Genomic DNA, 70,382 nt, shown 5'->3' with positions numbered 1-70,382 from the left:
GCGCACACAACAGCGGAGCGGCAGCCGTACGCTCCGAAGCGCTGCTTCAGCCGAAAGACGCCGGCGACCGGCGCTTGGCTTCGGACAGCAGCCGAGAGCCGTAGTGTGCGTCTGCACTAGACTGCATCATAGCGAAAAGCTTTGGCAGTGTGTCTCGCAGGGAGATAGCTTAGGAGCGCAGCGCACTTATGCCTCCCTTGTCCAGAAACACGGATTTGCTGTACTCTCCAAAAACACTGCAGTTTCCAGGACAAGATGCCAGATGCTCTCTGATGCCCGTACTCTCTTCCTCCTCTTGCCCACCTTGTTTTTTTAGCGTGCACATGTCTCGGCAATCAGTGCACAGTGAAGGCAATCGCAAAAGTGCAGCAGCTGCTGACTCCCAGACACTTAGGCGCTGGCTATGTTCTTGCTTCTCGACAACTCAACGCAGCCCTTCATTTCTGCAGCTGCCATCGATGTTTCTGCATCTCGGAGCCTCAGAGGACGAGCACGAGTTTTCCAGGAGGGGCTGTATCAGGACGAACCCATAAGCAATGAAAGTTGTCCTGGACCAGCTCCAAAGAGCATGCCAGCTGTGAATTGATAGGTTAGGGAGGTGCAGCCACCTTCCTCTAGCAGCCCGTAGGCTGTGCACACAAGTCCGGTGCTCTGCGGCTTCGTTCTTCGCCCTCGTACAAGCTACCGCTCTCTCCGACTCCCGGAGCAGGAGAAGCGGCTGCTTCGCGCACACAACAGCCGTACGCTCCGAAGCGCTGCTTCAGCCGAAAGACGCCGGCGACTGGCGCTTCGCTTCGGACAGCAGCCGATAGCCGTAGTGTGCGTCTGCACTAGACTGCATGATAGCGAAAAGCTTTGGCAGTGTGTCTCGCAGGGAGATAGCTTAGGAGCGCAGCGCACTTATGCCTCCCTTGTCCAGAAACACGATTTTACTGCACACTCCAAAAACACTGCTCTTTCCAGGGCAATATATAAGATGCTTTCTGACGGCCGTGATCTTTCGGGGACTCTTGCTCAGCTCGTTGTTTTAACGTGCCCATGCCGTCGTGGCATTCAGTGCACAGTGAAGGCAATCGCAAAAGTCCAGCAGCTGCTGACTCCCAAACACAAGGCGCTGGCTATGTTCTTGCTTCTCGACAACTCAACGGAGTGCTTCATTTCTGCAGTTGCCATCGAGGTCTCTGCACTCGGAGCCTCAGAGGACGAGCAGGAGTTTCCCAGGAGGGGCTGCATCAGGACGAATTCAAAACTCAGGAAAATTGTCCTGGAACACCTTCCATAAGGATGCTAGAATGGAATTGAAGACGCAGGCGAGTGTCCACCACGGTCCTCTAGCAGTCCTTAGGGTGCGCGCAGAAGCCCGGTGCTCTGCGGCTTCGTTCTTCGCCCTCGTACAAGCTACCGCTCTGTCCGGCTCCCGGAGCAGGAGAAGCGGCTGCTTCGCGCACACAGCAGCGGAGCGGCAGCCGTACGCTCCGAAGCGCTGCTTCAGCCGAAAGACGCCGGCGACCGGCGCTTGGCTTCGGACAGCAGCCCAGAGCCGTAGTGTGCGTCTGCACTAGACTGCAGGATAACGAAAAGCTTTGGCAGTGTGTCTCGCAGGGAGATAGCTTAGGAGCGCAGCGCACTTATGCCTCCCTTGTCCAGAAACACGATTTTACTGCACACTCCTAAAACACTGCTCTTTCCAGGGCAATATATAAGCTGCTTTCTGACGGCCGTGATCTTTCGGGACTCTTGCTCAGCGCGTTGTTTTAACGTGCCCATGCCGTCGTGGTATTCAGTGCACAGTGAAGGCAATCGAAAAAGTCCAGGTGCTGCTGACTCCCAAACACAAGGCGCTGGCTATGTTCTTGCTTCTCGACAACTCAACGCAGCCCTTCATTTCTGCAGTTGCCATCGAGGTCTCTGCATGTCGGAGCCTCAGAGGACGAGCACGAGTTTCCCAGGAAGGGCTGCATCAGGACGAATTCAAAATTCAGGAAAATTGTCCTGGAACACCTTCCATAAGGATGCTAGAAGGGAATTGAAGAGGCGGGCGAGCGGCCACCATGGTCCTCTAGCAGTCCTTAGGGTGCGCGCAGAAGCCCGGTGCTCTTCGGCTTCGTTCTTCGCCCTCGTACAAGCTACCACTCTGTTCGGCTCCCGGAGCAGGAGAAGCGGCTGCTTCGCGCACACAACAGCGGAGCGGCAGCCGTACGCTCCGAAGCGCTGCTTCAGCCGAAAGACGCCGGCGACCGGCGCTTGGCTTCGGACAGCAGCCGAGAGCCGTAGTGTGCGTCTGCACTAGACTGCATCATAGCGAAAAGCTTTGGCAGTGTGTCTCGCAGGGAGATAGCTTAGGAGCGCAGCGCACTTATGCCTCCCTTGTCCAGAAACACGGATTTGCTGTACTCTCCAAAAACACTGCAGTTTCCAGGACAAGATGCCAGATGCTCTCTGATGCCCGTACTCTCTTCCTCCTCTTGCCCACCTTGTTTTTTTAGCGTGCACATGTCTCGGCAATCAGTGCACAGTGAAGGCAATCGCAAAAGTGCAGCAGCTGCTGACTCCCAGACACTTAGGCGCTGGCTATGTTCTTGCTTCTCGACAACTCAACGCAGCCCTTCATTTCTGCAGCTGCCATCGATGTTTCTGCATCTCGGAGCCTCAGAGGACGAGCACGAGTTTTCCAGGAGGGGCTGTATCAGGACGAACCCATAAGCAATGAAAGTTGTCCTGGACCAGCTCCAAAGAGCATGCCAGCTGTGAATTGATAGGTTAGGGAGGTGCAGCCACCTTCCTCTAGCAGCCCGTAGGCTGTGCACACAAGTCCGGTGCTCTGCGGCTTCGTTCTTCGCCCTCGTACAAGCTACCGCTCTCTCCGACTCCCGGAGCAGGAGAAGCGGCTGCTTCGCGCACACAACAGCCGTACGCTCCGAAGCGCTGCTTCAGCCGAAAGACGCCGGCGACTGGCGCTTCGCTTCGGACAGCAGCCGATAGCCGTAGTGTGCGTCTGCACTAGACTGCATGATAGCGAAAAGCTTTGGCAGTGTGTCTCGCAGGGAGATAGCTTAGGAGCGCAGCGCACTTATGCCTCCCTTGTCCAGAAACACGATTTTACTGCACACTCCAAAAACACTGCTCTTTCCAGGGCAATATATAAGATGCTTTCTGACGGCCGTGATCTTTCGGGGACTCTTGCTCAGCTCGTTGTTTTAACGTGCCCATGCCGTCGTGGCATTCAGTGCACAGTGAAGGCAATCGCAAAAGTGCAGCAGCTGCTGACTCCCAAACACAAGGCGCTGGCTATGTTCTTGCTTCTCGACAACTCAACGGAGTGCTTCATTTCTGCAGTTGCCATCGAGGTCTCTGCACTCGGAGCCTCAGAGGACGAGCACGAGTTTCCCAGGAGGGGCTGCATCAGGACGAATTCAAAACTCAGGAAAATTGTCCTGGAACACCTTCCATAAGGATGCTAGAATGGAATTGAAGACGCAGGCGAGTGTCCACCACGGTCCTCTAGCAGTCCTTAGGGTGCGCGCAGAAGCCCGGTGCTCTGCGGCTTCGTTCTTCGCCCTCGTACAAGCTACCGCTCTGTCCGGCTCCCGGAGCAGGAGAAGCGGCTGCTTCGCGCACACAACAGCGGAGCGGCAGCCGTACGCTCCGAAGCGCTGCTTCAGCCGAAAGACGCCGGCGACCGGCGCTTGGCTTCGGACAGCAGCCCAGAGCCGTAGTGTGCGTCTGCACTAGACTGCAGGATAACGAAAAGCTTTGGCAGTGTGTCTCGCAGGGAGATAGCTTAGGAGCGCAGCGCACTTATGCCTCCCTTGTCCAGAAACACGATTTTACTGCACACTCCTAAAACACTGCTCTTTCCAGGGCAATATATAAGCTGCTTTCTGACGGCCGTGATCTTTCGGGGACTCTTGCTCAGCGCGTTGTTTTAACGTGCCCATGCCGTCGTGGCATTCAGTGCACAGTGAAGGCAATCGCAAAAGTGCAGCAGCTGCTGACTCCCAAACACAAGGCGCTGGCTATGTTCTTGCTTCTCGACAACTCAACGGAGTGCTTCATTTCTGCAGTTGCCATCGAGGTCTCTGCACTCGGAGCCTCAGAGGACGAGCAGGAGTTTCCCAGGAGGGGCTGCATCAGGACGAATTCAAAATTCAGGAAAATTGTCCTGGAACACCTTCCATAAGGATGCTAGAAGGGAATTGAAGAGGCAGGCGAGTGTCCACCACGGTCCTCTAGCAGTCCTTAGGGTGCGCGCAGAAGCCCGGTGGTCTGCGGCTTCGTTCTTCGCCCTCGTACAAGCTACCGCTCTGTCCGGCTCCCGGAGCAGGAGAAGCGGCTGCTTCGCGCACACAACAGCGGAGCGGCAGCCGTACGCTCCGAAGCGCAGCTTCAGCCGAAAGACGCCGGCCACCGGCGCTTGGCTTCGGACAGCTCCGGAGAGCCGGAGTGTGCGTCTGCACTAGACTGCATCATAGCGAAAAGCTTTGGCAGTGTGTCTCGCAGGGAGATAGCTTAGGAGCGCAGCGCACTTATGCCTCCCTTGTCCAGAAACACGGATTTGCTGTACTCTCCAAAAACACTGCAGTTTCCAGGACAAGATGCCAGATGCTCTCTGATGCCCGTACTCTCTTCCTCCTCTTGCCCACCTTGTTTTTTTAGCGTGCACATGTCTCGGCAATCAGTGCACAGTGAAGGCAATCGCAAAAGTGCAGCAGCTGCTGACTCCCAGACACTTAGGCGCTGGCTATGTTCTTGCTTCTCGACAACTCAACGCAGCCCTTCATTTCTGCAGCTGCCATCGATGTTTCTGCATCTCGGAGCCTCAGAGGACGAGCACGAGTTTTCCAGGAGGGGCTGTATCAGGACGAACCCATAAGCAATGAAAGTTGTCCTGGACCAGCTCCAAAGAGCATGCCAGCTGTGAATTGATAGGTTAGGGAGGTGCAGCCACCTTCCTCTAGCAGCCCGTAGGCTGTGCACACAAGTCCGGTGCTCTGCGGCTTCGTTCTTCGCCCTCGTACAAGCTACCGCTCTGTCCGGCTCCCGGAGCAGGAGAAGCGGCTGCTTCGCGCACACAACAGCCGTACGCTCCGAAGCGCTGCTTCAGCCGAAAGACGCCGGCGACTGGCGCTTCGCTTCGGACAGCAGCCGATAGCCGTAGTGTGCGTCTGCACTAGACTGCATGATAGCGAAAAGCTTTGGCAGTGTGTCTCGCAGGGAGATAGCTTAGGAGCGCAGCGCACTTATGCCTCCCTTGTCCAGAAACACGATTTTACTGCACACTCCTAAAACAGTACTCTTCCCAGGGCAATATATAAGCTGCTTTCTGACGGCCGTGATCATTCGGGGACTCTTGCTCAGCTCGTTGTTTTAACGTGCCCATGCCGTCGTGGCATTCAGTGCACAGTGAAGGCAATCGCAAAAGTGCAGCAGCTGCTGACTCCCAAACACAAGGCGCTGGCTATGTTCCTGCTTCTCGACAACTCAACGGAGTGCTTCATTTCTGCAGTTGCCATCGAGGTCTCTGCACTCGGAGCCTCAGAGGACGAGCACGAGTTTCCCAGGAGGGGCTGCATCAGGACGAATTCAAAACTCAGGAAAATTGTCCTGGAACACCTTCCATAAGGATGCTAGAATGGAATTGAAGACGCAGGCGAGTGTCCACCACGGTCCTCTAGCAGTCCTTAGGGTGCGCGCAGAAGCCCGGTGCTCTGCGGCTTCGTTCTTCGCCCTCGTACAAGCTACCGCTCTGTCCGGCTCCCGGAGCAGGAGAAGCGGCTGCTTCGCGCACACAACAGCGGAGCGGCAGCCGTACGCTCCGAAGCGCAGCTTCAGCCGAAAGACGCCGGCCACCGGCGCTTGGCTTCGGACAGCAGCCGATAGCCGTAGTGTGCGTCTGCACTAGACTGCATGATAGCGAAAAGCTTTGGCAGAATGTCTCGCAGGGAGATAGCTTAGGAGCGCAGCGCACTTATGCCTCCCTTGTCCAGAAACACGATTTTACTGCACACTCCTAAAACACTGCTCTTTCCAGGGCAATATATAAGCTTCTTTCTGACGGCCGTGATCTTTCGGGGACTCTTGCTCAGCTCGTTGTTTTAACGTGCCCATGCCGTCGTGGCATTCAGTGCACAGTGAAGGCAATCGCAAAAGTGCAGCAGCTGCTGACTCCCAGACACTTAGGCGCTGGCTATGTTCTTGCTTCTCGACAATTCAACGCAGCCCTTCATTTCTGCAGCTGCCATCGATGTTTCTGCATCTCGGAGCCTCAGAGGACGAGCACGAGTTTTCCAGGAGGGGCTGTATCAGGACGAACCCATAAGCAATGAAAGTTGTCCTGGACCAGCTCCAAAGAGCATGCCAGCTGTGAATTGATAGGTTAGGGAGGTGCAGCCACCTTCCTCTAGCAGCCCGTAGGCTGTGCACACAAGTCCGGTGCTCTGCGGCTTCGTTCTTCGCCCTCGTACAAGCTACCGCTCTCTCCGACTCCCGGAGCAGGAGAAGCGGCTGCTTCGCGCACACAACAGCCGTACGCTCCGAAGCGCTGCTTCAGCCGAAAGACGCCGGCGACTGGCGCTTCGCTTCGGACAGCAGCCGATAGCCGTAGTGTGCGTCTGCACTAGACTGCATGATAGCGAAAAGCTTTGGCAGTGTGTCTCGCAGGGAGATAGCTTAGGAGCGCAGCGCACTTATGCCTCCCTTGTCCAGAAACACGATTTTACTGCACACTCCTAAAACACTGCTCTTTCCAGGGCAATATATAAGCTGCTTTCTGACGGCCGTGATCTTTCGGGGACTCTTGCTCAGCTCGTTGTTTTAACGTGCCCATGCCGTCGTGGCATTCAGTGCACAGTGAAGGCAATCGCAAAAGTGCAGCAGCTGCTGACTCCCAGACACTTAGGCGCTGGCTATGTTCTTGCTTCTCGACAATTCAACGCAGCCCTTCATTTCTGCAGCTGCCATCGATGTTTCTGCATCTCGGAGCCTCAGGGGACGAGCACGAGTTTTCCAGGAGGGGCTGTATCAGGACGAACCCATAAGCAATGAAAGTTGTCCTGGACCAGCTCCAAAGAGCATGCCAGCTGTGAATTGATAGGTTAGGGAGGTGCAGCCACCTTCCTCTAGCAGCCCGTAGGCTGTGCACACAAGTCCGGTGCTCTGCGGCTTCGTTCTTCGCCCTCGTACAAGCTACCGCTCTCTCCGACTCCCGGAGCAGGAGAAGCGGCTGCTTCGCGCACACAACAGCCGTACGCTCCGAAGCGCTGCTTCAGCCGAAAGACGCCGGCGACTGGCGCTTCGCTTCGGACAGCAGCCGATAGCCGTAGTGTGCGTCTGCACTAGACTGCATGATAGCGAAAAGCTTTGGCAGTGTGTCTCGCAGGGAGATAGCTTAGGAGCGCAGCGCACTTATGCCTCCCTTGTCCAGAAACACGATTTTACTGCACACTCCTAAAACACTGCTCTTTCCAGGGCAATATATAAGCTGCTTTCTGACGGCCGTGATCTTTCGGGGACTCTTGCTCAGCTCGTTGTTTTAACGTGCCCATGCCGTCGTGGCATTCAGTGCACAGTGAAGGCAATCGCAAAAGTCCAGCAGCTGCTGACTCCCAAACACAAGGCGCTGGCTATGTTCCTGCTTCTCGACAACTCAACGGAGTGCTTCATTTCTGCAGTTGCCATCGAGGTCTCTGCACTCGGAGCCTCAGAGGACGAGCACGAGTTTCCCAGGAGGGGCTGCATCAGGACGAATTCAAAATTCAGGAAAATTGTCCTGGAACACCTTCCATAAGGATGCTAGAATGGAATTGAAGACGCAGGCGAGTGTCCACCACGGTCCTCTAGCAGTCCTTAGGGTGCGCGCAGAAGGCCGGTGCTCTGCGGCTTCGTTCTTCGCCCTCGTACAAGCTACCGCTCTGTCCGGCTCCCGGAGCAGGAGAAGCGGCTGCTTCGCGCACACAACAGCGGAGCGGCTGCCGTACGCTCCGAAGCGCAGCTTCAGCCGAAAGACGCCGGCGACCGGCGCTTGGCTTCGGACAGCTCCGGAGAGCCGGAGTGTGCGTCTGCACTAGACTGCATGATAGCGAAAAGCTTTGGCAGTGTGTCTCGCAGGGAGATAGCTTAGGAGCGCAGCGCACTTATGCCTCCCTTGTCCAGAAACACGGATTTGCTGTACTCTCCAAAAACACTGCAGTTTCCAGGACAAGATGCCAGATGCTCTCTGATGACCGTACTCTCTTCCTCCTCTTGCCCACCTTGTTTTTTTAGCGTGCACATGTCTCGGCAATCAGTGCACAGTGAAGGCAATCGCAAAAGTCCAGCAGCTGCTGACTCCCAGACACTTAGGCGCTGGCTATGTTCTTGCTTCTCGACAACTCAACGCAGCCCTTCATTTCTGCAGCTGCCATCGATGTTTCTGCATCTCGGAGCCTCAGGGGACGAGCACGAGTTTTCCAGGAGGGGCTGTATCAGGACGAACCCATAAGCAATGAAAGTTGTCCTGGAACAGCTCCATAGAGCATGCCAGCTGTGAATTGATAGGTTAGGGAGGTGCAGCCACCTTCCTCTAGCAGCCCGTAGGCTGTGCACACAAGTCCGGTGCTCTGCAGCTTCGTTCTTCGCCCTCGTACAAGCTACCGCTCTGTCCGGCTCCCGGAGCAGGAGAAGCGGCTGCTTCACGCACACAACAGCCGTACGCTCCGAAGCGCTGCTTCAGCCGAAAGACGCCGGCGACTGGCGCTTCGCTTCGGACAGCAGCCGATAGCCGTAGTGTGCGTCTGCACTAGACTGCATGATAGCGAAAAGCTTTGGCAGTGTGTCTCGCAGGGAGATAGCTTAGGAGCGCAGCGCACTTATGCCTCCCTTGTCCAGAAACACGATTTTACTGCACACTCCAAAAACACTGCTCTTTCCAGGGCAATATATAAGCTGCTTTCTGACGGCCGTGATCTTTCGGGGACTCTTGCTCAGCGCGTTGTTTTAACGTGCCCATGCCGTCGTGGCATTCAGTGCACAGTGAAGGCAATCGCAAAAGTCCAGCAGCTGCTGACTCCCAAACACAAGGCGCTGGCTATGTTCTTGCTTCTCGACAACTCAACGGAGTGCTTCATTTCTGCAGTTGCCATCGAGGTCTCTGCACTCGGAGCCTCAGAGGACGAGCAGGAGTTTCCCAGGAGGGGCTGCATCAGGACGAATTCAAAATTCAGGAAAATTGTCCTGGAACACCTTCCATAAGGATGCTAGAAGGGAATTGAAGACGCAGGCGAGTGTCCACCACGGTCCTCTAGCAGTCCTTAGGGTGCGCGCAGAAGCCCGGTGCTCTGCGGCTTCGTTCTTCGCCCTCGTACAAGCTACCGCTCTGTCCGGCTCCCGGAGCAGGAGAAGCGGCTGCTTCGCGCACACAACAGCGGAGCGGCAGCCGTACGCTCCGAAGCGCAGCTTCAGCCGAAAGACGCCGGCCACCGGCGCTTGGCTTCGGACAGCTCCGGAGAGCCGGAGTGTGCGTCTGCACTAGACTGCATGATAGCGAAAAGCTTTGGCAGTGTGTCTCGCAGGGAGATAGCTTAGGAGCGCAGCGCACTTATGCCTCCCTTGTCCAGAAACACGGATTTGCTGTACTCTCCAAAAACACTGCAGTTTCCAGGACAAGATGCCAGATGCTCTCTGATGCCCGTACTCTCTTCCTCCTCTTGCCCACCTTGTTTTTTTAGCGTGCACATGTCTCGGCAATCAGTGCACAGTGAAGGCAATCGCAAAAGTGCAGCAGCTGCTGACTCCCAGACACTTAGGCGCTGGCTATGTTCTTGCTTCTCGACAACTCAACGCAGCCCTTCATTTCTGCAGCTGCCATCGATGTTTCTGCATCTCGGAGCCTCAGGGGACGAGCACGAGTTTTCCAGGAGGGGCTGTATCAGGACGAACCCATAAGCAATGAAAGTTGTCCTGGACCAGCTCCAAAGAGCATGCCAGCTGTGAATTGATAGGTTAGGGAGGTGCAGCCACCTTCCTCTAGCAGCCCGTAGGCTGTGCACACAAGTCCGGTGCTCTGCGGCTTCGTTCTTCGCCCTCGTACAAGCTACCGCTCTGTCCGGCTCCCGGAGCAGGAGAAGCGGCTGCTTCGCGCACACAACAGCCGTACGCTCCGAAGCGCTGCTTCAGCCGAAAGACGCCGGCGACCGGCGCTTCGCTTCGGACAGCAGCCGATAGCCGTAGTGTGCGTCTGCACTAGACTGCATGATAGCGAAAAGCTTTGGCAGTGTGTCTCGCAGGGAGATAGCTTAGGAGCGCAGCGCACTTATGCCTCCCTTGTCCAGAAACACGATTTTACTGCACACTCCAAAAACACTGCTCTTTCCAGGGCAATATATAAGATGCTTTCTGACGGCCGTGATCTTTCGGGGACTCTTGCTCAGCGCGTTGTTTTAACGTGCCCATGCCGTCGTGGCATTCAGTGCACAGTGAAGGCAATCGCAAAAGTCCAGCAGCTGCTGACTCCCAAACACAAGGCGCTGGCTATGTTCTTGCTTCTCGACAACTCAACGGAGTGCTTCATTTCTGCAGTTGCCATCGAGGTCTCTGCACTCGGAGCCTCAGAGGACGAGCAGGAGTTTCCCAGGAGGGGCTGCATCAGGACGAATTCAAAATTCAGGAAAATTGTCCTGGAACACCTCCATAAGGATGCTAGAATGGAATTGAAGACGCAGGCGAGTGTCCACCACGGTCCTCTAGCAGTCCTTAGGGTGCGCGCAGAAGCCCGGTGCTCTGCGGCTTCGTTCTTCGCCCTCGTACAAGCTACCGCTCTGTCCGGCTCCCGGAGCAGGAGAAGCGGCTGCTTCGCGCACACAACAGCGGAGCGGCAGCCGTACGCTCCGAAGCGCAGCTTCAGCCGAAAGACGCCGGCGACCGGCGCTTGGCTTCGGACAGCTCCGGAGAGCCGGAGTGTGCGTCTGCACTAGACTGCATGATAGCGAAAAGCTTTGGCAGTGTGTCTCGCAGGGAGATAGCTTAGGAGCGCAGCGCACTTATGCCTCCCTTGTCCAGAAACACGGATTTGCTGTACTCTCCAAAAACACTGCAGTTTCCAGGACAAGATGCCAGATGCTCTCTGATGACCGTACTCTCTTCCTCCTCTTGCCCACCTTGTTTTTTTAGCGTGCACATGTCTCGGCAATCAGTGCACAGTGAAGGCAATCGCAAAAGTCCAGCAGCTGCTGACTCCCAGACACTTAGGCGCTGGCTATGTTCTTGCTTCTCGACAACTCAACGCAGCCCTTCATTTCTGCAGCTGCCATCGATGTTTATGCATCTCGGAGCCTCAGGGGACGAGCACGAGTTTCCCAGGAGGGGCTGTATCAGGACGAACCCATAAGCAATGAAAGTTGTCCTGGAACAGCTCCATAGAGCATGCCAGCTGTGAATTGATAGGTTAGGGAGGTGCAGCCACCTTCCTCTAGCAGCCCGTAGGCTGTGCACACAAGTCCGGTGCTCTGCAGCTTCGTTCTTCGCCCTCGTACAAGCTACCGCTCTGTCCGGCTCCCGGAGCAGGAGAAGCGGCTGCTTCGCGCACACAACAGCCGTACGCTCCGAAGCGCTGCTTCAGCCGAAAGACGCCGGCGACCGGCGCTTCGCTTCGGACAGCAGCCGATAGCCGTAGTGTGCGTCTGCACTAGACTGCATGATAGCGAAAAGCTTTGGCAGTGTGTCTCGCAGGGAGATAGCTTAGGAGCGCAGCGCACTTATGCCTCCCTTGTCCAGAAACACGATTTTACTGCACACTCCAAAAACACTGCTCTTTCCAGGGCAATATATAAGATGCTTTCTGACGGCCGTGATCTTTCGGGGACTCTTGCTCAGCGCGTTGTTTTAACGTGCCCATGCCGTCGTGGCATTCAGTGCACAGTGAAGGCAATCGCAAAAGTCCAGCAGCTGCTGACTCCCAAACACAAGGCGCTGGCTATGTTCCTGCTTCTCGACAACTCAACGGAGTGCTTCATTTCTGCAGTTGCCATCGAGGTCTCTGCACTCGGAGCCTCAGAGGACGAGCACGAGTTTCCCAGGAGGGGCTGCATCAGGACGAATTCAAAATTCAGGAAAATTGTCCTGGAACACCTTCCATAAGGATGCTAGAAGGGAATTGAAGACGCAGGCGAGTGTCCACCACGGTCCTCTAGCAGTCCTTAGGGTGCGCGCAGAAGCCCGGTGCTCTGCGGCTTCGTTCTTCGCCCTCGTACAAGCTACCGCTCTGTCCGGCTCCCGGAGCAGGAGAAGCGGCTGCTTCGCGCACACAACAGCGGAGCGGCAGCCGTACGCTCCGAAGCGCAGCTTCAGCCGAAAGACGCCGGCCACCGGCGCTTGGCTTCGGACAGCTCCGGAGAGCCGGAGTGTGCGTCTGCACTAGACTGCATGATAGCGAAAAGCTTTGGCAGTGTGTCTCGCAGGGAGATAGCTTAGGAGCGCAGCGCACTTATGCCTCCCTTGTCCAGAAACACGGATTTGCTGTACTCTCCAAAAACACTGCAGTTTCCAGGACAAGATGCCAGATGCTCTCTGATGCCCGTACTCTCTTCCTCCTCTTGCCCACCTTGTTTTTTTAGCGTGCACATGTCTCGGCAATCAGTGCACAGTGAAGGCAATCGCAAAAGTGCAGCAGCTGCTGACTCCCAGACACTTAGGCGCTGGCTATGTTCTTGCTTCTCGACAACTCAACGCAGCCCTTCATTTCTGCAGCTGCCATCGATGTTTCTGCATCTCGGAGCCTCAGGGGACGAGCACGAGTTTTCCAGGAGGGGCTGTATCAGGACGAACCCATAAGCAATGAAAGTTGTCCTGGACCAGCTCCAAAGAGCATGCCAGCTGTGAATTGATAGGTTAGGGAGGTGCAGCCACCTTCCTCTAGCAGCCCGTAGGCTGTGCACACAAGTCCGGTGCTCTGCGGCTTCATTCTTCGCCCTCGTACAAGCTACCGCTCTCTCCGACTCCCGGAGCAGGAGAAGCGGCTGCTTCGCGCACACAACAGCCGTACGCTCCGAAGCGCTGCTTCAGCCGAAAGACGCCGGCGACTGGCGCTTCGCTTCGGACAGCAGCCGATAGCCGTAGTGTGCGTCTGCACTAGACTGCATGATAGCGAAAAGCTTTGGCAGTGTGTCTCGCAGGGAGATAGCTTAGGAGCGCAGCGCACTTATGCCTCCCTTGTCCAGAAACACGATTTTACTGCACACTCCTAAAACACTGCTCTTTCCAGGGCAATATATAAGCTGCTTTCTGACGGCCGTGATCTTTCGGGGACTCTTGCTCAGCTCGTTGTTTTAACGTGCCCATGCCGTCGTGGCATTCAGTGCACAGTGAAGGCAATCGCAAAAGTCCAGCAGCTGCTGACTCCCAAACACAAGGCGCTGGCTATGTTCCTGCTTCTCGACAACTCAACGGAGTGCTTCATTTCTGCAGTTGCCATCGAGGTCTCTGCACTCGGAGCCTCAGAGGACGAGCACGAGTTTCCCAGGAGGGGCTGCATCAGGACGAATTCAAAATTCAGGAAAATTGTCCTGGAACACCTTCCATAAGGATGCTAGAATGGAATTGAAGACGCAGGCGAGTGTCCACCACGGTCCTCTAGCAGTCCTTAGGGTGCGCGCAGAAGCCCGGTGCTCTGCGGCTTCGTTCTTCGCCCTCGTACAAGCTACCGCTCTGTCCGGCTCCCGGAGCAGGAGAAGCGGCTGCTTCGCGCACACAACAGCGGAGCGGCAGCCGTACGCTCCGAAGCGCAGCTTCAGCCGAAAGACGCCGGCCACCGGCGCTTGGCTTCGGACAGCTCCGGAGAGCCGGAGTGTGCGTCTGCACTAGACTGCATGATAGCGAAAAGCTTTGGCAGTGTGTCTCGCAGGGAGATAGCTTAGGAGCGCAGCGCACTTATGCCTCCCTTGTCCAGAAACACGGATTTGCTGTACTCTCCAAAAACACTGCAGTTTCCAGGACAAGATGCCAGATGCTCTCTGATGCCCGTACTCTCTTCCTCCTCTTGCCCACCTTGTTTTTTTAGCGTGCACATGTCTCGGCAATCAGTGCACAGTGAAGGCAATCGCAAAAGTGCAGCAGCTGCTGACTCCCAGACACTTAGGCGCTGGCTATGTTCTTGCTTCTCGACAACTCAACGCAGCCCTTCATTTCTGCAGCTGCCATCGATGTTTCTGCATCTCGGAGCCTCAGAGGACGAGCACGAGTTTTCCAGGAGGGGCTGTATCAGGACGAACCCATAAGCAATGAAAGTTGTCCTGGACCAGCTCCAAAGAGCATGCCAGCTGTGAATTGATAGGTTAGGGAGGTGCAGCCACCTTCCTCTAGCAGCCCGTAGGCTGTGCACACAAGTCCGGTGCTCTGCGGCTTCGTTCTTCGCCCTCGTACAAGCTACCGCTCTGTCCGGCTCCCGGAGCAGGAGAAGCGGCTGCTTCGCGCACACAACAGCCGTACGCTCCGAAGCGCTGCTTCAGCCGAAAGACGCCGGCGACTGGCGCTTCGCTTCGGACAGCAGCCGATAGCCGTAGTGTGCGTCTGCACTAGACTGCATGATAGCGAAAAGCTTTGGCAGTGTGTCTCGCAGGGAGATAGCTTAGGAGCGCAGCGCACTTATGCCTCCCTTGTCCAGAAACACGATTTTACTGCACACTCCTAAAACAGTACTCTTCCCAGGGCAATATATAAGCTGCTTTCTGACGGCCGTGATCATTCGGGGACTCTTGCTCAGCTCGTTGTTTTAACGTGCCCATGCCGTCGTGGCATTCAGTGCACAGTGAAGGCAATCGCAAAAGTGCAGCAGCTGCTGACTCCCAAACACAAGGCGCTGGCTATGTTCCTGCTTCTCGACAACTCAACGGAGTGCTTCATTTCTGCAGTTGCCATCGAGGTCTCTGCACTCGGAGCCTCAGAGGACGAGCACGAGTTTCCCAGGAGGGGCTGCATCAGGAGGAATTCAAAACTCAGGAAAATTGTCCTGGAACACCTTCCATAAGGATGCTAGAATGGAATTGAAGACGCAGGCGAGTGTCCACCACGGTCCTCTAGCAGTCCTTAGGGTGCGCGCAGAAGCCCGGTGCTCTGCGGCTTCGTTCTTCGCCCTCGTACAAGCTACCGCTCTGTCCGGCTCCCGGAGCAGGAGAAGCGGCTGCTTCGCGCACACAACAGCGGAGCGGCAGCCGTACGCTCCGAAGCGCAGCTTCAGCCGAAAGACGCCGGCCACCGGCGCTTGGCTTCGGACAGCAGCCGATAGCCGTAGTGTGCGTCTGCACTAGACTGCATGATAGCGAAAAGCTTTGGCAGAATGTCTCGCAGGGAGATAGCTTAGGAGCGCAGCGCACTTATGCCTCCCTTGTCCAGAAACACGATTTTACTGCACACTCCTAAAACACTGCTCTTTCCAGGGCAATATATAAGCTGCTTTCTGACGGCCGTGATCTTTCGGGGACTCTTGCTCAGCTCGTTGTTTTAACGTGCCCATGCCGTCGTGGCATTCAGTGCACAGTGAAGGCAATCGCAAAAGTGCAGCAGCTGCTGACTCCCAGACACTTAGGCGCTGGCTATGTTCTTGCTTCTCGACAATTCAACGCAGCCCTTCATTTCTGCAGCTGCCATCGATGTTTCTGCATCTCGGAGCCTCAGAGGACGAGCACGAGTTTTCCAGGAGGGGCTGTATCAGGACGAACCCATAAGCAATGAAAGTTGTCCTGGACCAGCTCCAAAGAGCATGCCAGCTGTGAATTGATAGGTTAGGGAGGTGCAGCCACCTTCCTCTAGCAGCCCGTAGGCTGTGCACACAAGTCCGGTGCTCTGCGGCTTCGTTCTTCGCCCTCGTACAAGCTACCGCTCTCTCCGACTCCCGGAGCAGGAGAAGCGGCTGCTTCGCGCACACAACAGCCGTACGCTCCGAAGCGCTGCTTCAGCCGAAAGACGCCGGCGACTGGCGCTTCGCTTCGGACAGCAGCCGATAGCCGTAGTGTGCGTCTGCACTAAACTGCATGATAGCGAAAAGCTTTGGCAGTGTGTCTCGCAGGGAGATAGCTTAGGAGCGCAGCGCACTTATGCCTCCCTTGTCCAGAAACACGATTTTACTGCACACTCCAAAAACACTGCTCTTTCCAGGGCAATATATAAGCTGCTTTCTGACGGCCGTGATCTTTCGGGGACTCTTGCTCAGCTCGTTGTTTTAACGTGCCCATGCCGTCGTGGCATTCAGTGCACAGTGAAGGCAATCGCAAAAGTGCAGCAGCTGCTGACTCCCAGACACTTAGGCGCTGGCTATGTTCTTGCTTCTCGACAATTCAACGCAGCCCTTCATTTCTGCAGCTGCCATCGATGTTTCTGCATCTCGGAGCCTCAGGGGACGAGCACGAGTTTTCCAGGAGGGGCTGTATCAGGACGAACCCATAAGCAATGAAAGTTGTCCTGGACCAGCTCCAAAGAGCATGCCAGCTGTGAATTGATAGGTTAGGGAGGTGCAGCCACCTTCCTCTAGCAGCCCGTAGGCTGTGCACACAAGTCCGGTGCTCTGCGGCTTCGTTCTTCGCCCTCGTACAAGCTACCGCTCTCTCCGACTCCCGGAGCAGGAGAAGCGGCTGCTTCGCGCACACAACAGCCGTACGCTCCGAAGCGCTGCTTCAGCCGAAAGACGCCGGCGACTGGCGCTTCGCTTCGGACAGCAGCCGATAGCCGTAGTGTGCGTCTGCACTAGACTGCATGATAGCGAAAAGCTTTGGCAGTGTGTCTCGCAGGGAGATAGCTTAGGAGCGCAGCGCACTTATGCCTCCCTTGTCCAGAAACACGATTTTACTGCACACTCCTAAAACACTGCTCTTTCCAGGGCAATATATAAGCTGCTTTCTGACGGCCGTGATCTTTCGGGGACTCTTGCTCAGCTCGTTGTTTTAACGTGCCCATGCCGTCGTGGCATTCAGTGCACAGTGAAGGCAATCGCAAAAGTCCAGCAGCTGCTGACTCCCAAACACAAGGCGCTGGCTATGTTCCTGCTTCTCGACAACTCAACGGAGTGCTTCATTTCTGCAGTTGCCATCGAGGTCTCTGCACTCGGAGCCTCAGAGGACGAGCACGAGTTTCCCAGGAGGGGCTGCATCAGGACGAATTCAAAATTCAGGAAAATTGTCCTGGAACACCTTCCATAAGGATGCTAGAATGGAATTGAAGACGCAGGCGAGTGTCCACCACGGTCCTCTAGCAGTCCTTAGGGTGCGCGCAGAAGGCCGGTGCTCTGCGGCTTCGTTCTTCGCCCTCGTACAAGCTACCGCTCTGTCCGGCTCCCGGAGCAGGAGAAGCGGCTGCTTCGCGCACACAACAGCGGAGCGGCTGCCGTACGCTCCGAAGCGCAGCTTCAGCCGAAAGACGCCGGCGACCGGCGCTTGGCTTCGGACAGCTCCGGAGAGCCGGAGTGTGCGTCTGCACTAGACTGCATGATAGCGAAAAGCTTTGGCAGTGTGTCTCGCAGGGAGATAGCTTAGGAGCGCAGCGCACTTATGCCTCCCTTGTCCAGAAACACGGATTTGCTGTACTCTCCAAAAACACTGCAGTTTCCAGGACAAGATGCCAGATGCTCTCTGATGACCGTACTCTCTTCCTCCTCTTGCCCACCTTGTTTTTTTAGCGTGCACATGTCTCGGCAATCAGTGCACAGTGAAGGCAATCGCAAAAGTCCAGCAGCTGCTGACTCCCAGACACTTAGGCGCTGGCTATGTTCTTGCTTCTCGACAACTCAACGCAGCCCTTCATTTCTGCAGCTGCCATCGATGTTTATGCATCTCGGAGCCTCAGGGGACGAGCACGAGTTTCCCAGGAGGGGCTGTATCAGGACGAACCCATAAGCAATGAAAGTTGTCCTGGAACAGCTCCATAGAGCATGCCAGCTGTGAATTGATAGGTTAGGGAGGTGCAGCCACCTTCCTCTAGCAGCCCGTAGGCTGTGCACACAAGTCCGGTGCTCTGCAGCTTCGTTCTTCGCCCTCGTACAAGCTACCGCTCTGTCCGGCTCCCGGAGCAGGAGAAGCGGCTGCTTCACGCACACAACAGCCGTACGCTCCGAAGCGCTGCTTCAGCCGAAAGACGCCGGCGACTGGCGCTTCGCTTCGGACAGCAGCCGATAGCCGTAGTGTGCGTCTGCACTAGACTGCATGATAGCGAAAAGCTTTGGCAGTGTGTCTCGCAGGGAGATAGCTTAGGAGCGCAGCGCACTTATGCCTCCCTTGTCCAGAAACACGATTTTACTGCACACTCCAAAAACACTGCTCTTTCCAGGGCAATATATAAGCTGCTTTCTGACGGCCGTGATCTTTCGGGGACTCTTGCTCAGCGCGTTGTTTTAACGTGCCCATGCCGTCGTGGCATTCAGTGCACAGTGAAGGCAATCGCGAAAGTCCAGCAGCTGCTGACTCCCAAACACAAGGCGCTGGCTATGTTCTTGCTTCTCGACAACTCAACGGAGTGCTTCATTTCTGCAGTTGCCATCGAGGTCTCTGCACTCGGAGCCTCAGAGGACGAGCAGGAGTTTCCCAGGAGGGGCTGCATCAGGACGAATTCAAAATTCAGGAAAATTGTCCTGGAACACCTTCCATAAGGATGCTAGAAGGGAATTGAAGACGCAGGCGAGTGTCCACCACGGTCCTCTAGCAGTCCTTAGGGTGCGCGCAGAAGCCCGGTGCTCTGCGGCTTCGTTCTTCGCCCTCGTACAAGCTACCGCTCTGTCCGGCTCCCGGAGCAGGAGAAGCGGCTGCTTCGCGCACACAACAGCGGAGCGGCAGCCGTACGCTCCGAAGCGCAGCTTCAGCCGAAAGACGCCGGCCACCGGCGCTTGGCTTCGGACAGCTCCGGAGAGCCGGAGTGTGCGTCTGCACTAGACTGCATGATAGCGAAAAGCTTTGGCAGTGTGTCTCGCAGGGAGATAGCTTAGGAGCGCAGCGCACTTATGCCTCCCTTGTCCAGAAACACGGATTTGCTGTACTCTCCAAAAACACTGCAGTTTCCAGGACAAGATGCCAGATGCTCTCTGATGCCCGTACTCTCTTCCTCCTCTTGCCCACCTTGTTTTTTTAGCGTGCACATGTCTCGGCAATCAGTGCACAGTGAAGGCAATCGCAAAAGTGCAGCAGCTGCTGACTCCCAGACACTTAGGCGCTGGCTATGTTCTTGCTTCTCGACAACTCAACGCAGCCCTTCATTTCTGCAGCTGCCATCGATGTTTCTGCATCTCGGAGCCTCAGGGGACGAGCACGAGTTTTCCAGGAGGGGCTGTATCAGGACGAACCCATAAGCAATGAAAGTTGTCCTGGACCAGCTCCAAAGAGCATGCCAGCTGTGAATTGATAGGTTAGGGAGGTGCAGCCACCTTCCTCTAGCAGCCCGTAGGCTGTGCACACAAGTCCGGTGCTCTGCGGCTTCGTTCTTCGCCCTCGTACAAGCTACCGCTCTGTCCGGCTCCCGGAGCAGGAGAAGCGGCTGCTTCGCGCACACAACAGCCGTACGCTCCGAAGCGCTGCTTCAGCCGAAAGACGCCGGCGACCGGCGCTTCGCTTCGGACAGCAGCCGATAGCCGTAGTGTGCGTCTGCACTAGACTGCATGATAGCGAAAAGCTTTGGCAGTGTGTCTCGCAGGGAGATAGCTTAGGAGCGCAGCGCACTTATGCCTCCCTTGTCCAGAAACACGATTTTACTGCACACTCCAAAAACACTGCTCTTTCCAGGGCAATATATAAGATGCTTTCTGACGGCCGTGATCTTTCGGGGACTCTTGCTCAGCGCGTTGTTTTAACGTGCCCATGCCGTCGTGGCATTCAGTGCACAGTGAAGGCAATCGCAAAAGTCCAGCAGCTGCTGACTCCCAAACACAAGGCGCTGGCTATGTTCTTGCTTCTCGACAACTCAACGGAGTGCTTCATTTCTGCAGTTGCCATCGAGGTCTCTGCACTCGGAGCCTCAGAGGACGAGCAGGAGTTTCCCAGGAGGGGCTGCATCAGGACGAATTCAAAATTCAGGAAAATTGTCCTGGAACACCTCCATAAGGATGCTAGAATGGAATTGAAGACGCAGGCGAGTGTCCACCACGGTCCTCTAGCAGTCCTTAGGGTGCGCGCAGAAGCCCGGTGCTCTGCGGCTTCGTTCTTCGCCCTCGTACAAGCTACCGCTCTGTCCGGCTCCCGGAGCAGGAGAAGCGGCTGCTTCGCGCACACAACAGCGGAGCGGCAGCCGTACGCTCCGAAGCGCAGCTTCAGCCGAAAGACGCCGGCCACCGGCGCTTGGCTTCGGACAGCTCCGGAGAGCCGGAGTGTGCGTCTGCACTAGACTGCATGACAGCGAAAAGCTTTGGCAGTGTGTCTCGCAGGGAGATAGCTTAGGAGCGCAGCGCACTTATGCCTCCCTTGTCCAGAAACACGGATTTGCTGTACTCTCCAAAAACACTGCAGTTTCCAGGACAAGATGCCAGATGCTCTCTGATGACCGTACTCTCTTCCTCCTCTTGCCCACCTTGTTTTTTTAGCGTGCACATGTCTCGGCAATCAGTGCACAGTGAAGGCAATCGCAAAAGTGCAGCAGCTGCTGACTCCCAGACACTTAGGCGCTGGCTATGTTCTTGCTTCTCGACAACTCAACGCAGCCCTTCATTTCTGCAGCTGCCATCGATGTTTCTGCATCTCGGAGCCTCAGAGGACGAGCACGAGTTTTCCAGGAGGGGCTGTATCAGGACGAACCCATAAGCAATGAAAGTTGTCCTGGACCAGCTCCAAAGAGCATGCCAGCTGTGAATTGATAGGTTAGGGAGGTGCAGCCACCTTCCTCTAGCAGCCCGTAGGCTGTGCACACAAGTCCGGTGCTCTGCGGCTTCGTTCTTCGCCCTCGTACAAGCTACCGCTCTCTCCGACTCCCGGAGCAGGAGAAGCGGCTGCTTCGCGCACACAACAGCCGTACGCTCCGAAGCGCTGCTTCAGCCGAAAGACGCCGGCGACTGGCGCTTCGCTTCGGACAGCAGCCGATAGCCGTAGTGTGCGTCTGCACTAGACTGCATGATAGCGAAAAGCTTTGGCAGTGTGTCTCGCAGGGAGATAGCTTAGGAGCGCAGCGCACCTATGCCTCCCTTGTCCAGAAACACGATTTTACTGCACACTCCTAAAACACTGCTCTTTCCAGGGCAATATATAAGCTGCTTTCTGACGGCCGTGATCTTTCGGGGACTCTTGCTCAGCTCGTTGTTTTAACGTGCCCATGCCGTCGTGGCATTCAGTGCACAGTGAAGGCAATCGCAAAAGTCCAGCAGCTGCTGACTCCCAAACACAAGGCGCTGGCTATGTTCCTGCTTCTCGACAACTCAACGGAGTGCTTCATTTCTGCAGTTGCCATCGAGGTCTCTGCACTCGGAGCCTCAGAGGACGAGCACGAGTTTCCCAGGAGGGGCTGCATCAGGACGAATTCCAAATTCAGGAAAATTGTCCTGGAACACCTTCCATAAGGATGCTAGAATGGAATTGAAGACGCAGGCGAGTGTCCACCACGGTCCTCTAGCAGTCCTTAGGGTGCGCGCAGAAGCCCGGTGCTCTGCGGCTTCGTTCTTCGCCCTCGTACAAGCTACCGCTCTGTCCGGCTCCCGGAGCAGGAGAAGCGGCTGCTTCGCGCACACAACAGCGGAGCGGCAGCCGTACGCTCCGAAGCGCAGCTTCAGCCGAAAGACGCCGGCGACCGGCGCTTGGCTTCGGACAGCTCCGGAGAGCCGGAGTGTGCGTCTGCACTAGACTGCATGATAGCGAAAAGCTTTGGCAGTGTGTCTCGCAGGGAGATAGCTTAGGAGCGCAGCGCACTTATGCCTCCCTTGTCCAGAAACACGGATTTGCTGTACTCTCCAAAAACACTGCAGTTTCCAGGACAAGATGCCAGATGCTCTCTGATGACCGTACTCTCTTCCTCCTCTTGCCCACCTTGTTTTTTTAGCGTGCACATGTCTCGGCAATCAGTGCACAGTGAAGGCAATCGCAAAAGTCCAGCAGCTGCTGACTCCCAGACACTTAGGCGCTGGCTATGTTCTTGCTTCTCGACAACTCAACGCAGCCCTTCATTTCTGCAGCTGCCATCGATGTTTATGCATCTCGGAGCCTCAGGGGACGAGCACGAGTTTCCCAGGAGGGGCTGTATCAGGACGAACCCATAAGCAATGAAAGTTGTCCTGGAACAGCTCCATAGAGCATGCCAGCTGTGAATTGATAGGTTAGGGAGGTGCAGCCACCTTCCTCTAGCAGCCCGTAGGCTGTGCACACAAGTCCGGTGCTCTGCAGCTTCGTTCTTCGCCCTCGTACAAGCTACCGCTCTGTCCGGCTCCCGGAGCAGGAGAAGCGGCTGCTTCGCGCACACAACAGCCGTACGCTCCGAAGCGCTGCTTCAGCCGAAAGACGCCGGCGACCGGCGCTTCGCTTCGGACAGCAGCCGATAGCCGTAGTGTGCGTCTGCACTAGACTGCATGATAGCGAAAAGCTTTGGCAGTGTGTCTCGCAGGGAGATAGCTTAGGAGCGCAGCGCACTTATGCCTCCCTTGTCCAGAAACACGATTTTACTGCACACTCCAAAAACACTGCTCTTTCCAGGGCAATATATAAGATGCTTTCTGACGGCCGTGATCTTTCGGGGACTCTTGCTCAGCGCGTTGTTTTAACGTGCCCATGCCGTCGTGGCATTCAGTGCACAGTGAAGGCAATCGCAAAAGTCCAGCAGCTGCTGACTCCCAAACACAAGGCGCTGGCTATGTTCCTGCTTCTCGACAACTCAACGGAGTGCTTCATTTCTGCAGTTGCCATCGAGGTCTCTGCACTCGGAGCCTCAGAGGACGAGCACGAGTTTCCCAGGAGGGGCTGCATCAGGACGAATTCAAAATTCAGGAAAATTGTCCTGGAACACCTTCCATAAGGATGCTAGAATGGAATTGAAGACGCAGGCGAGTGTCCACCACGGTCCTCTAGCAGTCCTTAGGGTGCGCGCAGAAGCCCGGTGCTCTGCGGCTTCGTTCTTCGCCCTCGTACAAGCTACCGCTCTGTCCGGCTCCCGGAGCAGGAGAAGCGGCTGCTTCGCGCACACAACAGCGGAGCGGCAGCCGTACGCTCCGAAGCGCAGCTTCAGCCGAAAGACGCCGGCGACCGGCGCTTGGCTTCGGACAGCTCCGGAGAGCCGGAGTGTGCGTCTGCACTAGACTGCATGACAGCGAAAAGCTTTGGCAGTGTGTCTCGCAGGGAGATAGCTTAGGAGCGCAGCGCACTTATGCCTCCCTTGTCCAGAAACACGGATTTGCTGTACTCTCCAAAAACACTGCAGTTTCCAGGACAAGATGCCAGATGCTCTCTGATGCCCGTACTCTCTTCCTCCTCTTGCCCACCTTGTTTTTTTAGCGTGCACATGTCTCGGCAATCAGTGCACAGTGAAGGCAATCGCAAAAGTGCAGCAGCTGCTGACTCCCAGACACTTAGGCGCTGGCTATGTTCTTGCTTCTCGACAACTCAACGCAGCCCTTCATTTCTGCAGCTGCCATCGATGTTTCTGCATCTCGGAGCCTCAGAGGACGAGCACGAGTTTTCCAGGAGGGGCTGTATCAGGACGAACCCATAAGCAATGAAAGTTGTCCTGGACCAGCTCCAAAGAGCATGCCAGCTGTGAATTGATAGGTTAGGGAGGTGCAGCCACCTTCCTCTAGCAGCCCGTAGGCTGTGCACACAAGTCCGGTGCTCTGCGGCTTCGTTCTTCGCCCTCGTACAAGCTACCGCTCTCTCCGACTCCCGGAGCAGGAGAAGCGGCTGCTTCGCGCACACAACAGCCGTACGCTCCGAAGCGCTGCTTCAGCCGAAAGACGCCGGCGACTGGCGCTTCGCTTCGGACAGCAGCCGATAGCCGTAGTGTGCGTCTGCACTAGACTGCATGATAGCGAAAAGCTTTGGCAGTGTGTCTCGCAGGGAGATAGCTTAGGAGCGCAGCGCACTTATGCCTCCCTTGTCCAGAAACACGATTTTACTGCACACTCCAAAAACACTGCTCTTTCCAGGGCAATATATAAGCTGCTTTCTGACGGCCGTGATCTTTCGGGGACTCTTGCTCAGCGCGTTGTTTTAACGTGCCCATGCCGTCGTGCCATTCAGTGCACAGTGAAGGCAATCGCGAAAGTCCAGCAGCTGCTGACTCCCAAACACAAGGCGCTGGCTATGTTCTTGCTTCTCGACAACTCAACGGAGTGCTTCATTTCTGCAGTTGCCATCGAGGTCTCTGCACTCGGAGCCTCAGAGGACGAGCACGAGTTTCCCAGGAGGGGCTGCATCAGGACGAATTCAAAATTCAGGAAAATTGTCCTGGAACACCTTCCATAAGGATGCTAGAAGGGAATTGAAGACGCAGGCGAGTGTCCACCACGGTCCTCTAGCAGTCCTTAGGGTGCGCGCAGAAGCCCGGTGCTCTGCGGCTTCGTTCTTCGCCCTCGTACAAGCTACCGCTCTGTCCGGCTCCCGGAGCAGGAGAAGCGGCTGCTTCGCGCACACAACAGCGGAGCGGCAGCCGTACGCTCCGAAGCGCAGCTTCAGCCGAAAGACGCCGGCCACCGGCGCTTGGCTTCGGACAGCTCCGGAGAGCCGGAGTGTGCGTCTGCACTAGACTGCATGATAGCGAAAAGCTTTGGCAGTGTGTCTCGCAGGGAGATAGCTTAGGAGCGCAGCGCACTTATGCCTCCCTTGTCCAGAAACACGGATTTGCTGTACTCTCCAAAAACACTGCAGTTTCCAGGACAAGATGCCAGATGCTCTCTGATGCCCGTACTCTCTTCCTCCTCTTGCCCACCTTGTTTTTTTAGCGTGCACATGTCTCGGCAATCAGTGCACAGTGAAGGCAATCGCAAAAGTGCAGCAGCTGCTGACTCCCAGACACTTAGGCGCTGGCTATGTTCTTGCTTCTCGACAACTCAACGCAGCCCTTCATTTCTGCAGCTGCCATCGATGTTTCTGCATCTCGGAGCCTCAGGGGACGAGCACGAGTTTTCCAGGAGGGGCTGTATCAGGACGAACCCATAAGCAATGAAAGTTGTCCTGGACCAGCTCCAAAGAGCATGCCAGCTGTGAATTGATAGGTTAGGGAGGTGCAGCCACCTTCCTCTAGCAGCCCGTAGTCTGTGCACACAAGTCCGGTGCTCTGCGGCTTCGTTCTTCGCCCTCGTACAAGCTACCGCTCTCTCCGACTCCCGGAGCAGGAGAAGCGGCTGCTTCGCGCACACAACAGCCGTACGCTCCGAAGCGCTGCTTCAGCCGAAAGACGCCGGCGACTGGCGCTTCGCTTCGGACAGCAGCCGATAGCCGTAGTGTGCGTCTGCACTAGACTGCATGATAGCGAAAAGCTTTGGCAGTGTGTCTCGCAGGGAGATAGCTTAGGAGCGCAGCGCACTTATGCCTCCCTTGTCCAGAAACACGATTTTACTGCACACTCCTAAAACACTGCTCTTTCCAGGGCAATATATAAGCTGCTTTCTGACGGCCGTGATCTTTCGGGGACTCTTGCTCAGCTCGTTGTTTTAACGTGCCCATGCCGTCGTGGCATTCAGTGCACAGTGAAGGCAATCGCAAAAGTCCAGCAGCTGCTGACTCCCAAACACAAGGCGCTGGCTATGTTCCTGCTTCTCGACAACTCAACGGAGTGCTTCATTTCTGCAGTTGCCATCGAGGTCTCTGCACTCGGAGCCTCAGAGGACGAGCACGAGTTTCCCAGGAGGGGCTGCATCAGGACGAATTCAAAATTCAGGAAAATTGTCCTGGAACACCTTCCATAAGGATGCTAGAATGGAATTGAAGACGCAGGCGAGTGTCCACCACGGTCCTCTAGCAGTCCTTAGGGTGCGCGCAGAAGCCCGGTGCTCTGCGGCTTCGTTCTTCGCCCTCGTACAAGCTACCGCTCTGTCCGGCTCCCGGAGCAGGAGAAGCGGCTGCTTCGCGCACACAACAGCGGAGCGGCAGCCGTACGCTCCGAAGCGCAGCTTCAGCCGAAAGACGCCGGCCACCGGCGCTTGGCTTCGGACAGCTCCGGAGAGCCGGAGTGTGCGTCTGCACTAGACTGCATGATAGCGAAAAGCTTTGGCAGTGTGTCTCGCAGGGAGATAGCTTAGGAGCGCAGCGCACTTATGCCTCCCTTGTCCAGAAACACGGATTTGCTGTACTCTCCAAAAACACTGCAGTTTCCAGGACAAGATGCCAGATGCTCTCTGATGCCCGTACTCTCTTCCTCCTCTTGCCCACCTTGTTTTTTTAGCGTGCACATGTCTCGGCAATCAGTGCACAGTGAAGGCAATCGCAAAAGTGCAGCAGCTGCTGACTCCCAGACACTTAGGCGCTGGCTATGTTCTTGCTTCTCGACAACTCAACGCAGCCCTTCATTTCTGCAGCTGCCATCGATGTTTCTGCATCTCGGAGCCTCAGGGGACGAGCACGAGTTTCCCAGGAGGGGCTGTATCAGGACGAACCCATAAGCAATGACAGTTGTCCTGGAACAGCTCCATAGAGCATGCCAGCTGTGAATTGATAGGTTAGGGAGGTGCAGCCACCTTCCTCTAGCAGCCCGTAGGCTGTGCACACAAGTCCGGTGCTCTGCAGCTTCGTTCTTCGCCCTCGTACAAGCTACCGCTCTGTCCGGCTCCCGGAGCAGGAGAAGCGGCTGCTTCGCGCACACAACAGCCGTACGCTCCGAAGCGCTGCTTCAGCCGAAAGACGCCGGCGACCGGCGCTTCGCTTCGGACAGCAGCCGATAGCCGTAGTGTGCGTCTGCACTAGACTGCATGATAGCGAAAAGCTTTGGCAGTGTGTCTCGCAGGGAGATAGCTTAGGAGCGCAGCGCACTTATGCCTCCCTTGTCCAGAAACACGATTTTACTGCACACTCCAAAAACACTGCTCTTTCCAGGGCAATATATAAGATGCTTTCTGACGGCCGTGATCTTTCGGGGACTCTTGCTCAGCGCGTTGTTTTAACGTGCCCATGCCGTCGTGGCATTCAGTGCACAGTGAAGGCAATCGCAAAAGTCCAGCAGCTGCTGACTCCCAAACACAAGGCGCTGGCTATGTTCTTGCTTCTCGACAACTCAACGGAGTGCTTCATTTCTGCAGTTGCCATCGAGGTCTCTGCACTCGGAGCCTCAGAGGACGAGCAGGAGTTTCCCAGGAGGGGCTGCATCAGGACGAATTCAAAATTCAGGAAAATTGTCCTGGAACACCTCCATAAGGATGCTAGAATGGAATTGAAGACGCAGGCGAGTGTCCACCACGGTCCTCTAGCAGTCCTTAGGGTGCGCGCAGAAGCCCGGTGCTCTGCGGCTTCGTTCTTCGCCCTCGTACAAGCTACCGCTCTGTCCGGCTCCCGGAGCAGGAGAAGCGGCTGCTTCGCGCACACAACAGCGGAGCGGCAGCCGTACGCTCCGAAGCGCAGCTTCAGCCGAAAGACGCCGGCGACCGGCGCTTGGCTTCGGACAGCTCCGGAGAGCCGGAGTGTGCGTCTGCACTAGACTGCATGACAGCGAAAAGCTTTGGCAGTGTGTCTCGCAGGGAGATAGCTTAGGAGCGCAGCGCACTTATGCCTCCCTTGTCCAGAAACACGGATTTGCTGTACTCTCCAAAAACACTGCAGTTTCCAGGACAAGATGCCAGATGCTCTCTGATGACCGTACTCTCTTCCTCCTCTTGCCCACCTTGTTTTTTTAGCGTGCACATGTCTCGGCAATCAGTGCACAGTGAAGGCAATCGCAAAAGTGCAGCAGCTGCTGACTCCCAGACACTTAGGCGCTGGCTATGTTCTTGCTTCTCGACAACTCAACGCAGCCCTTCATTTCTGCAGCTGCCATCGATGTTTCTGCATCTCGGAGCCTCAGAGGACGAGCACGAGTTTTCCAGGAGGGGCTGTATCAGGACGAACCCATAAGCAATGAAAGTTGTCCTGGACCAGCTCCAAAGAGCATGCCAGCTGTGAATTGATAGGTTAGGGAGGTGCAGCCACCTTCCTCTAGCAGCCCGTAGGCTGTGCACACAAGTCCGGTGCTCTGCGGCTTCGTTCTTCGCCCTCGTACAAGCTACCGCTCTCTCCGACTCCCGGAGCAGGAGAAGCGGCTGCTTCGCGCACACAACAGCCGTACGCTCCGAAGCGCTGCTTCAGCCGAAAGACGCCGGCGACTGGCGCTTCGCTTCGGACAGCAGCCGATAGCCGTAGTGTGCGTCTGCACTAGACTGCATGATAGCGAAAAGCTTTGGCAGTATGTCTCGCAGGGAGATAGCTTAGGAGCGCAGCGCACTTATGCCTCCCTTGTCCAGAAACACGATTTTACTGCACACTCCAAAAACACTGCTCTTTCCAGGGCAATATATAAGCTGCTTTCTGACGGCCGTGATCTTTCGGGGACTCTTGCTCAGCTCGTTGTTTTAACGTGCCCATGCCGTCGTGGCATTCAGTGCACAGTGAAGGCAATCGCAAAAGTGCAGCAGCTGCTGACTCCCAGACACTTAGGCGCTGGCTATGTTCTTGCTTCTCGACAACTCAACGCAGCCCTTCATTTCTGCAGCTGCCATCGATGTTTCTGCATCTCGGAGCCTCAGAGGACGAGCACGAGTTTTCCAGGAGGGGCTGTATCAGGACGAACCCATAAGCAATGAAAGTTGTCCTGGACCAGCTCCAAAGAGCATGCCAGCTGTGAATTGATAGGTTAGGGAGGTGCAGCCACCTTCCTCTAGCAGCCCGTAGGCTGTGCACACAAGTCCGGTGCTCTGCGGCTTCGTTCTTCGCCCTCGTACAAGCTACCGCTCTCTCCGACTCCCGGAGCAGGAGAAGCGGCTGCTTCGCGCACACAACAGCCGTACGCTCCGAAGCGCTGCTTCAGCCGAAAGACGCCGGCGACTGGCGCTTCGCTTCGGACAGCAGCCGATAGCCGTAGTGTGCGTCTGCACTAGACTGCATGATAGCGAAAAGCTTTGGCAGTGTGTCTCGCAGGGAGATAGCTTAGGAGCGCAGCGCACTTATGCCTCCCTTGTCCAGAAACACGATTTTACTGCACACTCCTAAAACACTGCTCTTTCCAGGGCAATATATAAGCTGCTTTCTGACGGCCGTGATCTTTCGGGGACTCTTGCTCAGCTCGTTGTTTTAACGTGCCCATGCCGTCGTGGCATTCAGTGCACAGTGAAGGCAATCGCAAAAGTCCAGCAGCTGCTGACTCCCAAACACAAGGCGCTGGCTATGTTCCTGCTTCTCGACAACTCAACGGAGTGCTTCATTTCTGCAGTTGCCATCGAGGTCTCTGCACTCGGAGCCTCAGAGGACGAGCACGAGTTTCCCAGGAGGGGCTGCATCAGGACGAATTCAAAATTCAGGAAAATTGTCCTGGAACACCTTCCATAAGGATGCTAGAATGGAATTGAAGACGCAGGCGAGTGTCCACCACGGTCCTCTAGCAGTCCTTAGGGTGCGCGCAGAAGGCCGGTGCTCTGCGGCTTCGTTCTTCGCCCTCGTACAAGCTACCGCTCTGTCCGGCTCCCGGAGCAGGAGAAGCGGCTGCTTCGCGCACACAACAGCGGAGCGGCAGCCGTACGCTCCGAAGCGCAGCTTCAGCCGAAAGACGCCGGCGACCGGCGCTTGGCTTCGGACAGCTCCGGAGAGCCGGAGTGTGCGTCTGCACTAGACTGCATGATAGCGAAAAGCTTTGGCAGTGTGTCTCGCAGGGAGATAGCTTAGGAGCGCAGCGCACTTATGCCTCCCTTGTCCAGAAACACGGATTTGCTGTACTCTCCAAAAACACTGCAGTTTCCAGGACAAGATGCCAGATGCTCTCTGATGACCGTACTCTCTTCCTCCTCTTGCCCACCTTGTTTTTTTAGCGTGCACATGTCTCGGCAATCAGTGCACAGTGAAGGCAATCGCAAAAGTGCAGCAGCTGCTGACTCCCAGACACTTAGGCGCTGGCTATGTTCTTGCTTCTCGACAACTCAACGCAGCCCTTCATTTCTGCAGCTGCCATCGATGTTTCTGCATCTCGGAGCCTCAGAGGACGAGCACGAGTTTTCCAGGAGGGGCTGTATCAGGACGAACCCATAAGCAATGAAAGTTGTCCTGGACCAGCTCCAAAGAGCATGCCAGCTGTGAATTGATAGGTTAGGGAGGTGCAGCCACCTTCCTCTAGCAGCCCGTAGGCTGTGCACACAAGTCCGGTGCTCTGCGGCTTCGTTCTTCGCCCTCGTACAAGCTACCGCTCTCTCCGACTCCCGGAGCAGGAGAAGCGGCTGCTTCGCGCACACAACAGCCGTACGCTCCGAAGCGCTGCTTCAGCCGAAAGACGCCGGCGACTGGCGCTTCGCTTCGGACAGCAGCCGATAGCCGTAGTGTGCGTCTGCACTAGACTGCATGATAGCGAAAAGCTTTGGCAGTATGTCTCGCAGGGAGATAGCTTAGGAGCGCAGCGCACTTATGCCTCCCTTGTCCAGAAACACGATTTTACTGCACACTCCAAAAACACTGCTCTTTCCAGGGCAATATATAAGCTGCTTTCTGACGGCCGTGATCTTTCGGGGACTCTTGCTCAGCTCGTTGTTTTAACGTGCCCATGCCGTCGTGGCATTCAGTGCACAGTGAAGGCAATCGCAAAAGTGCAGCAGCTGCTGACTCCCAGACACTTAGGCGCTGGCTATGTTCTTGCTTCTCGACAACTCAACGCAGCCCTTCATTTCTGCAGCTGCCATCGATGTTTCTGCATCTCGGAGCCTCAGAGGACGAGCACGAGTTTTCCAGGAGGGGCTGTATCAGGACGAACCCATAAGCAATGAAAGTTGTCCTGGACCAGCTCCAAAGAGCATGCCAGCTGTGAATTGATAGGTTAGGGAGGTGCAGCCACCTTCCTCTAGCAGCCCGTAGGCTGTGCACACAAGTCCGGTGCTCTGCGGCTTCGTTCTTCGCCCTCGTACAAGCTACCGCTCTCTCCGACTCCCGGAGCAGGAGAAGCGGCTGCTTCGCGCACACAACAGCCGTACGCTCCGAAGCGCTGCTTCAGCCGAAAGACGCCGGCGACTGGCGCTTCGCTTCGGACAGCAGCCGATAGCCGTAGTGTGCGTCTGCACTAGACTGCATGATAGCGAAAAGCTTTGGCAGTGTGTCTCGCAGGGAGATAGCTTAGGAGCGCAGCGCACTTATGCCTCCCTTGTCCAGAAACACGATTTTACTGCACACTCCTAAAACACTGCTCTTTCCAGGGCAATATATAAGCTGCTTTCTGACGGCCGTGATCTTTCGGGGACTCTTGCTCAGCTCGTTGTTTTAACGTGCCCATGCCGTCGTGGCATTCAGTGCACAGTGAAGGCAATCGCAAAAGTCCAGCAGCTGCTGACTCCCAAACACAAGGCGCTGGCTATGTTCTTGCTTCTCGACAACTCAACGGAGTGCTTCATTTCTGCAGTTGCCATCGAGGTCTCTGCACTCGGAGCCTCAGAGGACGAGCACGAGTTTCCCAGGAGGGGCTGCATCAGGACGAATTCAAAATTCAGGAAAATTGTCCTGGAACACCTTCCATAAGGATGCTAGAATGGAATTGAAGACGCAGGCGAGTGTCCACCACGGTCCTCTAGCAGTCCTTAGGGTGCGCGCAGAAGGCCGGTGCTCTGCGGCTTCGTTCTTCGCCCTCGTACAAGCTACCGCTCTGTCCGGCTCCCGGAGCAGGAGAAGCGGCTGCTTCGCGCACACAACAGCGGAGCGGCAGCCGTACGCTCCGAAGCGCAGCTTCAGCCGAAAGACGCCGGCGACCGGCGCTTGGCTTCGGACAGCTCCGGAGAGCCGGAGTGTGCGTCTGCACTAGACTGCATGACAGCGAAAAGCTTTGGCAGTGTGTCTCGCAGGGAGATAGCTTAGGAGCGCAGCGCACTTATGCCTCCCTTTTCCAGAAACACGGATTTGCTGTACTCTCCAAAAACACTGCAGTTTCCAGGACAAGATGCCAGATGCTCTCTGATGACCGTACTCTCTTCCTCCTCTTGCCCACCTTGTTTTTTTAGCGTGCACATGTCTCGGCAATCAGTGCACAGTGAAGGCAATCGCAAAAGTGCAGCAGCTGCTGACTCCCAGACACTTAGGCGCTGGCTATGTTCTTGCTTCTCGACAACTCAACGCAGCCCTTCATTTCTGCAGCTGCCATCGATGTTTCTGCATCTCGGAGCCTCAGGGGACGAGCACGAGTTTTCCAGGAGGGGCTGTATCAGGACGAACCCATAAGCAATGAAAGTTGTCCTGGACCAGCTCCAAAGAGCATGCCAGCTGTGAATTGATAGGTTAGGGAGGTGCAGCCACCTTCCTCTAGCAGCCCGTAGGCTGTGCACACAAGTCCGGTGCTCTGCGGCTTCGTTCTTCGCCCTCGTACAAGCTACCGCTCTCTGCGACTCCCGGAGCAGGAGAAGCGGCTGCTTCGCGCACACAACAGCCGTACGCTCCGAAGCGCTGCTTCAGCCGAAAGACGCCGGCGACTGGCGCTTCGCTTCGGACAGCAGCCGATAGCCGTAGTGTGCGTCTGCACTAGACTGCATGATAGCGAAAAGCTTTGGCAGTGTGTCTCGCAGGGAGATAGCTTAGGAGCGCAGCGCACTTATGCCTCCCTTGTCCAGAAACACGATTTTACTGCACACTCCTAAAACACTGCTCTTTCCAGGGCAATATATAAGCTGCTTTCTGACGGCCGTGATCTTTCGGGGACTCTTGCTCAGCTCGTTGTTTTAACGTGCCCATGCCGTCGTGGCATTCAGTGCACAGTGAAGGCAATCGCAAAAGTGCAGCAGCTGCTGACTCCCAAACACAAGGCGCTGGCTATGTTCCTGCTTCTCGACAACTCAACGGAGTGCTTCATTTCTGCAGTTGCCATCGAGGTCTCTGCACTCGGAGCCTCAGAGGACGAGCACGAGTTTCCCAGGAGGGGCTGCATCAGGAGGAATTCAAAACTCAGGAAAATTGTCCTGGAACACCTTCCATAAGGATGCTAGAATGGAATTGAAGACGCAGGCGAGTGTCCACCACGGTCCTCTAGCAGTCCTTAGGGTGCGCGCAGAAGGCCGGTGCTCTGCGGCTTCGTTCTTCGCCCTCGTACAAGCTACCGCTCTGTCCGGCTCCCGGAGCAGGAGAAGCGGCTGCTTCGCGCACACAACAGCGGAGCGGCAGCCGTACGCTCCGAAGCGCAGCTTCAGCCGAAAGACGCCGGCGACCGGCGCTTGGCTTCGGACAGCTCCGGAGAGCCGGAGTGTGCGTCTGCACTAGACTGCATGATAGCGAAAAGCTTTGGCAGTGTGTCTCGCAGGGAGATAGCTTAGGAGCGCAGCGCACTTATGCCTCCCTTGTCCAGAAACACGGATTTGCTGTACTCTCCAAAAACACTGCAGTTTCCAGGACAAGATGCCAGATGCTCTCTGATGACCGTACTCTCTTCCTCCTCTTGCCCACCTTGTTTTTTTAGCGTGCACATGTCTCGGCAATCAGTGCACAGTGAAGGCAATCGCAAAAGTGCAGCAGCTGCTGACTCCCAGACACTTAGGCGCTGGCTATGTTCTTGCTTCTCGACAACTCAACGCAGCCCTTCATTTCTGCAGCTGCCATCGATGTTTCTGCATCTCGGAGCCTCAGGGGACGAGCACGAGTTTCCCAGGAGGGGCTGTATCAGGACGAACCCATAAGCAATGAAAGTTGTCCTGGAACAGCTCCATAGAGCATGCCAGCTGTGAATTGATAGGTTAGGGAGGTGCAGCCACCTTCCTCTAGCAGCCCGTAGGCTGTGCACACAAGTCCGGTGCTCTGCAGCTTCGTTCTTCGCCCTCGTACAAGCTACCGCTCTGTCCGGCTCCCGGAGCAGGAGAAGCGGCTGCTTCGCGCACACAACAGCCGTACGCTCCGAAGCGCTGCTTCAGCCGAAAGACGCCGGCGACTGGCGCTTCGCTTCGGACAGCAGCCGATAGCCGTAGTGTGCGTCTGCACTAGACTGCATGATAGCGAAAAGCTTTGGCAGTGTGTCTCGCAGGGAGATAGCTTAGGAGCGCAGCGCACTTATGCCTCCCTTGTCCAGAAACACGATTTTACTGCACACTCCTAAAACACTGCTCTTTCCAGGGCAATATATAAGCTGCTTTCTGACGGCCGTGATCTTTCGGGGACTCTTGCTCAGCTCGTTGTTTTAACGTGCCCATGCCGTCGTGGCATTCAGTGCACAGTGAAGGCAATCGCAAAAGTCCAGGTGCTGCTGACTCCCAAACACAAGGCGCTGGCTATGTTCTTGCTTCTCGACAACTCAACAGAGTGCTTCATTTCTGCAGTTGCCATCGAGGTCTCTGCACTCGGAGCCTCAGAGGACGAGCAGGAGTTTCCCAGGAGGGGCTGCATCAGGACGAATTCAAAATTCAGGAAAATTGTCCTGGAACACCTTCCATAAGGATGCTAGAATGGAATTGAAGACGCAGGCGAGTGTCCACCACGGTCCTCTAGCAGTCCTTAGGGTGCGCGCAGAAGCCCGGTGCTCTGCGGCTTCGTTCTTCGCCCTCGTACAAGCTACCGCTCTGTCCGGCTCCCGGAGCAGGAGAAGCGGCTGCTTCGCGCACACAACAGCGGAGCGGCAGCCGTACGCTCCGAAGCGCAGCTTCAGCCGAAAGACGCCGGCCACCGGCGCTTGGCTTCGGACAGCTCCGGAGAGCCGGAGTGTGCGTCTGCACTAGACTGCATGATAGCGAAAAGCTTTGGCAGTGTGTCTCGCAGGGAGATAGCTTAGGAGCGCAGCGCACTTATGCCTCCCTTGTCCAGAAACACGGATTTGCTGTACTCTCCAAAAACACTGCAGTTTCCAGGACAAGATGCCAGATGCTCTCTGATGCCCGTACTCTCTTCCTCCTCTTGCCCACCTTGTTTTTTTAGCGTGCACATGTCTCGGCAATCAGTGCACAGTGAAGGCAATCGCAAAAGTGCAGCAGCTGCTGACTCCCAGACACTTAGGCGCTGGCTATGTTCTTGCTTCTCGACAACTCAACGCAGCCCTTCATTTCTGCAGCTGCCATCGATGTTTCTGCATCTCGGAGCCTCAGGGGACGAGCACGAGTTTTCCAGGAGGGGCTGTATCAGGACGAACCCATAAGCAATGAAAGTTGTCCTGGACCAGCTCCAAAGAGCATGCCAGCTGTGAATTGATAGGTTAGGGAGGTGCAGCCACCTTCCTCTAGCAGCCCGTAGGCTGTGCACACAAGTCCGGTGCTCTGCGGCTTCGTTCTTCGCCCTCGTACAAGCTACCGCTCTCTCCGACTCCCGGAGCAGGAGAAGCGGCTGCTTCGCGCACACAACAGCCGTACGCTCCGAAGCGCTGCTTCAGCCGAAAGACGCCGGCGACTGGCGCTTCGCTTCGGACAGCAGCCGATAGCCGTAGTGTGCGTCTGCACTAGACTGCATGATAGCGAAAAGCTTTGGCAGTGTGTCTCGCAGGGAGATAGCTTAGGAGCGCAGCACACTTATGCCTCCCTTGTCCAGAAACACGATTTTACTGCACACTCCTAAAACACTGCTCTTTCCAGGGCAATATATAAGCTGCTTTCTGACGGCCGTGATCTTTCGGGGACTCTTGCTCAGCTCGTTGTTTTAACGTGCCCATGCCGTCGTGGCATTCAGTGCACAGTGAAGGCAATCGCAAAAGTGCAGCAGCTGCTGACTCCCAAACACAAGGCGCTGGCTATGTTCCTGCTTCTCGACAACTCAACGGAGTGCTTCATTTCTGCAGTTGCCATCGAGGTCTCTGCACTCGGAGCCTCAGAGGACGAGCACGAGTTTCCCAGGAGGGGCTGCATCAGGAGGAATTCAAAACTCAGGAAAATTGTCCTGGAACACCTTCCATAAGGATGCTAGAATGGAATTGAAGACGCAGGCGAGTGTCCACCACGGTCCTCTAGCAGTCCTTAGGGTGCGCGCAGAAGGCCGGTGCTCTGCGGCTTCGTTCTTCGCCCTCGTACAAGCTACCGCTCTGTCCGGCTCCCGGAGCAGGAGAAGCGGCTGCTTCGCGCACACAACAGCGGAGCGGCAGCCGTACGCTCCGAAGCGCAGCTTCAGCCGAAAGACGCCGGCGACCGGCGCTTGGCTTCGGACAGCTCCGGAGAGCCGGAGTGTGCGTCTGCACTAGACTGCATGATAGCGAAAAGCTTTGGCAGTGTGTCTCGCAGGGAGATAGCTTAGGAGCGCAGCGCACTTATGCCTCCCTTGTCCAGAAACACGGATTTGCTGTACTCTCCAAAAACACTGCAGTTTCCAGGACAAGATGCCAGATGCTCTCTGATGCCCGTACTCTCTTCCTCCTCTTGCCCACCTTGTTTTTTTAGCGTGCACATGTCTCGGCAATCAGTGCACAGTGAAGGCAATCGCAAAAGTGCAGCAGCTGCTGACTCCCAGACACTTAGGCGCTGGCTATGTTCTTGCTTCTCGACAACTCAACGCAGCCCTTCATTTCTGCAGCTGCCATCGATGTTTCTGCATCTCGGAGCCTCAGGGGACGAGCACGAGTTTTCCAGGAGGGGCTGTATCAGGACGAACCCATAAGCAATGAAAGTTGTCCTGGACCAGCTCCAAAGAGCATGCCAGCTGTGAATTGATAGGTTAGGGAGGTGCAGCCACCTTCCTCTAGCAGCCCGTAGGCTGTGCACACAAGTCCGGTGCTCTGCGGCTTCGTTCTTCGCCCTCGTACAAGCTACCGCTCTCTCCGACTCCCGGAGCAGGAGAAGCGGCTGCTTCGCGCACACAACAGCCGTACGCTCCGAAGCGCTGCTTCAGCCGAAAGACGCCGGCGACTGGCGCTTCGCTTCGGACAGCAGCCGATAGCCGTAGTGTGCGTCTGCACTAGACTGCATGATAGCGAAAAGCTTTGGCAGTGTGTCTCGCAGGGAGATAGCTTAGGAGCGCAGCACACTTATGCCTCCCTTGTCCAGAAACACGATTTTACTGCACACTCCTAAAACACTGCTCTTTCCAGGGCAATATATAAGCTGCTTTCTGACGGCCGTGATCTTTCGGGGACTCTTGCTCAGCTCGTTGTTTTAACGTGCCCATGCCGTCGTGGCATTCAGTGCACAGTGAAGGCAATCGCAAAAGTGCAGCAGCTGCTGACTCCCAAACACAAGGCGCTGGCTATGTTCCTGCTTCTCGACAACTCAACGGAGTGCTTCATTTCTGCAGTTGCCATCGAGGTCTCTGCACTCGGAGCCTCAGAGGACGAGCACGAGTTTCCCAGGAGGGGCTGCATCAGGAGGAATTCAAAACTCAGGAAAATTGTCCTGGAACACCTTCCATAAGGATGCTAGAATGGAATTGAAGACGCAGGCGAGTGTCCACCACGGTCCTCTAGCAGTCCTTAGGGTGCGCGCAGAAGGCCGGTGCTCTGCGGCTTCGTTCTTCGCCCTCGTACAAGCTACCGCTCTGTCCGGCTCCCGGAGCAGGAGAAGCGGCTGCTTCGCGCACACAACAGCGGAGCGGCAGCCGTACGCTCCGAAGCGCAGCTTCAGCCGAAAGACGCCGGCGACCGGCGCTTGGCTTCGGACAGCTCCGGAGAGCCGGAGTGTGCGTCTGCACTAGACTGCATGATAGCGAAAAGCTTTGGCAGTGTGTCTCGCAGGGAGATAGCTTAGGAGCGCAGCGCACTTATGCCTCCCTTGTCCAGAAACACGGATTTGCTGTACTCTCCAAAAACACTGCAGTTTCCAGGACAAGATGCCAGATGCTCTCTGATGACCGTACTCTCTTCCTCCTCTTGCCCACCTTGTTTTTTTAGCGTGCACATGTCTCGGCAATCAGTGCACAGTGAAGGCAATCGCAAAAGTGCAGCAGCTGCTGACTCCCAGACACGTAGGCGCTGGCTATGTTCTTGCTTCTCGACAACTCAACGCAGCCCTTCATTTCTGCAGCTGCCATCGATGTTTATGCATCTCGGAGCCTCAGGGGACGAGCACGAGTTTCCCAGGAGGGGCTGTATCAGGACGAACCCATAAGCAATGAAAGTTGTCCTGGAACAGCTCCATAGAGCATGCCAGCTGTGAATTGATAGGTTAGGGAGGTGCAGCCACCTTCCTCTAGCAGCCCGTAGGCTGTGCACACAAGTCCGGTGCTCTGCAGCTTCGTTCTTCGCCCTCGTACAAGCTACCGCTCTGTCCGGCTCCCGGAGCAGGAGAAGCGGCTGCTTCGCGCACACAACAGCCGTACGCTCCGAAGCGCTGCTTCAGCCGAAAGACGCCGGCGACCGGCGCTTCGCTTCGGACAGCAGCCGATAGCCGTAGTGTGCGTCTGCACTAGACTGCATGATAGCGAAAAGCTTTGGCAGTGTGTCTCGCAGGGAGATAGCTTAGGAGCGCAGCGCACTTATGCCTCCCTTGTCCAGAAACACGATTTTACTGCACACTCCTAAAACACTGCTCTTTCCAGGGCAATATATAAGCTGCTTTCTGACGGCCGTGATCTTTCGGGGACTCTTGCTCAGCTCGTTGTTTTAACGTGCCCATGCCGTCGTGGCATTCAGTGCACAGTGAAGGCAATCGCAAAAGTCCAGGTGCTGCTGACTCCCAAACACAAGGCGCTGGCTATGTTCTTGCTTCTCGACAACTCAACAGAGTGCTTCATTTCTGCAGTTGCCATCGAGGTCTCTGCACTCGGAGCCTCAGAGGACGAGCAGGAGTTTCCCAGGAGGGGCTGCATCAGGACGAATTCAAAATTCAGGAAAATTGTCCTGGAACACCTTCCATAAGGATGCTAGAATGGAATTGAAGACGCAGGCGAGTGTCCACCACGGTCCTCTAGCAGTCCTTAGGGTGCGCGCAGAAGCCCGGTGCTCTGCGGCTTCGTTCTTCGCCCTCGTACAAGCTACCGCTCTGTCCGGCTCCCGGAGCAGGAGAAGCGGCTGCTTCGCGCACACAACAGCGGAGCGGCAGCCGTACGCTCCGAAGCGCAGCTTCAGCCGAAAGACGCCGGCCACCGGCGCTTGGCTTCGGACAGCTCCGGAGAGCCGGAGTGTGCGTCTGCACTAGACTGCATGATAGCGAAAAGCTTTGGCAGTGTGTCTCGCAGGGAGATAGCTTAGGAGCGCAGCGCACTTATGCCTCCCTTGTCCAGAAACACGGATTTGCTGTACTCTCCAAAAACACTGCAGTTTCCAGGACAAGATGCCAGATGCTCTCTGATGCCCGTACTCTCTTCCTCCTCTTGCCCACCTTGTTTTTTTAGCGTGCACATGTCTCGGCAATCAGTGCACAGTGAAGGCAATCGCAAAAGTGCAGCAGCTGCTGACTCCCAGACACTTAGGCGCTGGCTATGTTCTTGCTTCTCGACAACTCAACGCAGCCCTTCATTTCTGCAGCTGCCATCGATGTTTCTGCATCTCGGAGCCTCAGGGGACGAGCACGAGTTTTCCAGGAGGGGCTGTATCAGGACGAACCCATAAGCAATGAAAGTTGTCCTGGACCAGCTCCAAAGAGCATGCCAGCTGTGAATTGATAGGTTAGGGAGGTGCAGCCACCTTCCTCTAGCAGCCCGTAGGCTGTGCACACAAGTCCGGTGCTCTGCGGCTTCGTTCTTCGCCCTCGTACAAGCTACCGCTCTCTCCGACTCCCGGAGCAGGAGAAGCGGCTGCTTCGCGCACACAACAGCCGTACGCTCCGAAGCGCTGCTTCAGCCGAAAGACGCCGGCGACTGGCGCTTCGCTTCGGACAGCAGCCGATAGCCGTAGTGTGCGTCTGCACTAGACTGCATGATAGCGAAAAGCTTTGGCAGTGTGTCTCGCAGGGAGATAGCTTAGGAGCGCAGCGCACTTATGCCTCCCTTGTCCAGAAACACGATTTTACTGCACACTCCAAAAACACTGCTCTTTCCAGGGCAATATATAAGATGCTTTCTGACGGCCGTGATCTTTCGGGGACTCTTGCTCAGCTCGTTGTTTTAACGTGCCCATGCCGTCGTGGCATTCAGTGCACAGTGAAGGCAATCGCAAAAGTCCAGCAGCTGCTGACTCCCAAACACAAGGCGCTGGCTATGTTCTTGCTTCTCGACAACTCAACGGAGTGCTTCATTTCTGCAGTTGCCATCGAGGTCTCTGCACTCGGAGCCTCAGAGGACGAGCACGAGTTTCCCAGGAGGGGCTGCATCAGGACGAATTCAAAACTCAGGAAAATTGTCCTGGAACACCTTCCATAAGGATGCTAGAATGGAATTGAAGACGCAGGCGAGTGTCCACCACGGTCCTCTAGCAGTCCTTAGGGTGCGCGCAGAAGCCCGGTGCTCTGCGGCTTCGTTCTTCGCCCTCGTACAAGCTACCGCTCTGTCCGGCTCCCGGAGCAGGAGAAGCGGCTGCTTCGCGCACACAGCAGCGGAGCGGCAGCCGTACGCTCCGAAGCGCTGCTTCAGCCGAAAGACGCCGGCGACCGGCGCTTGGCTTCGGACAGCAGCCCAGAGCCGTAGTGTGCGTCTGCACTAGACTGCAGGATAACGAAAAGCTTTGGCAGTGTGTCTCGCAGGGAGATAGCTTAGGAGCGCAGCGCACTTATGCCTCCCTTGTCCAGAAACACGATTTTACTGCACACTCCTAAAACACTGCTCTTTCCAGGGCAATATATAAGCTGCTTTCTGACGGCCGTGATCTTTCGGGGACTCTTGCTCAGCGCGTTGTTTTAACGTGCCCATGCCGTCGTGGCATTCAGTGCACAGTGAAGGCAATCGCAAAAGTCCAGCAGCTGCTGACTCCCAAACACAAGGCGCTGGCTATGTTCTTGCTTCTCGACAACTCAACGGAGTGCTTCATTTCTGCAGTTGCCATCGAGGTCTCTGCACTCGGAGCCTCAGAGGACGAGCAGGAGTTTCCCAGGAGGGGCTGCATCAGGACGAATTCAAAATTCAGGAAAATTGTCCTGGAACACCTTCCATAAGGATGCTAGAATGGAATTGAAGACGCAGGCGAGTGTCCACCACGGTCCTCTAGCAGTCCTTAGGGTGCGCGCAGAAGCCCGGTGCTCTGCGGCTTCGTTCTTCGCCCTCGTACAAGCTACCGCTCTGTCCGGCTCCCGGAGCAGGAGAAGCGGCTGCTTCGCGCACACAACAGCGGAGCGGCAGCCGTACGCTCCGAAGCGCAGCTTCAGCCGAAAGACGCCGGCCACCGGCGCTTGGCTTCGGACAGCTCCGGAGAGCCGGAGTGTGCGTCTGCACTAGACTGCATGATAGCGAAAAGCTTTGGCAGTGTGTCTCGCAGGGAGATAGCTTAGGAGCGCAGCGCACTTATGCCTCCCTTGTCCAGAAACACGATTTTACTGCACACTCCTAAAACAGTACTCTTCCCAGGGCAATATATAAGCTGCTTTCTGACGGCCGTGATCTTTCGGGGACTCTTGCTCAGCTCGTTGTTTTAACGTGCCCATGCCGTCGTGGCATTCAGTGCACAGTGAAGGCAATCGCAAAAGTCCAGCAGCTGCTGACTCCCAGACACTTAGGCGCTGGCTATGTTCTTGCTTCTCGACAACTCAATGCAGCCCTTCATTTCTGCAGCTGCCATCGATGTTTCTGCATCTCGGAGCCTCAGGGGACGAGCACGAGTTTCCCAGGAGGGGCTGTATCAGGACGAACCCATAAGCAATGAAAGTTGTCCTGGAACAGCTCCATAGAGCATGCCAGCTGTGAATTGATAGGTTAGGGAGGTGCAGCCACCTTCCTCTAGCAGCCCGTAGGCTGTGCACACAAGTCCGGTGCTCTGCAGCTTCGTTCTTCGCCCTCGTACAAGCTACCGCTCTGTCCGGCTCCCGGAGCAGGAGAAGCGGCTGCTTCGCGCACACAACAGCCGTACGCTCCGAAGCGCTGCTTCAGCCGAAAGACGCCGGCGACTGGCGCTTCGCTTCGGACAGCAGCCGATAGCCGTAGTGTGCGTCTGCACTAGACTGCATGATAGCGAAAAGCTTTGGCAGTGTGTCTCGCAGGGAGATAGCTTAGGAGCGCAGCGCACTTATGCCTCCCTTGTCCAGAAACACGATTTTACTGCACACTCCAAAAACACTGCTCTTTCCAGGGCAATATATAAGATGCTTTCTGACGGCCGTGATCTTTCGGGGACTCTTGCTCAGCTCGTTGTTTTAACGTGCCCATGCCGTCGTGGCATTCAGTGCACAGTGAAGGCAATCGCAAAAGTCCAGCAGCTGCTGACTCCCAAACACAAGGCGCTGGCTATGTTCTTGCTTCTCGACAACTCAACGGAGTGCTTCATTTCTGCAGTTGCCATCGAGGTCTCTGCACTCGGAGCCTCAGAGGACGAGCAGGAGTTTCCCAGGAGGGGCTGCATCAGGACGAATTCAAAACTCAGGAAAATTGTCCTGGAACACCTTCCATAAGGATGCTAGAATGGAATTGAAGACGCAGGCGAGTGTCCACCACGGTCCTCTAGCAGTCCTTAGGGTGCGCGCAGAAGCCCGGTGCTCTGCGGCTTCGTTCTTCGCCCTCGTACAAGCTACCGCTCTGTCCGGCTCCCGGAGCAGGAGAAGCGGCTGCTTCGCGCACACAGCAGCGGAGCGGCAGCCGTACGCTCCGAAGCGCTGCTTCAGCCGAAAGACGCCGGCGACCGGCGCTTGGCTTCGGACAGCAGCCCAGAGCCGTAGTGTGCGTCTGCACTAGACTGCAGGATAACGAAAAGCTTTGGCAGTGTGTCTCGCAGGGAGATAGCTTAGGAGCGCAGCGCACTTATGCCTCCCTTGTCCAGAAACACGATTTTACTGCACACTCCTAAAACACTGCTCTTTCCAGGGCAATATATAAGCTGCTTTCTGACGGCCGTGATCTTTCGGGACTCTTGCTCAGCGCGTTGTTTTAACGTGCCCATGCCGTCGTGGCATTCAGTGCACAGTGAAGGCAATCGCAAAAGTCCAGCAGCTGCTGACTCCCAAACACAAGGCGCTGGCTATGTTCCTGCTTCTCGACAACTCAACGGAGTGCTTCATTTCTGCAGTTGCCATCGAGGTCTCTGCACTCGGAGCCTCAGAGGACGAGCACGAGTTTCCCAGGAGGGGCTGCATCAGGAGGAATTCAAAACTCAGGAAAATTGTCCTGGAACACCTTCCATAAGGATGCTAGAATGGAATTGAAGACGCAGGCGAGTGTCCACCACGGTCCTCTAGCAGTCCTTAGGGTGCGCGCAGAAGCCCGGTGCTCTGCGGCTTCGTTCTTCGCCCTCGTACAAGCTACCGCTCTGTCCGGCTCCCGGAGCAGGAGAAGCGGCTGCTTCGCGCACACAACAGCGGAGCGGCAGCCGTACGCTCCGAAGCGCAGCTTCAGCCGAAAGACGCCGGCCACCGGCGCTTGGCTTCGGACAGCAGCCGATAGCCGTAGTGTGCGTCTGCACTAGACTGCATGATAGCGAAAAGCTTTGGCAGAATGTCTCGCAGGGAGATAGCTTAGGAGCGCAGCGCACTTATGCCTCCCTTGTCCAGAAACACGATTTTACTGCACACTCCTAAAACACTGCTCTTTCCAGGGCAATATATAAGCTGCTTTCTGACGGCCGTGATCTTTCGGGGACTCTTGCTCAGCTCGTTGTTTTAACGTGCCCATGCCGTCGTGGCATTCAGTGCACAGTGAAGGCAATCGCAAAAGTGCAGCAGCTGCTGACTCCCAGACACTTAGGCGCTGGCTATGTTCTTGCTTCTCGACAATTCAACGCAGCCCTTCATTTCTGCAGCTGCCATCGATGTTTCTGCATCTCGGAGCCTCAGGGGACGAGCACGAGTTTTCCAGGAGGGGCTGTATCAGGACGAACCCATAAGCAATGAAAGTTGTCCTGGACCAGCTCCAAAGAGCATGCCAGCTGTGAATTGATAGGTTAGGGAGGTGCAGCCACCTTCCTCTAGCAGCCCGTAGGCTGTGCACACAAGTCCGGTGCTCTGCGGCTTCGTTCTTCGCCCTCGTACAAGCTACCGCTCTCTCCGACTCCCGGAGCAGGAGAAGCGGCTGCTTCGCGCACACAACAGCCGTACGCTCCGAAGCGCTGCTTCAGCCGAAAGACGCCGGCGACTGGCGCTTCGCTTCGGACAGCAGCCGATAGCCGTAGTGTGCGTCTGCACTAGACTGCATGATAGCGAAAAGCTTTGGCAGTGTGTCTCGCAGGGAGATAGCTTAGGAGCGCAGCGCACTTATGCCTCCCTTGTCCAGAAACACGATTTTACTGCACACTCCTAAAACACTGCTCTTTCCAGGGCAATATATAAGATGCTTTCTGACGGCCGTGATCTTTCGGGGACTCTTGCTCAGCTCGTTGTTTTAACGTGCCCATGCCGTCGTGGCATTCAGTGCACAGTGAAGGCAATCGCAAAAGTGCAGCAGCTGCTGACTCCCAGACACTTAGGCGCTGGCTATGTTCTTGCTTCTCGACAGCTCAACGCAGCCCTTCATTTCTGCAGCTGCCATCGATGTTTCTGCATCTCGGAGCCTCAGGGGACGAGCACGAGTTTTCCAGTAGGGGCTGTATCAGGACGAACCCATAAGCAATGAAAGTTGTCCTGGAACAGCTCCAAAGAGCATGCCAGCTGTGAATTGATAGGTTAGGGAGGTGCAGCCACCTTCCTCTAGCAGCCCGTAGTCTGTGCACACAAGTCCGGTGCTCTGCGGCTTCGTTCTTCGCCCTCGTACAAGCTACCGCTCTCTCCGACTCCCGGAGCAGGAGAAGCGGCTGCTTCGCGCACACAACAGCCGTACGCTCCGAAGCGCTGCTTCAGCCGAAAGACGCCGGCGACTGGCGCTTCGCTTCGGACAGCAGCCGATAGCCGTAGTGTGCGTCTGCACTAGACTGCATGATAGCGAAAAGCTTTGGCAGTGTGTCTCGCAGGGAGATAGCTTAGGAGCGCAGCGCACTTATGCCTCCCTTGTCCAGAAACACGATTTTACTGCACACTCCTAAAACACTGCTCTTTCCAGGGCAATATATAAGCTGCTTTCTGACGGCCGTGATCTTTCGGGGACTCTTGCTCAGCTCGTTGTTTTAACGTGCCCATGCCGTCGTGGCATTCAGTGCACAGTGAAGGCAATCGCAAAAGTCCAGCAGCTGCTGACTCCCAAACACAAGGCGCTGGCTATGTTCCTGCTTCTCGACAACTCAACGGAGTGCTTCATTTCTGCAGTTGCCATCGAGGTCTCTGCACTCGGAGCCTCAGAGGACGAGCACGAGTTTCCCAGGAGGGGCTGCATCAGGACGAATTCAAAATTCAGGAAAATTGTCCTGGAACACCTTCCATAAGGATGCTAGAATGGAATTGAAGACGCAGGCGAGTGTCCACCACGGTCCTCTAGCAGTCCTTAGGGTGCGCGCAGAAGCCCGGTGCTCTGCGGCTTCGTTCTTCGCCCTCGTACAAGCTACCGCTCTGTCCGGCTCCCGGAGCAGGAGAAGCGGCTGCTTCGCGCACACAACAGCGGAGCGGCAGCCGTACGCTCCGAAGCGCAGCTTCAGCCGAAAGACGCCGGCCACCGGCGCTTGGCTTCGGACAGCTCCGGAGAGCCGGAGTGTGCGTCTGCACTAGACTGCATGATAGCGAAAAGCTTTGGCAGTGTGTCTCGCAGGGAGATAGCTTAGGAGCGCAGCGCACTTATGCCTCCCTTGTCCAGAAACACGGATTTGCTGTACTCTCCAAAAACACTGCAGTTTCCAGGACAAGATGCCAGATGCTCTCTGATGACCGTACTCTCTTCCTCCTCTTGCCCACCTTGTTTTTTTAGCGTGCACATGTCTCGGCAATCAGTGCACAGTGAAGGCAATCGCAAAAGTGCAGCAGCTGCTGACTCCCAGACACTTAGGCGCTGGCTATGTTCTTGCTTCTCGACAACTCAACGCAGCCCTTCATTTCTGCAGCTGCCATCGATGTTTATGCATCTCGGAGCCTCAGGGGACGAGCACGAGTTTCCCAGGAGGGGCTGTATCAGGACGAACCCATAAGCAATGACAGTTGTCCTGGAACAGCTCCATAGAGCATGCCAGCTGTGAATTGATAGGTTAGGGAGGTGCAGCCACCTTCCTCTAGCAGCCCGTAGGCTGTGCACACAAGTCCGGTGCTCTGCAGCTTCGTTCTTCGCCCTCGTACAAGCTACCGCTCTGTCCGGCTCCCGGAGCAGGAGAAGCGGCTGCTTCGCGCACACAACAGCCGTACGCTCCGAAGCGCTGCTTCAGCCGAAAGACGCCGGCGACCGGCGCTTCGCTTCGGACAGCAGCCGATAGCCGTAGTGTGCGTCTGCACTAGACTGCATGATAGCGAAAAGCTTTGGCAGTGTGTCTCGCAGGGAGATAGCTTAGGAGCGCAGCGCACTTATGCCTCCCTTGTCCAGAAACACGATTTTACTGCACACTCCAAAAACACTGCTCTTTCCAGGGCAATATATAAGATGCTTTCTGACGGCCGTGATCTTTCGGGGACTCTTGCTCAGCGCGTTGTTTTAACGTGCCCATGCCGTCGTGGCATTCAGTGCACAGTGAAGGCAATCGCAAAAGTCCAGCAGCTGCTGACTCCCAAACACAAGGCGCTGGCTATGTTCTTGCTTCTCGACAACTCAACGGAGTGCTTCATTTCTGCAGTTGCCATCGAGGTCTCTGCACTCGGAGCCTCAGAGGACGAGCAGGAGTTTCCCAGGAGGGGCTGCATCAGGACGAATTCAAAATTCAGGAAAATTGTCCTGGAACACCTCCATAAGGATGCTAGAATGGAATTGAAGACGCAGGCGAGTGTCCACCACGGTCCTCTAGCAGTCCTTAGGGTGCGCGCAGAAGCCCGGTGCTCTGCGGCTTCGTTCTTCGCCCTCGTACAAGCTACCGCTCTGTCCGGCTCCCGGAGCAGGAGAAGCGGCTGCTTCGCGCACACAACAGCGGAGCGGCAGCCGTACGCTCCGAAGCGCAGCTTCAGCCGAAAGACGCCGGCGACCGGCGCTTGGCTTCGGACAGCTCCGGAGAGCCGGAGTGTGCGTCTGCACTAGACTGCATGACAGCGAAAAGCTTTGGCAGTGTGTCTCGCAGGGAGATAGCTTAGGAGCGCAGCGCACTTATGCCTCCCTTGTCCAGAAACACGGATTTGCTGTACTCTCCAAAAACACTGCAGTTTCCAGGACAAGATGCCAGATGCTCTCTGATGACCGTACTCTCTTCCTCCTCTTGCCCACCTTGTTTTTTTAGCGTGCACATGTCTCGGCAATCAGTGCACAGTGAAGGCAATCGCAAAAGTGCAGCAGCTGCTGACTCCCAGACACTTAGGCGCTGGCTATGTTCTTGCTTCTCGACAACTCAACGCAGCCCTTCATTTCTGCAGCTGCCATCGATGTTTCTGCATCTCGGAGCCTCAGGGGACGAGCACGAGTTTTCCAGGAGGGGCTGTATCAGGACGAACCCATAAGCAATGAAAGTTGTCCTGGACCAGCTCCAAAGAGCATGCCAGCTGTGAATTGATAGGTTAGGGAGGTGCAGCCACCTTCCTCTAGCAGCCCGTAGGCTGTGCACACAAGTCCGGTGCTCTGCGGCTTCGTTCTTCGCCCTCGTACAAGCTACCGCTCTCTCCGACTCCCGGAGCAGGAGAAGCGGCTGCTTCGCGCACACAACAGCCGTACGCTCCGAAGCGCTGCTTCAGCCGAAAGACGCCGGCGACTGGCGCTTCGCTTCGGACAGCAGCCGATAGCCGTAGTGTGCGTCTGCACTAGACTGCATGATAGCGAAAAGCTTTGGCAGTATGTCTCGCAGGGAGATAGCTTAGGAGCGCAGCGCACTTATGCCTCCCTTGTCCAGAAACACGATTTTACTGCACACTCCAAAAACACTGCTCTTTCCAGGGCAATATATAAGCTGCTTTCTGAGGGCCGTGATCTTTCGGGGACTCTTGCTCAGCTCGTTGTTTTAACGTGCCCATGCCGTCGTGGCATTCAGTGCACAGTGAAGGCAATCGCAAAAGTGCAGCAGCTGCTGACTCCCAGACACTTAGGCGCTGGCTATGTTCTTGCTTCTCGACAACTCAACGCAGCCCTTCATTTCTGCAGCTGCCATCGATGTTTCTGCATCTCGGAGCCTCAGAGGACGAGCACGAGTTTTCCAGGAGGGGCTGTATCAGGACGAACCCATAAGCAATGAAAGTTGTCCTGGACCAGCTCCAAAGAGCATGCCAGCTGTGAATTGATAGGTTAGGGAGGTGCAGCCACCTTCCTCTAGCAGCCCGTAGGCTGTGCACACAAGTCCGGTGCTCTGCGGCTTCGTTCTTCGCCCTCGTACAAGCTACCGCTCTCTCCGACTCCCGGAGCAGGAGAAGCGGCTGCTTCGCGCACACAACAGCCGTACGCTCCGAAGCGCTGCTTCAGCCGAAAGACGCCGGCGACTGGCGCTTCGCTTCGGACAGCAGCCGATAGCCGTAGTGTGCGTCTGCACTAGACTGCATGATAGCGAAAAGCTTTGGCAGTGTGTCTCGCAGGGAGATAGCTTAGGAGCGCAGCGCACTTATGCCTCCCTTGTCCAGAAACACGATTTTACTGCACACTCCTAAAACACTGCTCTTTCCAGGGCAATATATAAGCTGCTTTCTGACGGCCGTGATCTTTCGGGGACTCTTGCTCAGCTCGTTGTTTTAACGTGCCCATGCCGTCGTGGCATTCAGTGCACAGTGAAGGCAATCGCAAAAGTCCAGCAGCTGCTGACTCCCAAACACAAGGCGCTGGCTATGTTCCTGCTTCTCGACAACTCAACGGAGTGCTTCATTTCTGCAGTTGCCATCGAGGTCTCTGCACTCGGAGCCTCAGAGGACGAGCACGAGTTTCCCAGGAGGGGCTGCATCAGGACGAATTCAAAATTCAGGAAAATTGTCCTGGAACACCTTCCATAAGGATGCTAGAATGGAATTGAAGACGCAGGCGAGTGTCCACCACGGTCCTCTAGCAGTCCTTAGGGTGCGCGCAGAAGGCCGGTGCTCTGCGGCTTCGTTCTTCGCCCTCGTACAAGCTACCGCTCTGTCCGGCTCCCGGAGCAGGAGAAGCGGCTGCTTCGCGCACACAACAGCGGAGCGGCAGCCGTACGCTCCGAAGCGCAGCTTCAGCCGAAAGACGCCGGCGACCGGCGCTTGGCTTCGGACAGCTCCGGAGAGCCGGAGTGTGCGTCTGCACTAGACTGCATGATAGCGAAAAGCTTTGGCAGTGTGTCTCGCAGGGAGATAGCTTAGGAGCGCAGCGCACTTATGCCTCCCTTGTCCAGAAACACGGATTTGCTGTACTCTCCAAAAACACTGCAGTTTCCAGGACAAGATGCCAGATGCTCTCTGATGACCGTACTCTCTTCCTCCTCTTGCCCACCTTGTTTTTTTAGCGTGCACATGTCTCGGCAATCAGTGCACAGTGAAGGCAATCGCAAAAGTCCAGCAGCTGCTGACTCCCAGACACTTAGGCGCTGGCTATGTTCTTGCTTCTCGACAACTCAACGCAGCCCTTCATTTCTGCAGCTGCCATCGATGTTTATGCATCTCGGAGCCTCAGGGGACGAGCACGAGTTTCCCAGGAGGGGCTGTATCAGGACGAACCCATAAGCAATGAAAGTTGTCCTGGAACAGCTCCATAGAGCATGCCAGCTGTGAATTGATAGGTTAGGGAGGTGCAGCCACCTTCCTCTAGCAGCCCGTAGGCTGTGCACACAAGTCCGGTGCTCTGCAGCTTCGTTCTTCGCCCTCGTACAAGCTACCGCTCTGTCCGGCTCCCGGAGCAGGAGAAGCGGCTGCTTCGCGCACACAACAGCCGTACGCTCCGAAGCGCTGCTTCAGCCGAAAGACGCCGGCGACCGGCGCTTCGCTTCGGACAGCAGCCGATAGCCGTATTGTGCGTCTGCACTAGACTGCATGATAGCGAAAAGCTTTGGCAGTGTGTCTCGCAGGGAGATAGCTTAGGAGCGCAGCGCACTTATGCCTCCCTTGTCCAGAAACACGATTTTACTGCACACTCCTAAAACACTGCTCTTTCCAGGGCAATATATAAGATGCTTTCTGACGGCCGTGATCTTTCGGGGACTCTTGCTCAGCTCGTTGTTTTAACGTGCCCATGCCGTCGTGGCATTCAGTGCACAGTGAAGGCAATCGCAAAAGTGCAGCAGCTGCTGACTCCCAAACACAAGGCGCTGGCTATGTTCCTGCTTCTCGACAACTCAACGGAGTGCTTCATTTCTGCAGTTGCCATCGAGGTCTCTGCACTCGGAGCCTCAGAGGACGAGCACGAGTTTCCCAGGAGGGGCTGCATCAGGAGGAATTCAAAACTCAGGAAAATTGTCCTGGAACACCTTCCATAAGGATGCTAGAATGGAATTGAAGACGCAGGCGAGTGTCCACCACGGTCCTCTAGCAGTCCTTAGGGTGCGCGCAGAAGGCCGGTGCTCTGCGGCTTCGTTCTTCGCCCTCGTACAAGCTACCGCTCTGTCCGGCTCCCGGAGCAGGAGAAGCGGCTGCTTCGCGCACACAACAGCGGAGCGGCAGCCGTACGCTCCGAAGCGCAGCTTCAGCCGAAAGACGCCGGCGACCGGCGCTTGGCTTCGGACAGCTCCGGAGAGCCGGAGTGTGCGTCTGCACTAGACTGCATGATAGCGAAAAGCTTTGGCAGTGTGTCTCGCAGGGAGATAGCTTAGGAGCGCAGCGCACTTATGCCTCCCTTGTCCAGAAACACGGATTTGCTGTACTCTCCAAAAACACTGCAGTTTCCAGGACAAGATGCCAGATGCTCTCTGATGACCGTACTCTCTTCCTCCTCTTGCCCACCTTGTTTTTTTAGCGTGCACATGTCTCGGCAATCAGTGCACAGTGAAGGCAATCGCAAAAGTGCAGCAGCTGCTGACTCCCAGACACTTAGGCGCTGGCTATGTTCTTGCTTCTCGACAACTCAACGCAGCCCTTCATTTCTGCAGCTGCCATCGATGTTTATGCATCTCGGAGCCTCAGGGGACGAGCACGAGTTTCCCAGGAGGGGCTGTATCAGGACGAACCCATAAGCAATGAAAGTTGTCCTGGAACAGCTCCATAGAGCATGCCAGCTGTGAATTGATAGGTTAGGGAGGTGCAGCCACCTTCCTCTAGCAGCCCGTAGGCTGTGCACACAAGTCCGGTGCTCTGCAGCTTCGTTCTTCGCCCTCGTACAAGCTACCGCTCTGTCCGGCTCCCGGAGCAGGAGAAGCGGCTGCTTCGCGCACACAACAGCCGTACGCTCCGAAGCGCTGCTTCAGCCGAAAGACGCCGGCGACTGGCGCTTCGCTTCGGACAGCAGCCGATAGCCGTAGTGTGCGTCTGCACTAGACTGCATGATAGCGAAAAGCTTTGGCAGTGTGTCTCGCAGGGAGATAGCTTAGGAGCGCAGCGCACTTATGCCTCCCTTGTCCAGAAACACGATTTTACTGCACACTCCTAAAACACTGCTCTTTCCAGGGCAATATATAAGCTGCTTTCTGACGGCCGTGATCTTTCGGGGACTCTTGCTCAGCTCGTTGTTTTAACGTGCCCATGCCGTCGTGGCATTCAGTGCACAGTGAAGGCAATCGCAAAAGTCCAGGTGCTGCTGACTCCCAAACACAAGGCGCTGGCTATGTTCTTGCTTCTCGACAACTCAACGGAGTGCTTCATTTCTGCAGTTGCCATCGAGGTCTCTGCACTCGGAGCCTCAGAGGACGAGCAGGAGTTTCCCAGGAGGGGCTGCATCAGGACGAATTCAAAATTCAGGAAAATTGTCCTGGAACACCTTCCATAAGGATGCTAGAATGGAATTGAAGACGCAGGCGAGTGTCCACCACGGTCCTCTAGCAGTCCTTAGGGTGCGCGCAGAAGCCCGGTGCTCTGCGGCTTCGTTCTTCGCCCTCGTACAAGCTACCGCTCTGTCCGGCTCCCGGAGCAGGAGAAGCGGCTGCTTCGCGCACACAACAGCGGAGCGGCAGCCGTACGCTCCGAAGCGCAGCTTCAGCCGAAAGACGCCGGCCACCGGCGCTTGGCTTCGGACAGCTCCGGAGAGCCGGAGTGTGCGTCTGCACTAGACTGCATGATAGCGAAAAGCTTTGGCAGTGTGTCTCGCAGGGAGATAGCTTAGGAGCGCAGCGCACTTATGCCTCCCTTGTCCAGAAACACGGATTTGCTGTACTCTCCAAAAACACTGCAGTTTCCAGGACAAGATGCCAGATGCTCTCTGATGCCCGTACTCTCTTCCTCCTCTTGCCCACCTTGTTTTTTTAGCGTGCACATGTCTCGGCAATCAGTGCACAGTGAAGGCAATCGCAAAAGTGCAGCAGCTGCTGACTCCCAGACACTTAGGCGCTGGCTATGTTCTTGCTTCTCGACAACTCAACGCAGCCCTTCATTTCTGCAGCTGCCATCGATGTTTCTGCATCTCGGAGCCTCAGGGGACGAGCACGAGTTTTCCAGGAGGGGCTGTATCAGGACGAACCCATAAGCAATGAAAGTTGTCCTGGACCAGCTCCAAAGAGCATGCCAGCTGTGAATTGATAGGTTAGGGAGGTGCAGCCACCTTCCTCTAGCAGCCCGTAGGCTGTGCACACAAGTCCGGTGCTCTGCGGCTTCGTTCTTCGCCCTCGTACAAGCTACCGCTCTCTCCGACTCCCGGAGCAGGAGAAGCGGCTGCTTCGCGCACACAACAGCCGTACGCTCCGAAGCGCTGCTTCAGCCGAAAGACGCCGGCGACTGGCGCTTCGCTTCGGACAGCAGCCGATAGCCGTAGTGTGCGTCTGCACTAGACTGCATGATAGCGAAAAGCTTTGGCAGTGTGTCTCGCAGGGAGATAGCTTAGGAGCGCAGCGCACTTATGCCTCCCTTGTCCAGAAACACGATTTTACTGCACACTCCAAAAACACTGCTCTTTCCAGGGCAATATATAAGATGCTTTCTGACGGCCGTGATCTTTCGGGGACTCTTGCTCAGCTCGTTGTTTTAACGTGCCCATGCCGTCGTGGCATTCAGTGCACAGTGAAGGCAATCGCAAAAGTCCAGCAGCTGCTGACTCCCAAACACAAGGCGCTGGCTATGTTCTTGCTTCTCGACAACTCAACGGAGTGCTTCATTTCTGCAGTTGCCATCGAGGTCTCTGCACTCGGAGCCTCAGAGGACGAGCACGAGTTTCCCAGGAGGGGCTGCATCAGGACGAATTCAAAACTCAGGAAAATTGTCCTGGAACACCTTCCATAAGGATGCTAGAATGGAATTGAAGACGCAGGCGAGTGTCCACCACGGTCCTCTAGCAGTCCTTAGGGTGCGCGCAGAAGCCCGGTGCTCTGCGGCTTCGTTCTTCGCCCTCGTACAAGCTACCGCTCTGTCCGGCTCCCGGAGCAGGAGAAGCGGCTGCTTCGCGCACACAGCAGCGGAGCGGCAGCCGTACGCTCCGAAGCGCTGCTTCAGCCGAAAGACGCCGGCGACCGGCGCTTGGCTTCGGACAGCAGCCGAGAGCCGTAGTGTGCGTCTGCACTAGACTGCAGGATAACGAAAAGCTTTGGCAGTGTGTCTCGCAGGGAGATAGCTTAGGAGCGCAGCGCACTTATGCCTCCCTTGTCCAGAAACACGATTTTACTGCACACTCCTAAAACAGTACTCTTCCCAGGGCAATATATAAGCTGCTTTCTGACGGCCGTGATCTTTCGGGGACTCTTGCTCAGCTCGTTGTTTTAACGTGCCCATGCCGTCGTGGCATTCAGTGCACAGTGAAGTCAATCGCAAAAGTCCAGCAGCTGCTGACTCCCAGACACTTAGGCGCTGGCTATGTTCTTGCTTCTCGACAACTCAACGCAGCCCTTCATTTCTGCAGCTGCCATCGATGTTTCTGCATCTCGGAGCCTCAGGGGACGAGCACGAGTTTCCCAGGAGGGGCTGTATCAGGACAAACCCATAAGCAATGAAAGTTGTCCTGGAACAGCTCCATAGAGCATGCCAGCTGTGAATTGATAGGTTAGGGAGGTGCAGCCACCTTCCTCTAGCAGCCCGTAGGCTGTGCACACAAGTCCGGTGCTCTGCAGCTTCGTTCTTCGCCCTCGTACAAGCTACCGCTCTGTCCGGCTCCCGGAGCAGGAGAAGCGGCTGCTTCGCGCACACAACAGCCGTACGCTCCGAAGCGCTGCTTCAGCCGAAAGACGCCGGCGACTGGCGCTTCGCTTCGGACAGCAGCCGATAGCCGTAGTGTGCGTCTGCACTAGACTGCATGATAGCGAAAAGCTTTGGCAGTGTGTCTCGCAGGGAGATAGCTTAGGAGCGCAGCGCACTTATGCCTCCCTTGTCCAGAAACACGATTTTACTGCACACTCCAAAAACACTGCTCTTTCCAGGGCAATATATAAGATGCTTTCTGACGGCCGTGATCTTTCGGGGACTCTTGCTCAGCTCGTTGTTTTAACGTGCCCATGCCGTCGTGGCATTCAGTGCACAGTGAAGGCAATCGCAAAAGTCCAGCAGCTGCTGACTCCCAAACACAAGGCGCTGGCTATGTTCTTGCTTCTCGACAACTCAACGGAGTGCTTCATTTCTGCAGTTGCCATCGAGGTCTCTGCACTCGGAGCCTCAGAGGACGAGCAGGAGTTTCCCAGGAGGGGCTGCATCAGGACGAATTCAAAACTCAGGAAAATTGTCCTGGAACACCTTCCATAAGGATGCTAGAATGGAATTGAAGACGCAGGCGAGTGTCCACCACGGTCCTCTAGCAGTCCTTAGGGTGCGCGCAGAAGCCCGGTGCTCTGCGGCTTCGTTCTTCGCCCTCGTACAAGCTACCGCTCTGTCCGGCTCCCGGAGCAGGAGAAGCGGCTGCTTCGCGCACACAGCAGCGGAGCGGCAGCCGTACGCTCCGAAGCGCTGCTTCAGCCGAAAGACGCCGGCGACCGGCGCTTGGCTTCGGACAGCAGCCCAGAGCCGTAGTGTGCGTCTGCACTAGACTGCAGGATAACGAAAAGCTTTGGCAGTGTGTCTCGCAGGGAGATAGCTTAGGAGCGCAGCGCACTTATGCCTCCCTTGTCCAGAAACACGATTTTACTGCACACTCCTAAAACACTGCTCTTTCCAGGGCAATATATAAGCTGCTTTCTGACGGCCGTGATCTTTCGGGACTCTTGCTCAGCGCGTTGTTTTAACGTGCACGTGCCGTCGTGGTATTCAGTGCACAGTGAAGGCAATCGCAAAAGTCCAGGTGCTGCTGACTCCCAAACACAAGGCGCTGGCTAGGTTCTTGCTTCTCGACAACTCAACGTAGCCCTTCATTTCTGCAGTTGCCATCGAGGTCTCTGCATGTCGGAGACTCAGAGGACGAGCACGAGTTTCCCAGGAGGGGCTGCATCAGGACGAATTCAAAATTCAGGAAAATTGTCCTGGAACACTTTCCATAAGGATGCTAGAAGGGAATTGAAGAGGCGGGCGAGCGGCCACCATGGTCCTCTAGCAGTCCTTAGGGTGCGCGCAGAAGCCCGGTGCTCTTCGGCTTCGTTCTTCGCCCTCGTACAAGCTACCGCTCTGTCCGGCTCCCGGAGCAGGAGAAGCGGCTGCTTCGCGCACACAAGAGCGGAGCGGCAGCCGTACGCTCCGAAGCGCAGCTTCAGCCGAAAGACGCCGGCGACCGGCGCTTGGCTTCGGACAGCAGCCGAGAGCCGTAGTGTGCGTCTGCACTAGACTGCATGATAGCGAAAAGCTTTGGCAGTGTGTCTCGCAGGGAGATAGCTTAGGAGCGCAGCGCACTTATGCCTCCCTTGTCCAGAAACACGGATTTGCTGTACTCTCCAAAAACACTGCAGTTTCCAGGACAAGATGCCAGATGCTCTCTGATGCCCGTACTCTCTTCCTCCTCTTGCCCACCTTGTTTTTTTAGCGTGCACATGTCTCGGCAATCAGTGCACAGTGAAGGCAATCGCAAAAGTGCAGCAGCTGCTGACTCCCAGACACTTAGGCGCTGGCTATGTTCTTGCTTCTCGACAACTCAACGCAGCCCTTCATTTCTGCAGCTGCCATCGATGTTTCTGCATCTCGGAGCCTCAGGGGACGAGCACGAGTTTTCCAGGAGGGGCTGTATCAGGACGAACCCATAAGCAATGAAAGTTGTCCTGGAACAGCTCCATAGAGCATGCCAGCTGTGAATTGATAGGTTAGGGAGGTGCAGCCACCTTCCTCTAGCAGCCCGTAGGCTGTGCACACAAGTCCGGTGCTCTGCGGCTTCGTTCTTCGCCCTCGTACAAGCTACCGCTCTGTCCGGCTCCCGGAGCAGGAGAAGCGGCTGCTTCGCGCACACAACAGCGGAGCGGCAGCCCTACGCTCCGAAGCGCTGCTTCAGCCGAAAGACGCCGGCCACCGGCGCTTGGCTTCAGACAGCTCCGGAGAGCCGGAGTGTGCGTCTGCACTAGACTGCATGATAGCGAAAAGCTTTGGCAGTGTGTCTCGCAGAGAGATAGCTTAGGAGCGCAGCGCACTTATGCCTCCCTTGTCCAGAAACACGATTTTACTGCACACTCCTAAAACACTGCTCTTTCCAGGGCAATATATAAGCTGCTTTCTGACGGCCGTGATCTTTCGGGACTCTTGCTCAGCGCGTTGTTTTAACGTGCCCATGCCGTCGTGGTATTCAGTGCACAGTGAAGGCAATCGAAAAAGTCCAGGTGCTGCTGACTCCCAAACACAAGGCGCTGGCTATGTTCTTGCTTCTCGACAACTCAACGCAGCCCTTCATTTCTGCAGTTGCCATCGAGGTCTCTGCATGTCGGAGCCTCAGAGGACGAGCACGAGTTTCCCAGGAGGGGCTGCATCAGGACGAATTCAAAATTCAGGAAAATTGTCCTGGAACACCTTCCATAAGGATGCTAGAAGGGAATTGAAGAGGCGGGCGAGCGGCCACCATGGTCCTCTAGCAGTCCTTAGGGTGCGCGCAGAAGCCCGGTGCTCTTCGGCTTCGTTCTTCGCCCTCGTACAAGCTACCGCTCTGTCCGGCTCCCGGAGCAGGAGAAGCGGCTGCTTCGCGCACACAGCAGCGGAGCGGCAGCCCTACGCTCCGAAGCGCTGCTTCAGCCGAAAGACGCCGGCGACCGGCGCTTGGCTTCGGACAGCAGCCGAGAGCCGTAGTGTGCGTCTGCACTAGACTGCATCATAGCGAAAAGCTTTGGCAGTGTGTCTCGCAGGGAGATAGCTTAGGAGCGCAGCGCACTTATGCCTCCCTTGTCCAGAAACACGATTTTACTGCACACTACTAAAACACTGCTCTTTCCAGGGCAATATATAAGCTGCTTTCTGACGGCCGTGATCTTTCGGGGACTCTTGCTCAGCGCGTTGTTTTAACGTGCCCATGCCGTCGTGGCATTCAGTGCACAGTGAAGGCAATCGCAAAAGTCCAGCAGCTGCTGACTCCCAAACACAAGGCGCTGGCTATGTTCTTGCTTCTCGACAACTCAACGGAGTGCTTCATTTCTGCAGTTGCCATCGAGGTCTCTGCACTCGGAGCCTCAGAGGACGAGCAGGAGTTTCCCAGGAGGGGCTGCATCAGGACGAATTCAAAATTCAGGAAAATTGTCCTGGAACACCTTCCATAAGGATGCTAGAATGGAATTGAAGACGCAGGCGAGTGTCCACCACGGTCCTCTAGCAGTCCTTAGGGTGCGCGCAGAAGCCCGGTGCTCTGCGGCTTCGTTCTTCGCCCTCGTACAAGCTACCGCTCTGTCCGGCTCCCGGAGCAGGAGAAGCGGCTGCTTCGCGCACACAACAGCGGAGCGGCAGCCGTACGCTCCGAAGCGCAGCTTCAGCCGAAAGACGCCGGCCACCGGCGCTTGGCTTCGGACAGCTCCGGAGAGCCGGAGTGTGCGTCTGCACTAGACTGCATGATAGCGAAAAGCTTTGGCAGTGTGTCTCGCAGGGAGATAGCTTAGGAGCGCAGCGCACTTATGCCTCCCTTGTCCAGAAACACGGATTTGCTGTACTCTCCAAAAACACTGCAGTTTCCAGGACAAGATGCCAGATGCTCTCTGATGACCGTACTCTCTTCCTCCTCTTGACCACCTTGTTTTTTTAGCGTGCACATGTCTCGGCAATCAGTGCACAGTGAAGGCAATCGCAAAAGTGCAGCAGCTGCTGACTCCCAGACACTTAGGCGCTGGCTATGTTCTTGCTTCTCGACAACTCAACGCAGCCCTTCATTTCTGCAGCTGCCATCGATGTTTCTGCATCTCGGAGCCTCAGAGGACGAGCACGAGTTTTCCAGGAGGGGCTGTATCAGGACGAACCCATAAGCAATGAAAGTTGTCCTGGACCAGCTCCAAAGAGCATGCCAGCTGTGAATTGATAGGTTAGGGAGGTGCAGCCACCTTCCTCTAGCAGCCCGTAGGCTGTGCACACAAGTCCGGTGCTCTGCGGCTTCGTTCTTCGCCCTCGTACAAGCTACCGCTCTGTCCGGCTCCCGGAGCAGGAGAAGCGGCTGCTTCGCGCACACAACAGCCGTACGCTCCGAAGCGCTGCTTCAGCCGAAAGACGCCGGCGACTGGCGCTTCGCTTCGGACAGCAGCCGATAGCCGTAGTGTGCGTCTGCACTAGACTGCATGATAGCGAAAAGCTTTGGCAGTGTGTCTCGCAGGGAGATAGCTTAGGAGCGCAGCGCACTTATGCCTCCCTTGTCCAGAAACACGGATTTGCTGTACTCTCCAAAAACACTGCAGTTTCCAGGACAAGATGCCAGATGCTCTCTGATGACCGTACTCTCTTCCTCCTCTTGCCCACCTTGTTTTTTTAGCGTGCACATGTCTCGGCAATCAGTGCACAGTGAAGGCAATCGCAAAAGTCCAGCAGCTGCTGACTCCCAGACACTTAGGCGCTGGCTATGTTCTTGCTTCTCGACAACTCAACGCAGCCCTTCATTTCTGCAGCTGCCATCGATGTTTATGCATCTCGGAGCCTCAGGGGACGAGCACGAGTTTCCCAGGAGGGGCTGTATCAGGACGAACCCATAAGCAATGAAAGTTGTCCTGGAACAGCTCCATAGAGCATGCCAGCTGTGAATTGATAGGTTAGGGAGGTGCAGCCACCTTCCTCTAGCAGCCCGTAGGCTGTGCACACAAGTCCGGTGCTCTGCAGCTTCGTTCTTCGCCCTCGTACAAGCTACCGCTCTGTCCGGCTCCCGGAGCAGGAGAAGCGGCTGCTTCGCGCACACAACAGCCGTACGCTCCGAAGCGCTGCTTCAGCCGAAAGACGCCGGCGACTGGCGCTTCGCTTCGGACAGCAGCCGATAGCCGTAGTGTGCGTCTGCACTAGACTGCATGATAGCGAAAAGCTTTGGCAGTGTGTCTCGCAGGGAGATAGCTTAGGAGCGCAGCGCACTTATGCCTCCCTTGTCCAGAAACACGATTTTACTGCACACTCCTAAAACACTGCTCTTTCCAGGGCAATATATAAGCTGCTTTCTGACGGCCGTGATCTTTCGGGGACTCTTGCTCAGCTCGTTGTTTTAACGTGCCCATGCCGTCGTGGCATTCAGTGCACAGTGAAGGCAATCGCAAAAGTCCAGCAGCTGCTGACTCCCAAACACAAGGCGCTGGCTATGTTCCTGCTTCTCGACAACTCAACGGAGTGCTTCATTTCTGCAGTTGCCATCGAGGTCTCTGCACTCGGAGCCTCAGAGGACGAGCAGGAGTTTCCCAGGAGGGGCTGCATCAGGACGAATTCAAAATTCAGGAAAATTGTCCTGGAACACCTTCCATAAGGATGCTAGAATGGAATTGAAGACGCAGGCGAGTGTCCACCACGGTCCTCTAGCAGTCCTTAGGGTGCGCGCAGAAGCCCGGTGCTCTGCGGCTTCGTTCTTCGCCCTCGTACAAGCTACCGCTCTGTCCGGCTCCCGGAGCAGGAGAAGCGGCTGCTTCGCGCACACAACAGCGGAGCGGCAGCCGTACGCTCCGAAGCGCAGCTTCAGCCGAAAGACGCCGGCCACCGGCGCTTGGCTTCGGACAGCTCCGGAGAGCCGGAGTGTGCGTCTGCACTAGACTGCATGATAGCGAAAAGCTTTGGCAGTGTGTCTCGCAGGGAGATAGCTTAGGAGCGCAGCGCACTTATGCCTCCCTTGTCCAGAAACACGGATTTGCTGTACTCTCCAAAAACACTGCAGTTTCCAGGACAAGATGCCAGATGCTCTCTGATGCCCGTACTCTCTTCCTCCTCTTGCCCACCTTGTTTTTTTAGCGTGCACATGTCTCGGCAATCAGTGCACAGTGAAGGCAATCGCAAAAGTGCAGCAGCTGCTGACTCCCAGACACTTAGGCGCTGGCTATGTTCTTGCTTCTCGACAACTCAACGCAGCCCTTCATTTCTGCAGCTGCCATCGATGTTTCTGCATCTCGGAGCCTCAGGGGACGAGCACGAGTTTTCCAGGAGGGGCTGTATCAGGACGAACCCATAAGCAATGAAAGTTGTCCTGGACCAGCTCCAAAGAGCATGCCAGCTGTGAATTGATAGGTTAGGGAGGTGCAGCCACCTTCCTCTAGCAGCCCGTAGGCTGTGCACACAAGTCCGGTGCTCTGCGGCTTCGTTCTTCGCCCTCGTACAAGCTACCGCTCTGTCCGGCTCCCGGAGCAGGAGAAGCGGCTGCTTCGCGCACACAACAGCCGTACGCTCCGAAGCGCTGCTTCAGCCGAAAGACGCCGGCGACTGGCGCTTCGCTTCGGACAGCAGCCGATAGCCGTAGTGTGCGTCTGCACTAGACTGCATGATAGCGAAAAGCTTTGGCAGTGTGTCTCGCAGGGAGATAGCTTAGGAGCGCAGCGCACTTATGCCTCCCTTGTCCAGAAACACGATTTTACTGCACACTCCAAAAACACTGCTCTTTCCAGGGCAATATATAAGCTGCTTTCTGACGGCCGTGATCTTTCGGGGACTCTTGCTCAGCTCGTTGTTTTAACGTGCCCATGCCGTCGTGGCATTCAGTGCACAGTGAAGGCAATCGCAAAAGTGCAGCAGCTGCTGACTCCCAAACACAAGGCGCTGGCTATGTTCCTGCTTCTCGACAACTCAACGGAGTGCTTCATTTCTGCAGTTGCCATCGAGGTCTCTGCACTCGGAGCCTCAGAGGACGAGCACGAGTTTCCCAGGAGGGGCTGCATCAGGAGGAATTCAAAACTCAGGAAAATTGTCCTGGAACACCTTCCATAAGGATGCTAGAATGGAATTGAAGACGCAGGCGAGTGTCCACCACGGTCCTCTAGCAGTCCTTAGGGTGCGCGCAGAAGGCCGGTGCTCTGCGGCTTCGTTCTTCGCCCTCGTACAAGCTACCGCTCTGTCCGGCTCCCGGAGCAGGAGAAGCGGCTGCTTCGCGCACACAACAGCGGAGCGGCAGCCGTACGCTCCGAAGCGCAGCTTCAGCCGAAAGACGCCGGCGACCGGCGCTTGGCTTCGGACAGCTCCGGAGAGCCGGAGTGTGCGTCTGCACTAGACTGCATCATAGCGAAAAGCTTTGGCAGTGTGTCTCGCAGGGAAATAGCTTAGGAGCGCAGCGCACTTATGCCTCCCTTGTCCAGAAACACGGATTTGCTGTACTCTCCAAAAACACTGCAGTTTCCAGGACAAGATGCCAGATGCTCTCTGATGACCGTACTCTCTTCCTCCTCTTGCCCACCTTGTTTTTTTAGCGTGCACATGTCTCGGCAATCAGTGCACAGTGAAGGCAATCGCAAAAGTGCAGCAGCTGCTGACTCCCAGACACTTAGGCGCTGGCTATGTTCTTGCTTCTCGACAACTCAACGCAGCCCTTCATTTCTGCAGCTGCCATCGATGTTTCTGCATCTCGGAGCCTCAGGGGACGAGCACGAGTTTCCCAGGAGGGGCTGTATCAGGACGAAACCATAAGCAATGAAAGTTGTCCTGGAACAGCTCCATAGAGCATGCCAGCTGTGAATTGATAGGTTAGGGAGGTGCAGCCACCTTCCTCTAGCAGCCCGTAGGCTGTGCACACAAGTCCGGTGCTCTGCAGCTTCGTTCTTCGCCCTCGTACAAGCTACCGCTCTGTCCGGCTCCCGGAGCAGGAGAAGCGGCTGCTTCGCGCACACAACAGCCGTACGCTCCGAAGCGCAGCTTCAGCCGAAAGACGCCGGCCACCGGCGCTTCGCTTCGGACAGCAGCCGATAGCCGTAGTGTGCGTCTGCACTAGACTGCATGATAGCGAAAAGCTTTGGCAGTGTGTCTCGCAGGGAGATAGCTTAGGAGCGCAGCGCACTTATGCCTCCCTTGTCCAGAAACACGATTTTACTGCACACTCCAAAAACACTGCTCTTTCCAGGGCAATATATAAGCTGCTTTCTGACGGCCGTGATCTTTCGGGGACTCTTGCTCAGCTCGTTGTTTTAACGTGCCCATGCCGTCGTGGCATTCAGTGCACAGTGAAGGCAATCGCAAAAGTCCAGCAGCTGCTGACTCCCAAACACAAGGCGCTGGCTATGTTCTTGCTTCTCGACAACTCAACGGAGTGCTTCATTTCTGCAGTTGCCATCGAGGTCTCTGCACTCGGAGCCTCAGAGGACGAGCACGAGTTTCCCAGGAGGGGCTGCATCAGGAGGAATTCAAAACTCAGGAAAATTGTCCTGGAACACCTTCCATAAGGATGCTAGAATGGAATTGAAGACGCAGGCGAGTGTCCACCACGGTCCTCTAGCAGTCCTTAGGGTGCGCGCAGAAGGCCGGTGCTCTGCGGCTTCGTTCTTCGCCCTCGTACAAGCTACCGCTCTGTCCGGCTCCCGGAGCAGGAGAAGCGGCTGCTTCGCGCACACAGCAGCGGAGCGGCAGCCGTACGCTCCGAAGCGCTGCTTCAGCCGAAAGACGCCGGCGACCGGCGCTTGGCTTCGGACAGCAGCCCAGAGCCGTAGTGTGCGTCTGCACTAGACTGCAGGATAACGAAAAGCTTTGGCAGTGTGTCTCGCAGGGAGATAGCTTAGGAGCGCAGCGCACTTATGCCTCCCTTGTCCAGAAACACGATTTTACTGCACACTCCTAAAACACTGCTCTTTCCAGGGCAATATATAAGCTGCTTTCTGACGGCCGTGATCTTTCGGGACTCTTGCTCAGCGCGTTGTTTTAACGTGCCCATGCCGTCGTGGTATTCAGTGCACAGTGAAGGCAATCGAAAAAGTCCAGGTGCTGCTGACTCCCAAACACAAGGCGCTGGCTAGGTTCTTGCTTCTCGACAACTCAACGTAGCCCTTCATTTCTGCAGTTGCCATCGAGGTCTCTGCATGTCGGAGACTCAGAGGACGAGCACGAGTTTCCCAGGAGGGGCTGCATCAGGACGAATTCAAAATTCAGGAAAATTGTCCTGGAACACTTTCCATAAGGATGCTAGAAGGGAATTGAAGAGGCGGGCGAGCGGCCACCATGGTCCTCTAGCAGTCCTTAGGGTGCGCGCAGAAGCCCGGTGCTCTTCGGCTTCGTTCTTCGCCCTCGTACAAGCTACCGCTCTGTCCGGCTCCCGGAGCAGGAGAAGCGGCTGCTTCGCGCACACAAGAGCGGAGCGGCAGCCGTACGCTCCGAAGCGCAGCTTCAGCCGAAAGACGCCGGCGACCGGCGCTTGGCTTCGGACAGCAGCCGAGAGCCGTAGTGTGCGTCTGCACTAGACTGCATGATAGCGAAAAGCTTTGGCAGTGTGTCTCGCAGGGAGATAGCTTAGGAGCGCAGCGCACTTATGCCTCCCTTGTCCAGAAACACGATTTTACTGCACACTCCTAAAACACTGCTCTTTCCAGGGCAATATATAAGCTGCTTTCTGACGGCCGTGATCTTTCGGGACTCTTGCTCAGCGCGTTGTTTTAACGTGCCCATGCCGTCGTGGTATTCAGTGCACAGTGAAGGCAATCGAAAAAGTCCAGGTGCTGCTGACTCCCAAACACAAGGCGCTGGCTAGGTTCTTGCTTCTCGACAACTCAACGTAGCCCTTCATTTCTGCAGTTGCCATCGAGGTCTCTGCATGTCGGAGCCTCAGAGGACGAGCACGAGTTTCCCAGGAGGGGCTGCATCAGGAGGAATTCAAAATTCAGGAAAATTGTCCTGGAACACTTTCCATAAGGATGCTAGAAGGGAATTGAAGAGGCGGGCGAGCGGCCACCATGGTCCTCTAGCAGTCCTTAGGGTGCGCGCAGAAGCCCGGTGCTCTTCGGCTTCGTTCTTCGCCCTCGTACAAGCTACCGCTCTGTCCGGCTCCCGGAGCAGGAGAAGCGGCTGCTTCGCGCACACAAGAGCGGAGCGGCAGCCGTACGCTCCGAAGCGCAGCTTCAGCCGAAAGACGCCGGCCACCGGCGCTTGGCTTCGGACAGCAGCCGAGAGCCGTAGTGTGCGTCTGCACTAGACTGCATCATAGCGAAAAGCTTTGGCAGTGTGTCTCGCAGGGAGATAGCTTAGGAGCGCAGCGCACTTATGCCTCCCTTGTCCAGAAACACGGATTTGCTGTACTCTCCAAAAACACTGCAGTTTCCAGGACAAGATGCCAGATGCTCTCTGATGCCCGTACTCTCTTCCTCCTCTTGCCCACCTTGTTTTTTTAGCGTGCACATGTCTCGGCAATCAGTGCACAGTGAAGGCAATCGAAAAAGTGCAGCAGCTGCTGACTCCCAGACACTTAGGCGCTGGCTATGTTCTTGCTTCTCGACAACTCAACGCAGCCCTTCATTTCTGCAGCTGCCATCGATGTTTCTGCATCTCGGAGCCTCAGGGGACGAGCACGAGTTTTCCAGGAGGGGCTGTATCAGGACGAACCCATAAGCAATGAAAGTTGTCCTGGAACAGCTCCATAGAGCATGCCAGCTGTGAATTGATAGGTTAGGGAGGTGCAGCCACCTTCCTCTAGCAGCCCGTAGGCTGTGCACACAAGTCCGGTGCTCTGCGGCTTCGTTCTTCGCCCTCGTACAAGCTACCGCTCTCTCCGGCTCCCGGAGCAGGAGAAGCGGCTGCTTCGCGCACACAACAGCGGAGCGGCAGCCCTACGCTCCGAAGCGCTGCTTCAGCCGAAAGACGCCGGCCACCGGCGCTTGGCTTCGGACAGCTCCGGAGAGCCGGAGTGTGCGTCTGCACTAGACTGCATGATAGCGAAAAGCTTTGGCAGTGTGTCTCGCAGGGAGATAGCTTAGGAGCGCAGCGCACTTATGCCTCCCTTGTCCAGAAACACGGATTTGCTGTACTCTCCAAAAACACTGCAGTTTCCAGGACAAGATGCCAGATGCTCTCTGATGACCGTACTCTCTTCCTCCTCTTGACCACCTTGTTTTTTTAGCGTGCACATGTCTCGGCAATCAGTGCACAGTGAAGGCAATCGCAAAAGTGCAGCAGCTGCTGACTCCCAGACACTTAGGCGCTGGCTATGTTCTTGCTTCTCGACAACTCAACACAGCCCTTCATTTCTGCAGCTGCCATCGATGTTTCTGCATCTCGGAGCCTCAGAGGACGAGCACGAGTTTTCCAGGAGGGGCTGTATCAGGACGAACCCATAAGCAATGAAAGTTGTCCTGGACCAGCTCCAAAGAGCATGCCAGCTGTGAATTGATAGGTTAGGGAGGTGCAGCCACCTTCCTCTAGCAGCCCGTAGGCTGTGCACACAAGTCCGGTGCTCTGCAGCTTCGTTCTTCGCCCTCGTACAAGCTACCGCTCTGTCCGGCTCCCGGAGCAGGAGAAGCGGCTGCTTCGCGCACACAACAGCCGTACGCTCCGAAGCGCTGCTTCAGCCGAAAGACGCCGGCGACTGGCGCTTCGCTTCGGACAGCAGCCGATAGCCGTAGTGTGCGTCTGCACTAGACTGCATGATAGCGAAAAGCTTTGGCAGTGTGTCTCGCAGGGAGATAGCTTAGGAGCGCAGCGCACTTATGCCTCCCTTGTCCAGAAACACGGATTTGCTGTACTCTCCAAAAACACTGCAGTTTCCAGGACAAGATGCCAGATGCTCTCTGATGACCGTACTCTCTTCCTCCTCTTGCCCACCTTGTTTTTTTAGCGTGCACATGTCTCGGCAATCAGTGCACAGTGAAGGCAATCGCAAAAGTCCAGCAGCTGCTGACTCCCAGACACTTAGGCGCTGGCTATGTTCTTGCTTCTCGACAACTCAACGCAGCCCTTCATTTCTGCAGCTGCCATCGATGTTTATGCATCTCGGAGCCTCAGGGGACGAGCACGAGTTTCCCAGGAGGGGCTGTATCAGGACGAACCCATAAGCAATGAAAGTTGTCCTGGAACAGCTCCATCGAGCATGCCAGCTGTGAATTGATAGGTTAGGGAGGTGCAGCCACCTTCCTCTAGCAGCCCGTAGGCTGTGCACACAAGTCCGGTGCTCTGCAGCTTCGTTCTTCGCCCTCGTACAAGCTACCGCTCTGTCCGGCTCCCGGAGCAGGAGAAGCGGCTGCTTCGCGCACACAACAGCCGTACGCTCCGAAGCGCTGCTTCAGCCGAAAGACGCCGGCGACTGGCGCTTCGCTTCGGACAGCAGCCGATAGCCGTAGTGTGCGTCTGCACTAGACTGCATCATAGCGAAAAGCTTTGGCAGTGTGTCTCGCAGGGAGATAGCTTAGGAGCGCAGCGCACTTATGCCTCCCTTGTCCAGAAACACGATTTTACTGCACACTCCAAAAACACTGCTCTTTCCAGGGCAATATATAAGATGCTTTCTGACGGCCGTGATCTTTCGGGGACTCTTGCTCAGCGCGTTGTTTTAACGTGCCCATGCCGTCGTGGCATTCAGTGCACAGTGAAGGCAATCGCAAAAGTCCAGCAGCTGCTGACTCCCAAACACAAGGCGCTGGCTATGTTCTTGCTTCTCGACAACTCAACGGAGTGCTTCATTTCTGCAGTTGCCATCGAGGTCTCTGCACTCGGAGCCTCAGAGGACGAGCAGGAGTTTCCCAGGAGGGGCTGCATCAGGACGAATTCAAAATTCAGGAAAATTGTCCTGGAACACCTTCCATAAGGATGCTAGAATGGAATTGAAGACGCAGGCGAGTGTCCACCACAGTCCTCTAGCAGTCCTTAGGGTGCGCGCAGAAGGCCGGTGCTCTGCGGCTTCGTTCTTCGCCCTCGTACAAGCTACCGCTCTGTCCGGCTCCCGGAGCAGGAGAAGCGGCTGCTTCGCGCACACAACAGCGGAGCGGCAGCCGTACGCTCCGAAGCGCAGCTTCAGCCGAAAGACGCCGGCCACCGGCGCTTGGCTTCGGACAGCTCCGGAGAGCCGGAGTGTGCGTCTGCACTAGACTGCATGATAGCGAAAAGCTTTGGCAGTGTGTCTCGCAGGGAGATAGCTTAGGAGCGCAGCGCACTTATGCCTCCCTTGTCCAGAAACACGGATTTGCTGTACTCTCCAAAAACACTGCAGTTTCCAGGACAAGATGCCAGATGCTCTCTGATGCCCGTACTCTCTTCCTCCTCTTGCCCACCTTGTTTTTTTAGCGTGCACATGTCTCGGCAATCAGTGCACAGTGAAGGCAATCGCAAAAGTGCAGCAGCTGCTGACTCCCAGACACTTAGGCGCTGGCTATGTTCTTGCTTCTCGACAACTCAACGCAGCCCTTCATTTCTGCAGCTGCCATCGATGTTTCTGCATCTCGGAGCCTCAGGGGACGAGCACGAGTTTTCCAGGAGGGGCTGTATCAGGACGAACCCATAAGCAATGAAAGTTGTCCTGGACCAGCTCCAAAGAGCATGCCAGCTGTGAATTGATAGGTTAGGGAGGTGCAGCCACCTTCCTCTAGCAGCCCGTAGGCTGTGCACACAAGTCCGGTGCTCTGCGGCTTCGTTCTTCGCCCTCGTACAAGCTACCGCTCTGTCCGGCTCCCGGAGCAGGAGAAGCGGCTGCTTCGCGCACACAACAGCCGTACGCTCCGAAGCGCTGCTTCAGCCGAAAGACGCCGGCGACTGGCGCTTCGCTTCGGACAGCAGCCGATAGCCGTAGTGTGCGTCTGCACTAGACTGCATGATAGCGAAAAGCTTTGGCAGTGTGTCTCGCAGGGAGATAGCTTAGGAGCGCAGCGCACTTATGCCTCCCTTGTCCAGAAACACGATTTTACTGCACACTCCTAAAACACTGCTCTTTCCAGGGCAATATATAAGCTGCTTTCTGACGGCCGTGATCTTTCGGGGACTCTTGCTCAGCTCGTTGTTTTAACGTGCCCATGCCGTCGTGGCATTCAGTGCACAGTGAAGGCAATCGCAAAAGTGCAGCAGCTGCTGACTCCCAAACACAAGGCGCTGGCTATGTTCCTGCTTCTCGACAACTCAACGGAGTGCTTCATTTCTGCAGTTGCCATCGAGGTCTCTGCACTCGGAGCCTCAGAGGACGAGCACGAGTTTCCCAGGAGGGGCTGCATCAGGAGGAATTCAAAACTCAGGAAAATTGTCCTGGAACACCTTCCATAAGGATGCTAGAATGGAATTGAAGACGCAGGCGAGTGTCCACCACGGTCCTCTAGCAGTCCTTAGGGTGCGCGCAGAAGGCCGGTGCTCTGCGGCTTCGTTCTTCGCCCTCGTACAAGCTACCGCTCTGTCCGGCTCCCGGAGCAGGAGAAGCGGCTGCTTCGCGCACACAACAGCGGAGCGGCAGCCGTACGCTCCGAAGCGCAGCTTCAGCCGAAAGACGCCGGCGACCGGCGCTTGGCTTCGGACAGCTCCGGAGAGCCGGAGTGTGCGTCTGCACTAGACTGCATCATAGTGAAAAGCTTTGGCAGTGTGTCTCGCAGGGAGATAGCTTAGGAGCGCAGCGCACTTATGCCTCCCTTGTCCAGAAACACGGATTTGCTGTACTCTCCAAAAACACTGCAGTTTCCAGGACAAGATGCCAGATGCTCTCTGATGACCGTACTCTCTTCCTCCTCTTGCCCACCTTGTTTTTTTAGCGTGCACATGTCTCGGCAATCAGTGCACAGTGAAGGCAATCGCAAAAGTGCAGCAGCTGCTGACTCCCAGACACTTAGGCGCTGGCTATGTTCTTGCTTCTCGACAACTCAACGCAGCCCTTCATTTCTGCAGCTGCCATCGATGTTTCTGCATCTCGGAGCCTCAGGGGACGAGCACGAGTTTCCCAGGAGGGGCTGTATCAGGACGAACCCATAAGCAATGAAAGTTGTCCTGGAACAGCTCCATAGAGCATGCCAGCTGTGAATTGATAGGTTAGGGAGGTGCAGCCACCTTCCTCTAGCAGCCCGTAGGCTGTGCACACAAGTCCGGTGCTCTGCAGCTTCGTTCTTCGCCCTCGTACAAGCTACCGCTCTGTCCGGCTCCCGGAGCAGGAGAAGCGGCTGCTTCGCGCACACAACAGCCGTACGCTCCGAAGCGCAGCTTCAGCCGAAAGACGCCGGCCACCGGCGCTTCGCTTCGGACAGCAGCCGATAGCCGTAGTGTGCGTCTGCACTAGACTGCATGATAGCGAAAAGCTTTGGCAGTGTGTCTCGCAGGGAGATAGCTTAGGAGCGCAGCGCACTTATGCCTCCCTTGTCCAGAAACACGATTTTACTGCACACTCCAAAAACACTGCTCTTTCCAGGGCAATATATAAGCTGCTTTCTGACGGCCGTGATCTTTCGGGGACTCTTGCTCAGCTCGTTGTTTTAACGTGCCCATGCCGTCGTGGCATTCAGTGCACAGTGAAGGCAATCGCAAAAGTCCAGCAGCTGCTGACTCCCAAACACAAGGCGCTGGCTATGTTCTTGCTTCTCGACAACTCAACGGAGTGCTTCATTTCTGCAGTTGCCATCGAGGTCTCTGCACTCGGAGCCTCAGAGGACGAGCAGGAGTTTCCCAGGAGGGGCTGCATCAGGACGAATTCAAAACTCAGGAAAATTGTCCTGGAACACCTTCCATAAGGATGCTAGAATGGAATTGAAGACGCAGGCGAGTGTCCACCACGGTCCTCTAGCAGTCCTTAGGGTGCGCGCAGAAGGCCGGTGCTCTGCGGCTTCGTTCTTCGCCCTCGTACAAGCTACCGCTCTGTCCGGCTCCCGAAGCAGGAGAAGCGGCTGCTTCGCGCACACAGCAGCGGAGCGGCAGCCGTACGCTCCGAAGCGCTGCTTCAGCCGAAAGACGCCGGCGACCGGCGCTTGGCTTCGGACAGCAGCCCAGAGCCGTAGTGTGCGTCTGCACTAGACTGCAGGATAACGAAAAGCTTTGGCAGTGTGTCTCGCAGGGAGATAGCTTAGGAGCGCAGCGCACTTATGCCTCCCTTGTCCAGAAACACGATTTTACTGCACACTCCTAAAACACTGCTCTTTCCAGGGCAATATATAAGCTGCTTTCTGACGGCCGTGATCTTTCGGGACTCTTGCTCAGCGCGTTGTTTTAACGTGCCCATGCCGTCGTGGTATTCAGTGCACAGTGAAGGCAATCGAAAAAGTCCAGGTGCTGCTGACTCCCAAAC

The sequence above is a fragment of the Lonchura striata genome, chromosome 28 (genome assembly GCF_046129695.1).
Source record: "Lonchura striata isolate bLonStr1 chromosome 28, bLonStr1.mat, whole genome shotgun sequence".
NCBI lineage: Eukaryota > Metazoa > Chordata > Aves > Passeriformes > Estrildidae > Lonchura > Lonchura striata.
Note: the sequence above shows the minus strand (reverse complement) of the source record.